Genomic DNA, 72089 nt, shown 5'->3' with positions numbered 1-72089 from the left:
TGTATTTCTTGACCTTTTTTAAATGTCAAGTGTCACTTTTCTTGACGTGTTTAAAACGTTAAGAAAATCGATATTCTTGACACTGGCTTCCTTGACATTTTTAAAAATGTCAAGAAAAGTCATTCTTGACATTTAAAAAACGTCAAGAAACATTGTTTTTGTTGTAGCGATCTATTTATTTTTCATCTATCTATATTTCTTATTATTTGACTTTTTGGCTTGCTCCATCCTTGTGATTTTCTTAGAAAGCTTTGAACAAACGGATATTGATTTTTGGAGTATGTTGTTGGTCTTATGTTGAAAATGTATATGTGATTTGCAATGCTATTTGGAAAAGCTATTAAATTCCTTTTCATAAGGGGAGTTTTTACAAAATTGATTCACTTTATTGATCTCCATTAGCATGTTTGCTCAAAATTGGTTATGTTGTTATCTTGCTAATATTTATTTGCCAATGTGGCTTTGCTTTTGTTTGTTGTCATTATTTGTTTTTCAACAATTGGTAACTATCTTATAATATTTGATACTTTGGTATCTCAATTGTTTTAGTTTTTACATGAATGAATTTTATCTCCTTTGTATTTATTGATATTTCTTATTAGAAGGAGAATGCTTGACCTAAGGGGGAGTTATACACTTTTGTATATGAATTTCATGTTTGAATGAACTTGATTCCCGTAATCCTTTGTTGTTGTGTATCCCTCTTGTGCATATTGTGTATTCTTTTAAGGGGAGTAATTGTCTTTGGAGTTAAATTGTAGTTGAAAATTTGTTTGATATTTCAATTCTCAGGTTGAATTATACACTAAATGTCTTTTTGTCGCTTATTAAGAATGGAGAGTGTTTAATTAATTTTAAAAGGGGGAGAAATCGGTGAAATTCATCTTAGATCAAATTAGTTTGCGCTAAATTGATTTTTTATGATGCCTCTTTGAATTTACAATGTTACTTATTTTTTAAAAGGCATGTCAATAAGAGGAGAATGTAAATTATATGTTCATGTTATAAGGAAAACTTTCATGTCATTGCTTATTTTTCATAATATCCTTTGTTGATTGATTCTAAAAGTAGGAGAGGTAATAAGAAAAATGAAAGTATGTTGTTAATGACTATCTTTTTTTATTCTCAAAGAATCAAAATTATGTTTATGTGTTCATTGTGATTCAAACTTATATTTTATATCACACACCTTTTTGGATTTCATTTTTCCTGAGTTGTTTGTCATCATAAAAAATGAGAGATTGTTGGCTTTTTGGTCATTAATCTCAAATTAATTAGTTCTAATTAAAAAATTAATTAATATTTTGATGATAACAAACTTGAATTAATTTATTAACAATTTTAGTATTTCAAAAGGTTTATTGTTTAGAGCTCGAAATAACGATTCCAACACAATTCGAATCACTTAGATAAGAGTTTAAAGGAAGAAGACATGGCTGAAAAAAGCTTAATAGAAAAATCCTGAGCTGATGACGTGACGTAATTTTTCTCATCAAAGTGGGCCAATTAAAAGGTGCCACTTAGAGCAATGGAAGAATGACACATGGTGGACTTTTACTTTTTGTTGGTTTTTTTTTAAAAAAGAGTCTAAAAGGAAAATGAATTTAATGTTATTTTTTGTTTGTGTCTAACAACTAGTTTTCTCCTCTTCCCTCTCTTTTTAAACTCATCTTCTTCTCTAAAATTTTTCAGTAATTTTCAATCCTCTTTAAAAACACAAAACCTCCATTGTCTCTCTCTAAGTTTCAATTTTCTTCTTTTTTAACCTCAGACCTCGAGGTTGATAGTACAAGCACTATGCCAATTGAGCTACGTTCTTGTTGGCGAGTTTCATTTTCTTCTTTTCATTTTTTTTCTTGATAGATATTTTATATCGTGAGGATTGATTTGTTGTGTACTACAACTTGTAAATTCACTCTATTGAAAGGGTTGTAAGTGTGCTCTTTAATTTTCTTTTTGAACTTTTGTAAGGGTTGCTGTTGATTCCAGAAAAAGAGTTGTTGTTAGGTTTTATGTCCTAAAACTCGTGGGTTGTAAACAATAAAAACTTATTTTGAAAATTTAATAAGTTGTTATTGAATATAAGAAATTGCTTATTTTTTTTTTAGAAATGAATCCAATAAACTAAAAAGATCCATGACTATTATATGAGTACTTGAACTTTATGTGGAGACATAAAAGTAGATCAGGTTCGAGTAAATAGTCAAAATGGTCTAATAGTGTATGAATAAGGTTGGGTGCCTTATTCTGGTAACACTATCGGATGCAACCCACTTTGTAGTTGTTATAAGGAGTTGTAAAGTGCTATAGACGAAGTGACCCTAATTCGTACATGTCATGACATGGGATGTGGGGGCATCCTGTGCAATGAATTTGTACAAGATCGGACCACGAAATAAGTCACTCTTACTTTACCAATTGATGGAACTCTTAATCAAGAGAATCAGTGAGTAGAAGCAAGATCTTTCCAAGTCCATTGTGAAAGAATAAATGCATTGATAAATATACAAGAACAGTTATGTATCTTAAACAAAATTATAGCATGTTTTCTTAAACAAATACAAAAGGAATTGAGAGACATACCTTTGAAGAACTCTTCTTCTGGAAATCTCCCGCTTTTGTGGACAATTGGACAACAATCTCTCGCTCTCGTGAGCAATTGAACAACAACCTCACGTTGTCGTCACAATCGTCAAGCCAATCTCTCGCTATCATTCAGATCACGAACAGTCTGCTCCTCGAACAAAAACCCTTTGACACTACCACTTGGCAACCTTGGTATTCTCTGAGTGAGAATCCAGGAGGTGTGGGCTCTGTGTGAATTTAGTAGAGGGAAGGAGGAAGAAAACGATCGAACTACATGATCAACTAAGTGGGAGAAAGGTTTTGTCTATCGTATAGATTGAGAATACTTGATCGTTTAGTAAATCTCGCTCTCGTGAAAATCGTCTGGCCGATCGTTTAGTCTCTCGCTTAATCGTTTAAACGATTGTTTAGTCTCTCGCTAGATCGTTTATACGATTATTTAGTAAATCTCGCTCAATCGTTTAGGCTCTCGTGAGGCCTATCGTGTAGTCTTTTGTGAGCAAATGATTAGTAATTCATAAAATGAAGCGATCTTTTAATAAAATGAAAACACTTGTCATTTTATTCTTCAATTATTAAAACTGAACATAACCTCTCACTTGTACGGTTAACGGAGAAAAGAATAACCACCCACAATTATCATATAATTGTTTTATTATAAATAAATATAATAACTAATTTATCATATTATATTTATAACCTATAGTTTTAATATCACATCATATGTAATATTTAAACCATAGTTCTTTTCTCCTTTATTTAATATAAATCATATTTATATTAATTCCTCCAATCAATATATCTAATACATTAAATCAATTATATCACATATAATTGAACCAATTTAATTATATCATATAAAATCAAATTCTCTCTTGTTAATTTGAACATTTCAAACTAACTCAAAAACTGATCCTCAACTTGAATCCATTGATCTACCAAGGGGACCTTATGGACTTGTAGGTTGAAGTTCCAGCGCTATGTGAATAACTAACTAAACTCTTTAATCACAAAATCCACCATCCGTCAATTGCCAGGCACTCCATTAAAGACCGACAGCTGCACTCTCTCACTACAGATATATTTCTGTGTTCATTTGATATAACCAATCAATAGTATGATAACCCTTCATAGATCGCTCGTAAGTACAGTTGGGCCAATTTACCGTTTTGCACCTATAGTTACATCTAACTCCTTAAGTATCATTGATTCCTCTAATGAACAATACAACATAGTCCTACTACGAGTGAACACCTCTCAGACCATGAGAAAGTGTGTGGCGCCACATCGTTCAAGCCCCGGAATCAGCCCTTAAAGGAGCAATCTATCTACTTACCCCTGCTTCAGGGAAGAAGTGAAGTCCATCTTGTGTCCCAGCTGTCCAATCAAACAAATTCCCAAAATGGTAGGTTTGAGTCGGCAAGTTGGCCACTCGTACCCATGCAAATCAAAGGGCCGCCCTTATAGGCAGGAGTTCCCAACTCACTCAATACTAAGGTCATGTTATCTATGGTCAGGATTAAGGCCTGTCATGAACGACGTTATATAACGAGACTAAACATTTCGTAGTCTAGTCTTATATAAACTTCTTTGTATAGGACACCCCCACTCACATGTCTCCACATGAATGATCGGGATCAGACCATTTGTAACACTTTACAACACTTGTAACATCTACAAAGTGAGCCGTATCCATAGTGTTACCAGTATAAGGTTTTCCTCCTTTATCCATATACTACAGACTATTTAGGTTATCACTTAAGACATGATTCACTTGTATGTCTCCACATACCTGCTTAAGTTACAACGATAACCAGGGATCTTAGTTTATTGATTTGTGATTACTGCAACTAAAATATCTCATATTTCATAGAAACCAGTGAAGAAAATATCTCATATTATTACATCACAAGCATTTGTTCATACAGGTGTTTATAAACTATAGGACCCTACGAGATTTAAGGCATCAACCCTAACAGTTTACTGTTTAAGACTAACTATTTCAAATCGATGACCTAGGTAATTTGACCTTAATCCTGAGTTAACTATAAACTTCCGTTTATTCAGGATTATCTTTATATTTACATAGGTGAGGGTTGGCTCAACAGCGTAAGCTCATAAACCTCCATTCAAGGGGTAAGACCGGGTAGATAACTAGAGACATAGGGTGCAAGATGGAATTCTCTTCTACCTGCATTCAGGGATAGTAGAGAGGTTGTTCCCTTAAGTATTGACTCCGGGTCTTGAACAAGGGGCCCCACCCTCTCATTGGCCTGAGAGGGATTCATTTGATGATTGGATCACAAACCAATTGTTCATTAGAGGATCAGTGGGACTTAAGGAACAAGAGGTAATCTCGAGGGTAAAACAACCATTTGACCTAGTCGTTATTACGAACAACCTATGAAGGGTTAACTTACTAATCGTGGTTATATCAAGTAGACATAACATATCCACAGTGAGGGGAGTACAACTCTAGGCTTTATTGGTGTGACCTAGTAGTTAACGAATGGAGGTTAATTCGGTGTAAAGAGTGTAGCCAATTAATCTTGAATCGTTGGAGCCCATGATATGTAGGTCCACGAGGTCCCCTACTAGCTCACGAATGGATTAGCCTTAGAGTAGCATGATAAGTTAATTTGAAACGTTCAAATTAGAATTAAGGGAATTAGTAATTATATGTGATATAATTACACGTTTAATTTCTGAAATTAAACAAAATTGGAGAACAAATTAATATTTAAATATGATTTAAATATTAAATTCATGAATAGGGATTCATGATGGTAGAATTAGTGTTAAATTAATTTAATATTTAATATTGAATTAATTAGAATTAATTAAATTGTTTAAATAATTATTTATTATTAATTTTATTAGAAAATTAATTAATAAATTAATTTTATAAAATTAATGAAGACTTCATTTTTGAAAAATTTATTTTGGAAATCAATTAGGAAATCAAACAATTGAAAAAAGATGGAAAATAGAATATCCCAAAAGTGGGATTTCTCCACTTTTAACCTAGTAGTTAACACACATTCCATCATTTTCTTGAGTCAATCTTCCAAGCATGAGGTGCAATTCATGTAGCAATGAAGTTTGTGTGATAGTCATGCAATAAATAGATAAGATATAAGTGGAAATCGGGGATACATATTATAGTTTTTTGCTAAAAAAAACTTGAGGTTGAAAAAGGTCTTCTACCATGGTGATACAATGACTTCTTCTCCAAAACCCCTTAATCCAAGCTTATTTTGAGTCCCACAACTCAATCTAAGGTACCAAGAGGATAGTAGGAAAGGCCTTGAGGTGGTTCATAAGCAAATTTGGAGGAGATTTGTAGCTGAAATCGAGATTCAAGTGGTTCTTCAAAGGTATGTTATGAAACCCTCTTATTAGTTTATGAGCATGTTAATTTAAAGCCAAAATTAATGAATTAGAATGCTTAATGATCCGTTTTACTTCCATTGGGTGCTTTCTAACTATAAAAATTGTAACGGTCTGATCCTCAACAATGAAAAGGATCAGGTTTGTTTTTGCGCCCGAAAAAGAATGTTGTAGCAGTTCAACTCTAAGCCGTGGAAAGAGTCAAAGACTTCTAATGAAGTACTCAAGAGGAGCTTGAAAAATAGATGTAGGTCGATTGTGTCGAACCATTATAAAATTCTCGGTGTTAATTTCTCTATCCCTCTCATACTTTAATTTTGCAATTAATTTGTTGTTATATTTTTGTTGGATTCTAAGTCCTAAAACTTGTAGTTTGTAAATTAATAAACATATTCTGTTTTGTTTTTCGACAAAGTTTGTATTGAAATTGTAATCTCAAATCCAATAAACTAAGGTTCTGAGGCGAAACTTTATGTAGTGACATAAATGTGGATCAAGTTCAAATATATAGCCAAAATGGTCTGTAGTATATGAATAAGGTTGAGCGCCTTATTCTGGGGACACTATGGATACGACCCACTTTGTAGTTAGTACAAACGATGTGATCCTGAATCGTTCATATAGAGATATGTGAGTGGGGGCATCCTATGCAATGAGTTTGCATAAGACTGAACCATGAAATAGTCACTTTTTACGTTCTAAATGTCGTTTTATGTATAAAACTGACTATTTTGTTAATTGATGACCTAGGTAACTTAATCTTAATCCTAAGCTAACTATGAACTCATGTTCACTCGGAATTATCCTTAGAACTGCATCGAGGGCAGCTCATCATCGCTGGCCCAATAAGCCTCCCATTTTAGGGGTAAGGTCGGGTGGATAGCTGGGAACATAGGGTGCAAGACGGAATCACTCTTACCCATTATAGGGATAGTAGATAGGTTGTTCCCTTTCGTACTGAATCCACGTCTTGAACAAGGGGCCCCACTCTCTCCTTGGCCCGAGAGGGATTCAGTTTATAGATTGGACCTTAAATCAATTGTTCATTAGAGGATTAGTGGAACATAAGGAATAAGATGTAGTCTCGGGGATAAAACGATTTTTATGACCCAGCCGAGATTACGAACAACCTGTGAAGAATTAGCTTACTAATCATGGTTATATCAAATGGACACAAATATATCTATAGTGAGGGGAGTGAAACTACGGGACTATAGTGGAATGACCCGTTAGCTAACGAATGTTGATAGCTCCGTCTAAAGAGTTTAGCCAGCTAATCTCGGATCGTTGGAGCCCATGATCTATAGGTCCATTAGGTTCCCTTACTAACTCATATGGAATAAACTTAGAACAGTATGATAGAATGATTCGAATTGTTCGAATTAGGTGAAGAGAGAGAAACTGACAAGTATATGTGATATAGTGGTCGGGTTTTTCTGTTTAGAGATACAGCTTTAATATTTAAATGTGATTTAAATATCAAGAATATGAATACGTTCATATTCGAAAGCTCGGAAATAATGGAAATGGTCAAAGATATAAAAAGTCAAAGAGTTGACTTTTGACTTTGAAAAGTCAAACTTTGACCGACCTTATATTCAAATGTGATTTGAATTTCGAGAAATTGAATGTGGATTCATGCTCGGGAGGTCAAAATTAGTCAACACGAAAAAATTCAATAAAAGTAAAAATGTTGACTTTTTGGTAAAAGTTTGACTTTGACTAAATGACTATTTCACCCTTTGACTAAAGTTAGTGGGAAAATCCAAACTTTTGTTGGATAATTCCACTAACAAAATAGTGAGCTAGGTGTCGGCTTATAGTGGAGACATTAAGCCCAGTTAGACAGTGGATTTTAGGTGATGGGTTTTTATGAATTGATTTCATGCAATTGTTGCATGACCCCTATAAATATGAGCTTTTGAATTTGGATGAAATTTTTTTGACAATTTACCAATTTTTGTTTTCAAAATTGGGCTGGAAAAAAAGCCCAAACCCTACCTAAATTACATTTTCCTTTTCCATCTCTTTCTCTCTCTCGGTTTTCTTCATCCATCGGGTCCTACAACCCGGTTCTGAGTCCAGAGGATAGTAGGTCAACTCTAGTGGTGGTCCGGAAGTGTTCGGGTCGAGATTCAACAAGGAAAAGCGTTTTTCGGGAGCTACAGAGGTTGTATCCTACCCTTTTAATTTACTGTTTTTTTTCCTCTTTTTTGCATGCTAATTTCCTTTAAATTAAAAGCAATAAGAGTGTAATTAGATCTTTATTCCGCTGCGTATGTCTCGTGTTCCATCAAAAACAGTTTCAAGGGATCAAGTAATAGCCGCATATTGCATAGCGCACGGTATTCTGATCGATGTGGGCCAACTAATCGTAAAGCAAATTCGAGGTTTTGTTGGGCATGTGAGAGTCTAGTATTTCTTTCCTTGGACGGGTTCGAGCTTATGCCTCTCAGTGGGTGTAGGTATTGAAGGAGAGCCAATGCCGGAAGTCCATGGTCTCATCAACACAAAGATCTTAAGAATGCTTCTCAAAGACTCCCCTCACTGCCCCGAGCTTCCACTTAAAAGGCCCATTATTGATTTGAATGCGCCGCAGCAGCCAAAACCCAAGAAACGGTGCAAAGTTGACAAAGGCAAGGAAAAAGTCAAAGATCAATCAACGCAAGATCAAATACCCTTGGACCCCTTACCTTTGATTATTCGCCTTCCAAGCCCACCTACTGAACCCCTCTCCCCACTCCCAGAACACTTTACAAATCTCCTCCTCGCTCCCGATTCACCCAATGCATTCCTAGCAGCATCTTCCTCCCTTCCATCTCCATTGCATTTTTCTCCTCCATCGCCGCATGTTGACGACCCACACGATTTGGGTGAAGGCACTTCTGCTCAACTTCAAACCGTTGATGGTGAAACATCGCAGGCACATCCTTCCACCGCAACCCTTGCTACTGAACTAGTAGAGATGCGTTCTCTTCTCTCTCATCAACAAGAATTCTTCTGCCATTGAATAACGGAGTTACAAGAGAGCCACACAGAGGTTCAACGTAGTATTGCGATGACGCGACAGGTGCTGGTCAACATTCAACGCAATATCTTTACGATCCACCTGAACCAAAGACAAATGGCAGAGCGCAACCATAAGTACTTTAACTTTTTGACAGCCTATTTATATGGTCCCATGGTGCCTCTGCATTTACAACAATCTCTGCACTTTGAAGAAGCTCTTCGAGTTCCTCCACAAAATCCTCCACCAGAGCCCCCGCCACAACTCTAAATTTGGGGGTGTGCCACATTCTCAATAAATCTGCAATTTTTCATTGCGGTCATTCTTTTATTTTATTCATTTCATTATTTTTATGTATAAAAGCTATACCTTGATTTTTTTTGTACATGCTTAAATTTTGTGTTGCAATAATTGTAATTCTTTGTATACTTAGTTAATTTTAATACAACTGAGTAACTATTCTTTCCGTATGCGTTAGCCTTTTTACTTATCGTACTTTGTCAATTATTGTGATATTCCTTGTCTTTAATTTTGCATTATTAATTGCGCTGCCATGATCAGTAATATGCATACCCTTAGCAGTATTTCTTATACTTTGCACTTTCTGACTAACACATAGATAATTAATAGCAATAGCACTACTTTACCTTTTCTATTTCAAGACTCTGCTCAAACCTTCTTTTCAAAATTTTGACTAAGTGTTTTGTCTATTCTATCCAAAACAAAGCAATGAGGACCTTGCGCATCTCTAAATTTGGGGGTGGGGAAGGTTTGAGCAGATGCGATCAAGCAGATGTGGTCATTATCAGGAAAATGCGTTTGTTATAAAATAATAATAATAATAATAATTCATAAAAACTCCAATTTCAGCACAAGGAAAAATCCCAACCTAATAAGAGTTAAGTCGTGAAAAGAACCTGCTCGTAGTTAGATGTTCACATGTCACCCATGGGAGCAAGTCAGAACGAAGGTAGGTTTCCAAGATCGACGCAATATGAAAAAAAAGGAGAAAATAAGAATACAAGAGACAACTCCTCTGACCAACAAAAGTAAAGCTTAGTTGAAAATCAAGAGTTGAAGTTGAGATTGGCACACAACCGTAGTTGGATGCTCGCATGACACCTGTGGGAGCAAGCTAAAACGAAGGGTGTAACCATGATCAACAATCTCTAATAAAATGATGCAAACCAGACCACCGCATAAAAACGCACCTAGTTGTTTTTGCAAGAAGAGGTAAATATTCTTCTCAAAACAAGAAGGGAATTTTTTAGTAGAGGTTTGTTGTATAAAAGAATAAAGTAGAGCATGCTGATAAATTATTAAAGGATAAAAGGAAATTGCATTGTTAAGTAATGTTGTAGAGGTGGAGCATTCGGAGCAACCAATCGACGCAAAGTTAGGTTAGGAATTGAGCAAAATTACCTTAGTTGAAGATATGCTTGAGGACAATCATATATCTAAAGTTGGGGGTGTGATAACTTGTAGAAATACAAGTTATTTATACTGTTTTATTTAGATATTACGACAAAAAGAGAGAAAAGTTGCGTCAATAGTATAAAAATTGGCTAAGAAATACGGAAATTATGAAATGTCGTAAACGCACCCACTAACACCATTGCGATGGCAAAATAGAATGTTTCAGTCTCTTTTTTGTAGGAAATAGGTCACTGCATGCGTTAATGGCTCGAAGAAAAAATGTACAATGCATCTACATCGCATGCGCCCATCAATCAAGAACGAAGAGATGATCAACACAATGACGGTGCATGCAACAATCGATTAAGAGCTTTAGCGATTAACGCATTTCAACCGCATGCAGTAATAAAAAACAACACCACATGCGGCGATAGATCGAAGATGTGAAGAGTAACGCATTCAGGAGCAATTCTGACAAGTGTACAACTTTTTGTTGTGCAATTCTGACAGATTGATCGTGAAACAGAAAGGAATTTTCCATTCCGCCATTGTAGGAACTACCATATTTAGTCAGTGGAGACCAAAAATTCAAAGAGCCAAGGTCTTGCCTATAAATAGCTTCCTCAAATTCGCTGAAATATATACATGCATATATAGATACTGGGATATATACATACAGAGATATATTGAAAGGAGAGAGAGGCTGGTCTGAAGAGACTTACAGAGTAAATCTGGGAGAACGACGAGACAAGGCCGAGAGGTGAGTCTCCAAGTAAAGAATTCTTCCAATTCTCGAAGCTGAAGCTCTGTGCAAAAGGTCAATTCTACCGGGAAAGCAAGCCTGAGAGGGAAGTTTTCCTCTCCACCACATTCATACGCCGGAAAGCACAAGTCTCCAATTGGGATCTATGTCAAGACGATGACACTCTTTCCGTATTTGTTTCTATTCTCTAATTCATCTTATATGTTCATCTTCTTTAATCTCTCATTCACAAACATGTATCAAATGCTTAATTTTAGAATTAAATGTTATCATCGTCATCATTATCATCTCTCTGTCTCTTTCCATCATTTATCATCCATTTTCTCCATGATGTGTTCTTAAATACCGAGGTAAATAGCGAGAATTAAGTGAGTGAGTTAATCTGTGTCAAGGAATCAATTAAGTTTGGAAGAATGCGTTAACTAAAGCGAGAAGTATTTCCAGAGATGAAAACAACCTTCCATTCATCACGTTCATCTCTGTTTCACCATAGACGTATGGGAACGCGGGCGGTCACTGAAATGTGTACGCCAAGGGAAAGCGGAACCTTAGTTACGTCCTTAACACGATTAACGAACTTGCGTTGTTTTCACTCTTTACTCTTTCTCTTTTTGCTTCATTCACAAGACTTGCCATCACATCCATAGATTCTTTTGTACAACTTCACAGCCAGTCCTCGATCCCTGTATCATGTATCATGTATCATAGTAGTTAGGAATTTACTTTATCAACGCATCTTTACTTTACAACGCATTTTACTTTATCAACGAATCTTTAATTTTAGCGCAATTTATATTTCTGTACAAACCAAAATTCTTTATTCATTATTAAAACTAGTTGCATGTATCACATAAGTATCGCATTTAACGACAACAATCCCGGTGTTCGACCTCGACTCACTTTGAGAAACTTGCGTTAGAATTATACTTGGTTTCAACGCAAGGAAACTTGTGACATGCACTACTTCATCGCATACTACGAGCATATCACTATCAACGCATACACTTAGAACGTAGTATCGCATAAAATGTCTTTATTGTAAATCACGTGAGCGCATATAGCACATCATTCATTTCATTCATCAGCGCAATAGATAAAGATAGCATTCCATTTTCACCGTTACAAGTTTATGGCAACATGAGCTTGTATTACATTCATCCATCAGTAGTGTGTATAAGCGATACAAAACATAACACAGCATAACACTCCATTTGTATCCTTGTATGATTCATATTCACATTGTCCCTATGCCGAAACATTTAATTTTTATTGCTACACCTGCCCAAAGAATCGTCAGAAAACCTCAGCGAAAACCCTTTATAGCCAAACCACTCATCCGAGAGGGGCCGAGCACGAGAGTGCCCCTGCGGCCAAACCTGAGGTGGTGCTCCCAGTACCGTCATCAGAAAATGAGAAGAAGAGAAGAGATGACAAAGAGGTATTTGGGAGCATTTTAAGCAACATGGAAAGAGGAGGGGGGGGGGTTACTTGAAGTTGGAGTTGTAAATCAGCCCCTACCTTCGAAGGAGAAGATGGCAGAAGCTTCGCGGAGAAGGGCCCTGGCCGTTGTGGATCCTAAGGAGACTGTTCTATTAGACTCCAATGAGGGACTCATCAGGGCCGTTTTGGAGGAGGTCGGAGCGAAGAAGCAGCCGGAGATGGCTGAAGGGAAGAAGAAAAGAAAAAGCAAGGAAAAACGGGGTAGAAGGCGATGAAGCTGCATGACCAAAGAAGAAGAAGAAAGAAAAGAAGTCGAGTGAGAAGAGACAGCGCAGGCGAGAGGAGAAGTGACTGAAGAAGGAAGAGAAGAAGAAGAGGGCGAAAAGCCTAGATGTTGATGGAGAATCCACCACCGCAAGGGTAGAGGAGGGGGTGTCACCGCAAGAAAAAGAATCAGCGCAACCTCAAGTTTCATCAATGCATATAAGAATGGTTGCGACTGAGGATAGAAAAGATCCAGACGTTACCCCTCTGATGCAGCGTCGTAAGGAGAATGCACCGTAAGGGTCAACAAGTGACCCACAATCTTTCCAACGTATAGCAGAGGAGAAGAAGAAAAGACAAAGAGAAGAAAAGGAGAAACAAGAAAAGATGTTACGAGCGCGCCAAATCATTGCATCAGGCGATTTGGCAAGAAAAATCCACAATGAGGAGGTGTGCTATAACAACACAATATCGGCAGAAGAAGAAAGAAGAAGGCTCGAGGATGATCAATGCATATTGCTTGCCTCGGAGCAATTTGAAAAAGAGATGAGAGAAGAAGAAGAAGAAGAAGAAAAGAAGAAAAATGAGGAGAAGGAAAAACGGCGCAAGGCCAATGTGCAACACATAAGAGAGAATAAAAGAAAAGAAGTTGCGGAATGGAAAAGGGAACAAGAAGAGCAACGCAAGGAATGGGAATGCAAACAAAGACAAACCCAAACTCTACCCAAATTCCATATTATTTTCAGTCTCCTTCTCTCTCTCAGGTTCTTCATCCACTGGGTCCCACAACCCGGTTCTGAGTCCACAGGATAGTAGGTCAACTCTAGTAGTGGTCCGTTCGTGTTCGGGTCGAGATTCAGTGAGAAAAAGCGGGTTTCGGGAGCTTCAAAGGTAAATTTTAATTACTGTTTTTCCTTTAATTACATGCATTTTTCCTTTAAATTAAAAGCAATTAGAGTGTAATTAGGTCCTTTATCCGCTGCGTATGTCTCGTGTTCCATCAATTGCATGAAATTAATTGCAATATTTGTTTCTTAAATTAATTGCTTAATATTTATTTAGGTTGGTTGAATTGATTTTTACATGTCTCATACCAGTCTTTTTACTAATATTAAACTGGATACTTAAAAGTGTTAGATTTAATTATTTGACTATTTTTTGTTGAATTTATTTGCATGAATTTATTGTTTAAATTACTTATTAGCAAAAAAGTTTGTTAATTTATTTAATTGGGTCTACTTTAGTAAAAAAAATTTCATTGGTTGAAATTAACCCTCTTCACCCCTCTAGGGTTACCATATCAATCCGACATCAGGAATATGGTGCACATTCTTTAATGTAAGCGTGCACCCAACACTTTTCTTCACACGAATATCACCTAATTCAACTATGCTAGTTGAGCTCTTATTTCCCATCTTCACACTACGAAAATCACCAAATTGATAGTTCATAAAATACTCTTTTACGGGAACACAATGGTATGAAGCACTTAAATCTACCAGCCACTGTGTCTGAACTCTCTGCATGATGACATTCACTAGTTGCACAAATCAAGGTGACAACATTATCACTTTGAGAAATAATTGTTGCAATATTTGTATCATCTTCCTATTTTTGTGAGTCTTGCTTCTTACCTTGTTCTTTCTTCCAATGGTAGAAAAACTTTTTTATATGCCTAGGCTTGTTGCAATAATGACATGTCCCAATCTCTTTGCCTCTAGATTTGGACCTTCCCTTTGAGTTACCATGACCTTTGGGTACCCTACTCTTGTTTCTTCCAGGATTCTCAACAACAAAAGTATGTGAATCAGTAACTCCCACATCATTTCTTCTTATCTCTTCATTGAACATGCTTTGTTTGATAACATTCAAAGACAAAAAACTTTATGAAGCAGAGTTACTAGTAGTAACAACCAAGGTTTACCAACTGTCTGGCAAAGAACTCAATAAGAATAAAGCCTGCAATTCATCATCAAGATCAATCTTCATAGTAGTCAACTTATTAATAATATCCTGAAGTCACTCAAATGCTCAGAAACAAACTTCTCACCCTTCAATTTCAAATTAATAAGTCACTTGATTAATGGAACTTTGTTATGTATGGTATTCCTTTCATAAAGGCCTTCCAATTTTTTTCACAACTTATATGGGGACTCCTTAGAAACATGGTTGAAAATGCTAATATCAATCCATTGCCTGATAGTCCCTAAAGTTTTTCTCTTTAACTTTCTCCAATCCTTTTCTTCCATTTTCCCTGGTTCTGCCAGTTTAGAAAATTGTGCCATAAGCTTTCGTGTTGTTTCAATTAGATCAAACAAATCTTTGCAATACAACAAATCTTCCATCATCGGTCTCCAAATGGAATAATTCGTTGATGTCAATTTAATCATTGAACTACCTCCACCTAACTAGTAGACTCCGTAACAACGATTAAACTAAAACCCACTCTGATACCAAATGATATGACCCAAACAATATATCAATAATCTACTAGGATCTTCTCCAAGATAATCAACCAAACAATTGTACTCCACAACACCACAAATTAATCACCAAATAATCACCAAGCAATCAACCAATAATGGACAGTAATAAATCATAAAATTTTGGAAGACTAAAGGCAAAGAGCACACATGAATTATACATGGAAAACCCCTTCGATGTGGAGTAAAAACCACAGGACTTGTGAGGAGGACCTTGTCAACTTCTCTTATTATTATAAAATTAAGGGAAAAAGACCTCAATCATTCACACAAAGATTCATTACTCACTAACACTTTCATACATAAGAGATCAATACTTGAGAGATAAAAAAAAATGAAAAATCACTCAGTTTTATAGATTTTGTTCAATATTGACCCTATGTGTCCCAAACAGATTGACCAAATTTCAGCACAATCCAATGGTACAAACTTCAAAAATTGACAATTTTGTAGAAGTTGCTAAAAAATCGAACTACACAACTTTCTGTCTTTTCTCTGATTGTCTACCTCTTTTTTCACTCTCTTCCTCCTTAGGTCATCCCATATCACATAAAAGAAAACATAGGGCTTTCAAAATGGGTCAACCCAAGATTAACCCAAATTGGGCCAAACAAATTTACCAACATTTTAGACTCACAAAACACAAGTTTAGAATTAAAATTTTGCTTGTGCAACAAGTGGGCTAGACGCCCACAACAATACACATATTCCACATTCATAGTGTAATACCCTAGGCCCAAGATTCGGACCAGGATTCGAAATTCGAATTCGGCCCTTGATGGCCCCCGGCATTCCCCTACATCCCCTGCGACCTGGCTACGTCATCCTCACTTGCCTCGAATGCTTCTAGGATTGCTCCAAGCTAAGCACGCTTAACTTTGAAATTCTTATGGTTGAGCCAACGAAAAGGAAGGTGCACCTTGTTGGTATAGGTAGTAACTTTTAATTCTTTTAAGCCTTTCTTAACCATACTTTCATGTCCTCAGGATCCTTCTCATTCAGATATGATATCGGTTCATTCATATACGCCTCCTGAACTCGGGTCGTTACACATAGATTTCCTATACATAGAAAAAAGATAGTTTCTATCAAAATGCCTAACTATCAAATCATTTATGTTTGACACTGTTCACCCCACAGAGTTAAACAAATTTAAAATGGAACCATTTTAATCAACTCTAACAAAATGTATGAACGTTGCCTTGTCATCTCTAAAATGTATGAACGTTGCCTTGTCATCTCTCTCGTAAAAACATTAATAATCCCATAACGAAACAAACATATATGACATAACATAAATTTGGTATTCTATATATTTGGGTGCATTTATGGTGATGGAAATCAAGAAATGAGAACTGATAATGGTGAGATCGGCCTCATTGTAATTGATGTTCTTTACCTAACTATGCAGTGAGAATCAATTGTAGGCTCCACCATTTTTTATTACATCCAAACAAGTAATCTTATTCCTCTACAATAGGTGGTAATTTGATTACAATTACTCAATTACAAGGGTGTCGCACTATATATATATATACTTTACACCATTTGCCATTTTTCTGTCCTTTAATATCTTATTATTTACTTTTTTTTACCGCCTCTTACTTGGGATTTCTGTTTTTAGTATCACAATGGAGGAAAAAAATTAATATAAATATATATATTGATGGTCTTGTAATTCTTTTATAGGGTAAAAATAAAGGAGTCAAATCATATATTTGAATTTGGTTCAATGATTATAATCTTCTACTTGGTATTTTTTTTTTCTTTTACCATACAACAAATATAAGGACAAGAATTTTAATTTGACTTCACATGAATGAAAATATGATCATGCTTACGTTGTTCTATTTGAATTTTGTTTTCTAAGTTTCACACTATCTCTAATTTTTTGATCTTGTTAATGCAATGAAATTGACAAAAGAATACGATACAATAAATGATATTTGATGTCTAGATTAAAGTACTAATAAAAGATTAAATATATTTAATGTCAAGATTAAAATACTAATAAAAGATTAAATATGTTTTAGTTCATTTTGTTCTTTTTTTTTTAAGAAAAAAATAGCCGGTTAAATTAAGAGTTTATGTTTAATGTGACTTAACATGGTATTAAAGTAGAAAGTTATGATACCACAATAAGTCTATTTCAATATCGTTTCCTCTCCATATAAAAGTCCATGGTTCAATCCTCAACTTAAAATAATAAATAATAAAAACAAAATTTAGGATAATGTTTGCTTCATAAATTATGAGACCGTAATTTCAGACTGACTGGGTTAGCGAGGCCCAACTTGAAAAGCGGAAGCCCACAAAAGGTTAACCAAAGTTTTAGAAAAGAAAACAAAAAATAAAAATAAAAAAACGCCCACCGTGGGGCTCGAACCCACGACCACAAGGTTAAGAGCCTTGCGCTCTACCAACTGAACTAGACGGGCTTGTCGACTTCAACTTCCCAGTTCATTTAATATATTGAAACTAGAAGATTGCATTTATTTGGTTAACGTATCATGAATAAATTTAGGTAAAAATACCATTTTGTCATTTTACTCTTGGATTTTTTTTTTTCAATTTTAGTATGTAAATTTATTATTTACATAAAAAAAATAGAAGAAGACTTCAAAATTCTTACGGTGAGTCAAAATAACAATATATTTATTTTCACATTCATAAATTTAAAGTCAAAATTTACCAAGTTTTGTACTAAAGATTTCTCTTTTCAATTTTTTTTTTTTCATATTTTTTGTACTAAAGATTAAAGAAAGAAGGGGGGAAATTACAATTACTCTTCTAGTTCTATTATTAAAATGAATCCATTGCATCAGTAGCAAGAAATAGTGCTTCCAGTTCTGATGCTCGCTTCCGAGCTAAAAGTCTTCTTGAACAGCTCTATAAATTTCAAGCAAGCTACTCAAATTCATGCCCACATTCTCGTCAATGGGCTTCCAAATCTCGAGTCTTGCTTGGTCCGTCAAATCACTCGTTCTGAGTTCACTTGCGCCAGAATCGTATCCCTTTATCTCCAACAAATTCTTCACCATTCGCAAAACCCAGATGCGTTCACATGGGCCTGCGCCGTTCGATTCTTTTCCCAGAATGGCCAGTTCATGGAAGCAATCTCTCATTATGTTCAGATGCAGAGATTGGGACTGCATCCGGGCACTTTTGCTGTATCCTCGACTTTGAGAGCTTGCGGTAGGATTATGTGTAAGTTTGGTGGAAGCTATGTTCACGCTCAGGTTTATAAGTTTGGGTTTTGTCGCTGTGTTTACGTGCAAACTGCCCTTGTCGATTTTTACTCAAAACTGGGTGATATGGGTTTTGCTCAGAAGGTGTTTGATGATATGACTGAGAAAAATGTGGTTTCGTGGAATTCAATCTTGTCTGGTTATGTGAAAATTGGGAACTTAGTTGACGCTCAGAAAGTGTTCGATGAAATGCCTCTGAAAGATGTCATATCTTGGAATTCCATGTTGACAGGATTCGCCAATTCTGGAAATATGGATCGAGCGTGGTGTTTATTTCAACAAATGGGGGAGAAAAGTTCGGCTTCTTGGAATGCAATGATCAGTGGCTACGTGAACTGTGGAGACATAAAGTCTGCTAGAAACCTGTTTGATGTAATGCCTAACAGAAATAATGTTTCGTGGATTACATTGATTGCTGGGTATTCGAAGCTTGGGGAGGTTAATTCTGCTTATGAGCTCTTTGATAAGATGGGTGAGAAGGAGCTTCTCTCATTTAACGCAATGATTGCTTGCTATTCACAAAATAGTCTGCCTAACAAAGCATTGGAGTTATTCAACCAAATGCTTCAACCCGATGTGAACATCCAACCCGATGAGATGACTTTTGCTAGCATTATATCTGCTTGTACTCAGCTGGGAAATCTGAATTGTGGTACTTGGATTGAGTCGTATATGGAAAAACTTGGGATTGAGTTGGATGATCATTTGGCGACTGCATTAGTAGATCTATATGCAAAATCCGGGAACATTGAGAGGGCGTTTGAGCTGTTCAATGGTCTGAAAAAGAGGGATTTAATCGCTTATTCAGCTATGATCTTTGGATGTGGGATAAATGGTAAGGCATATAAAGCAATCAGGTTATTCAAAGAGATGCTAAGTGTTAACATTTGCCCAAATCTAGTGACGTATGCCGGACTTCTTACAGCGTATAACCATGGCGGTTTAGTTGATGAAGGTTACCTTTGCTTCTCGTCCATGAAGGACCATGGACTTGAGCCACTGGCTGATCATTATGGAATCATGGTGGATTTGTTGGGCAGAGCAGGGCGGTTAGAAGAAGCATATGAGATTATACAGAGCATGCCAGTACAGCCAAATGCTGGGGTCTGGGGAGCCTTGCTTCATGCTTGTAAATTACATAACAATGTTGAGCTTGGTGAGATAGCGGCTCAAAATAGCTTGAAGTCGGTGACCGATACAACCGGATATCGGTCTCTTCTAGCCAACATTTACTCTTCTATGGAGAGGTGGGATGATGCTAAGAGGCTGAGAAAAGCCATGGGAAATAAAGTATTTGTCAAGATATCTGGGTGTAGTTGGATGGAGCAATCTGAAAGCTGAATATATATCCTCTAAATTTTGCTTGGAACAACCTTTCTCCAAGGAGAAAACAGATGCTAAAGATAAAAAGATTGAATCTTAAATGAAAGTTCTTGATGGTTAGGTCCTTTATGTTCCTAATATTAAGTTCTTGATAGTTAACTTGTGAATTTCACTTTTAAGAGGAAGAATTATTTTCATGATTGGGCTAATTTGAAATAGCTAGAAATGCCCATCCTATTTACTTGGGTTGGGTTGAAGATGTTTTTTGCATCAATTAGAAAATTCAGGTTGGTTGGGTTGACGACCCAAATGACCCAAATAAAGTCTTCAACTCAATCCAATCTTTAAAATTCAGGTTGGATTGGGTTGGATTGTCGGGTTAATAACTTTTTTTTCTTTTTAATTAAAGATATATAAATTTATGTACAACACATGACTAATAACTAATATTTCATAAAATTCAAATGCTAAATACCAAATATTTATGATATTTATTGCAAACGTTAAACAAAGACAAATACTATAACAATTTTAAAAGAAAAATATTAAAAAACCACAAATTAATCAATATAAAGTAATTCAACTTTAAAAAAAGAGAAATATATATATAGGTTAGGTTGGGATCTTTTTTTAAACAATCCATGACCCAACCCAAGAACAAAACGAACCAACTGGAACATTTCGTAAAATAACCCAAAAAGCAAAATTTTTTTTATGGATGACCTCTTTCTAAAAACTTTGAACTTTACAGAAAATTGGAGAGGCTACGACATCTCATCCTCGGACCCAAGAACGATAGCAAACCAATTCTCTGTAAGGATGTGGAGGCTGCATTTGAAAAGTTCAAATTTTTTAACAATGAAGATGTTGTGAAGGTGTGAAGGTTGTAACAAGAAAATATGCAACTATTTAGGAAACAATATGTTGCTCAATTGTGGGCCAATAAATATTTATGGTAATTTGAATTTCATAGTATCCGCAACAATTACATTTAATTAGTATACTTGGCCTAACCTAAACGATCTTTTAGTATAATTAAACGATCGTTTAAATTATACTAAGAGATCAACGATCGTTTAGGTTTAACTAAACGATCGGTTAGATAATGCTAAAAGATCGTTAATTTATGTATAATACTAAAAGATCGTTTTACATAAACAATCGTTTATGTATAATACTAAAAGATTGTTATACCTAAACAATCTATTAATATTAGCTAAACGATCGTTTAGTTAAACCTATAAGATCCTTAGTATAACCTACACGATCATTTAATTCGGTTACATATTGTTTATCTTCGATGGACCCATGTTTGATGTTATCAGTGGTTGCCTACATGTTTTTTTGTTATGTCCTACGCCACTGCATCTTGTGCACCTATGGATCTATCGTGACTCCTCCCCAGTAAAAGGTATATGAACGGTCTGACGTCGACCAACACTTGCTACCTCTCGTGGTGGTAAAATTTCGATGTCGTTAAAGTCCGACTGTCGCCTCCATTCTTGCCTATGACCAATGGGGTAAATCGGTTATGCGTATGGAGCAAGGACACATTCAACAGTAAACCACTTTGCACATAGAGTTTGGACATTTATGTGCCACAGTGCAGCCGCAACAATTGCATATGAACAAGGAATCTCTAGACAATTGAATTCCATGCAACTACACGTACGTGCATGAAGATCTACCAACCCACCCAAACGTCCATCATCTACATTGAATACATGCATGTCAACCGGGAAAACACGGTACGTTCTAGATTTCAATTCCTCAACCTTCAAAATATCAAATGCATAATCAGAAACTACATTTGTGCGGTGAATGTAGAACCATCCATGTAACCACTCATGTATGTGCTCTAACAGCTTTGTGATGGGGAGTTCTCGAGCATCCTTTAGCACTAGATTAAGGTATTCTACTATGTTTGTGGTCATCTTGTCATTGATCGGGGGTAAAAACGGTATTTCACATGTAGAAAAGTCAATGAAAACAAAGTTTTTAGAGAGAGGTCAGCCATAGAAAAGTTTTTTGCTTTTTGGGTTATTTTATGAAATTTTCCTAACCAACCCAACCCTTACATTTTGGGTTGTGTAGTCCAGGTTGTTCGGGTTATTTGAACACTCATATTTACTTGTTTGCAAATGGACAACAGGAATGCATTCATTTTTATGTATCCCTCCTTATCACTCACATCAATAAAGAATTTAAATAATTAAAAAAAAAAATTGACACTCGACAAATTATGATTGGATAATTTGATAAAATACACAATGATAGATATTATTCAGGATGCATTAAATATTTTTCTTCACAAATTATTCCGTTTTCCCTCCTTATGCTTAGTTATATGGATTGAAGGGCAAAAAATCAATTTTGACCTTAGACAAGTCAATTTGTGTCAACTTCTAGTTTCACTTTGAGCAAATTGCATGTCAAACTAGTTATTTAAGTGTTATAATCTTACACCTAGTTAAAAAAAATGTTGTAATTGTAACCTTCTAATGGGTTCTCTAGATCCCAATATTGTGTATATATATTTTTCTAATGTATTTGATGAATTACAAAACATATGTACACTATGAGAACGATAAAATCCTACCGGAAAGACACTAACTTTTTTCTTTTTCATGGTTAATTTGTACGGAATTTTATTTAATTGAAATTAAGGAGTTTATAAAAAAATTTACTTCTTTTTTTCTCCTTTCAATTAAAATTAGTGATTTTCTTCTAAATTAAAAGCGTAATCAATATTGTATTAGATTTTCTGCTACATAATTAAATCGAGAACAGTTGTTTAAGTTTAGCGTAAGTTTAATGAAATACCTAACAAGTTTACAGCTAAAATTGATTTTCTTCTTAATTAAAAGCGTAATCTATTGTATTAGATTTTCCGCTATACAATTTATTTTATTTTTCAATTAGGTACATTAGATAAACTTTTTTGAGTTCAACCAAAGTAGAGGATTCAAATTTTTGACGTCTTAGGCAATATTTATTAAACTTTAATCAAATGATGAAAATGAGAATGATATTGTTAAAATTGGCAAAATCGAAATTGAAGTAAAAAATACGCATTAATACTATTTAACTATTTTTGGAATAATATATTATAAATGAGAAAAAGCGAGTTTGAATCTACTGTCAATGAAAAAAGTACATTAATGTCTACAAATTTGAATCTAACCTACAGTTTGCTAAAATTTCACATTAGGTAAGCAGCAAATTGAAAATAAAGTTTGAGCTGAAGATTAGATACTTCATTTGAATATTTGATGACGTAGTTGTAGGAATTACCCATTCAAATATTTGACTTTTTTCCCATTTATTTACTACAATTGGTCTTTGAAGAACGATATATACTAGGGTCACTAGAATGGACAATTCAAAATTTATGGAGACAAAATGAAGTTTTCCAATATTTTATGAGATTGATTTTTTATTTTTTGTTGACATTATATTCGGATGAAATTACTAAAATAAAACCTCGTGCATGCAGATTAGGTCTCTTGTCCTCACTCTCATACACGTTCCATGAACAAAATCACCAAGATCAACGGAAGAGAAAAAGAGAAATTGTAGATACTTTTTGTAAATTTGGCTCATGATATAAGGAAGAGGGCAAAATTAAGTTTCAAAATATGGGACAAAAACTATTTTAGGCTTTGAGATTTTATAAAATTCTCTCTAGAAAATATTCATATGTCACACAATTTTTTATCTTTTGTTTTTTGAAAGAAGTATTGGAATACGTCAGACAAATTAATAATTTATAAAGGTATTAAATTGCATGATTATTATGTATCATCACGTCATTTTTTAAAATTAATACCATCATGTCAATTTATTGACATAATATTGATGCATGATTTCAACATTGGTTTAAATACCTCAATAAATTTTTAAACTCGTTAATTGATATCAACTTTTTCTTTGGAGATTGAAGGTCTGAACTCGTGCCCAATAATTATGGTAAGAAAATAATTTTAGTTTTTGAATTTTTATTTTTCGAATTGTATTCAAGCACATGAGTGATGTTTGAGTTTTCTTTTTTCCAATTTTTTTTTAATTGAATGTGGACTAAGAGTCATATAACGAACTAAAAAAAAGAATTTAGATTCCCCTGCACCCATTCGCTACTTTCAATAAAAAAGAAAATTGATGCTTGTTAATTTTAATTTTTATTTTTTAAAAAAGATTAAAAAGATACTTTTTTTTATGGATTTTTTATGGATAAAAAAACGAGCACGATATTTAAGTACAACCTTCTAATACTCTATAACTAATGTCTAATATCACAATTTTCTGGGAGTTTATTTAGAAAGACAATTTAAATTTTTAAGGACCAAAATAAAATAAATAAAAATATAGAAACAAAGAATATGTTCTTCATGTAATGAAAATTCAGAATTATGAAACTTATCGTTTATCAAATTATGCAATGGAAATCAATTGTGGATCTTACAATTTTTTTAGGACAATTATACTCATATCTGTAATCTTATTCCTCCCAACATAGGTGGTAATATAATTATATGATTAATTATTTGCGTGGGACAGTTAAATATTGAATATGGTTGGGAATAAATTTTTCCTTTGGACTTCCTTTTTCTGTTTTCTTCTTTTCTCTATATTATTACCTTAATCACAAATGAATGCTACGGCCCCTTCTTTATACAAGTTTGCCCTAATTCTTACAATGGTAATGATACAAAGAATAATAAGAATATTACAAGTGGCACATTGTGATTGGAGAGTGGTAAACCAATTTTTAACTTCCTTGGTGAGTCATCCCTTCTTCCTCCACCTTGGCCTTTCCTTTTTCATTTCTCATTTCTTCTCTAACATCCCCCCTCAAACTAGAGGGTACTTCAAGTACTCCTAGTTTGGCTCGTAATAGAAGTGTGTGTTGTTGAGTGGCTTTGTGAGGTAGTCAACAATTTGATCAGTCGACGGTACATAGCGAATATTGATGTGGCCTTTGAGAACATGGTCTCAGATGAAGTGAAGATCAATTTCGATATGTTTAGTTCGAGAATGAAATACCGGTTTTACTGTTAATGCACCTACTCCTAAGTTGTCACACCATATAGTAGGTCTAGTGTTGGACTTTAATCCCATCTCACCTAGTAATTGTTGAAACCAAAGTACTTCTGAGGTGGCATGAGCAAGTGCTCTATACTCGGATTCAGTGCTTGACCTTGCTACTACAACTTACTTCCTCGAGGACCAGGATACGATATTATTTTCCACAAAAGTACAATAGGCTGCTACTGATTTTCTATCATCTAGGTTGGATGCCCAGTCGACATTCGAGTAGGCAGAAATGTGGAGGTTCGGGCTCGGTTGAAAGTATATTCCATAATGTTTGGTGCCACTGATATACCGAAGCACCCTTTTTGCCGCTTGCCAATGAACATCAGTTGGGGATTGCAGGAACTGACTGAGTTGATTGACAGCATATGTGATGTTGGGCCTTGTGTGCGTTAAGTATTGAAGGGCTCCTATGGTACTTCAATATATAAATGGTTCAGAAAGAGGTTGGCCATCCGCTTTATACAGTTTACAACCTTGAACTGTTGGTGAGAGAACTGGTTTCACATAAGACATGTTAAGCTTTTGTAGTAAATCATCAACATATTTCGACTGATTTACCAGAAGGCCAGATTCAAAATAGTGTACTTAAATTCCTAGAAAGTATCTAAGTTGGTCGAAGTCTTTAAGTGAAAAATGTATGTCTAGTGTTTGTATGAGGTATTCTGTAATTTTAGTGTTGTTACCTGTGACTATGACATCGTCTACATAGACAAGAAGATATATTACCGAGCCTTCCTTATGGTAGATGAATAGAGAAGTGTCAGATCTTGACTGATAGAATCCCCATTGTTTGAGAACAGAGCCGAGGGCTATATTCCAGGCTCGTGGAGCATGTTTCAGACCATATATTACCTTGTCCAGCTTGCAGACATGCTGTGGATACTAAGTGCTTACATAGCCCGATGGTTGGCTCATATACACTTCCTCAGTTAATTGGCTATTTAGGACGCATTATTGAAATCAAGTTGCCTCAGCATCCACCCGTATGTTACAGCAGCACTAATGACTACTCTGATCATTGATGACTTTACCACAGGGCTGAATGTTTCAAAGAAATCGACTCTATGATGTTGATGAAACCTCTTTGCTACCAGTCGGGCCTTGTACCTTTGTATTGTTCCATCCATGTTCCTTTTCAGGTGAAATATCCACTTGTTTCCAACAACATTCTGAGATGGAGATGGAGGAACGAGTGTCCATGTTTTATTTCTCATCAGTGCCATGTATTCTTCATCCATTGCCTTTTTCCATTGAGGGGTCGCAAGTGTTGTATTGATTCTGGTGGGATCTGTTTGAGACCAATCAGTTGGTTTGCTTGTGAACCAGGATTTTGGTTTAAAGATGCCCGCTTTTGCTCGAGTGATCATAGGATGAGTCGGAGCAGGTGGAGGTGGTTGGTTGAGATGAATCTGCAGGAGCTGAGGTAGAGTGAGGACGTAATGTCTGAGGCAGGGCAGGGCTGATATGGTCTTCTGAGAATGTTTGAGGTAGGGTCTCGAATGGGCGTTGTTTTATGGAGGGTAAGGTTTGAGGGATATTCGATGACTGAGGTAGAGTATTGAGGATTGGTTGAAGGCTTGGAACTATTGATTCATTGAGGTGTGTAGATAAGGTTGGGGTTGTCGCCTGGACAATCGTGGTGGACGATGGATGGTCCACAATCGATGGGCTTACTGTAATCGTCTTGTCTTTGTTCTGTACAATCGGTCTATACAATGAGGACTGGGCGATCGTCTTGTCTTTTGCCTGTGTGATCGTTCTACATGATGAGTTCTGAATGATCATGTTGTCTTTCGGTTGGGCGATTGTTTTAAACGATGGAGACTGAACGATCGTATTGCCTGGCATCTGGGCGATCATTCTACACGATGGGACCTGAACGATCGTATCGTCCTATATATGGGCGATTATTCTACATGATGGGACCTGAACGATCGTATCGTCTTGCATCTAGGCAATCTTCTACACGATGAGACCTGAACGATCGTGTTGTCTGTCATCTAAGTGATCGTACTAAACGATGGAGGCTGAACGATCACACTGTCTGTCATCTGGGTGATCGTTCTTTGCGATCGTGTTGTCTCAGCGATCTTTCTCTACGATCATTTGTATCAGCGATCGTTGTGTCTTTTATAGGGTCTGTCGTCTGGGCGATCGAACTAAACGATGGTTGTTTAGCGATCGTTGGCCCGGTTGTTTGGATGATCGTGATGCACTATTGATTTGCAAACAGAAACTCTTTTTCATCAAATTTCACATGTCTGCTTGTATAGATCCTGCCAGACAGACTGAGGCATCTGTATCCTTTGTGGAGTGAGTTGTGACCAATATACACACATTTCTCCGAGTGTAACTAGAATTTTTTACTGTGATAAGGCTGTAGATATAGGTAGCAGGCACAACCGAAGGTCCTGAGATTAAAAAAAATCAAGGTTAAACCCAAATAAGACAGCAGCGGGTGAATTACCTTGCAAGATTGAGGTAGGCATGCCATTAATGAGATAGGCAGCAATGGAGAATGCCTCCCACCAAAAGCTTAAAGGCATGGATGCCTGTGCAAGCAGCGTGAGCCCTGTTTCTATAATGTATCGATGCTAGCACTCGACCCTGCCATTTTGTGTTGAGGTATACGGACAGGACTTCCGAATGGAAATTCCTTTGGTCTGACAGAGATTGTGTATTTTTTCATATTCTTTTTCATTATCTGACTGTAATTTCTTTATTCCGATGTTGAATTGAGTTTGTATTAGTTATAGGAAGTATTGAAATGCTGCTAGTGTTTCACTTTTCTATTTTAGAGGATATAGCCACACATATCTGTTGTGATCGTCTAAGAAGGAAATATAATATCCATATCCCAGTAGATTCAATAGGAATAGGCCCCCATACATTAGTATGTATTAACTCAAGTATGTTAGAAGCTTGAGACTAAGAATTTGGAAATGGTAAGGTAGATAATTTCCCCAATTGACAAGATTGACAAAACTCATTTCCTTTATTTGATTTAACAGGCACTTTATATTCTCTAATCACCTATTCTAAAGTTTTTACGGATGGATGTCCTAGTCTCCTATGCCAAACAGCTCTTGACTTAACTACATTAATCCTGACTCCTGATAGAATTAAAGCAGTCGACTGGTTATTTTTATACTGAGCTGATCTTCGGTCCTCTGTAGCCTCATGTATCATTCCAACCCCTGAAGTCTGTACAACCCTCGGTCAAGCTCCCCTTTCAGCATTCTACCCGTATCCTTGTCCTTAATGACACAACAATCAATGTGAAATTCAACTACCACAGTATTGTCATGTGCTAACTTTGATATACTAATGAGATTCTTGGCTATGTTGGGCATACACAAGACATCATGCAAGATAAATTCATTCCTTCCATTAGACAAGCAAGATTGACCATTGTGAGATATGTGTAATTATTCAGCATTACCTACAGTTACCAATTCATTACCTCCATATTCAATTGGATTATTGATATTGTTGTAGTCTTGAGTGACATAGTTGGTAGCCTCACTGTCTATGTACCAATTTGGATCAATTACTGTTTCTGATGTGGCCATGAAGGGGTTGGAGGGTTGAGCGGCCGTGAACAAGGCAGTAATGTTGTTGTTAGGGTCGGCTGACCCTTGGTTTCCTCTGCCTTGTCCAATCGTCTGTGAGTATTCTTTCATATCGATGATAACACAGTAGGGCTGAGTGACCATACTTCCTGCACACTTGACATATTGATTTGTTTGAATTATTGTTGCAGTCTTTTCCTCAACCACGACCACTTTCTTGTCCATTAAACAGACTGTGACTGTTATTACTGCCTTTGGAGCTATTTCCCTACTGTCAACCTCCATTATATGAGGGATTTAATTGTGGTTTACCACCATTTGGATTCCTGCTGAATGCTACATTGACAGAGGGTTGTTGTGCAAAAGTACTATGCATTTTGATAGAGTTTTGATGATCCAATATTTTTTCATAAGACAATAACTCAGATTGCATATCTAGCCATGATATACCTAGTTTACCTTGGATGCCTACTACCATCGGGTTGTATTCTTCATATAGACCGAGAAGAACTTGTGAGATGAGGGCTCTTGTCGACACAGTGCTGCCGACTTATGCTAGATTGTCGGAATGAAGCTTCATTAGTTTGAGATACTCACTCATCTTTTGGCCTCCTTTTCTTGTCTGTTGAAAGAGTTGTCTTAAGTAATCTTCTTCTGCTCTTGATTGAACTCTGAACAGCTCCTGAATAGCCTACCACAATTCCTTGGCAGTTTCATATCCCATGAGTTGAACAGCCACATCCGGTGCAATCGAATTGAACAGCCATCCCAGTAAGAGTTGGTCAACTGCAAGCCATGCTTCATACTGTGGGTTGAGTGATCGTTCCTCTGATGAACCTGTCATCGCTGGTCATTTGAGAGCTTGAAGTCGCTTCAGAAGTGGTCAGAATGAACATTGGTGGACAGGGTATCTGACCGGAGAGGTGGTCTTCAAGTTTGTAACTCCTGAGGATCGGCAACGCGAGGGTCTTCTACAACATGAAGTTTCCTCGTTCAAGTTTTATGGTGGTGAGTTGATTCAGCAGTTGATTGAGCGGTGGTGTGGTGAACTTAACGGGTCCTGCGGAGGTGTTGTTTCCGGTGAAGGTGGCATCAACCATTTTTGGCTCTGATACCAAGTTAACGATTGAATATGGCTGGGAATAAATTTTTCCTTTGGACTTCCTTTTTCTGTTTTCTTCTTTTCTCTATATTATTGCCTTAATCACAAATGAATGCTATAGCCCCTTCTTTATACAAGTTTTCCCTAATTCTTATAATGGTAATGATACAAAGAGGAATAAGAATATTACAAGTGGCACACTATGATTAGAGAGTCGTAAACCAATTTTTAACTACCTTGGTGAGTCATCCCTTCTTCTTCCACCTTAGCCTTTCCTTTTTCATTTCTCATTTCTTCTCTAACAGGGACCTACACCATATTTTTTTCCACTAATTTTTTTGGATGGAAGATGGAGAAAATTGAATGAATACATAAACATAAAATAAAAAAGTATATTTTAACTTTTGTTGCATAGTCTCTAGTTAAATGAATTAGAAATTTAGAAAGAAATTTTGGTAAGCATACCTATTCCATTCCCATTCTAAATAAAAGTAAGCATTATGATAAGTTTTCAATTACGATTGCAACATATTTCCATTCATATGTATAATTTATATTGGGATTGGTATCCTAAGTTTCGTGGTTTGTAAACTGTATATAAAATATTTATTTAATAAAATAACGAGTTATTTTATTCAAAATTTACATTGCATTAACTCAATCCAATAAACTAAGATTAAGATTATTTCATATAACTTAAACATATATGTGATTGACATACAGGTGGATCATATTTAAGTAATAACCTAAATAATCTGTAGTATATGAATAAAGCCTTATCATTGTGATACTATGGATACAACTATAATTATTATCAGAGTTGTAAAGTGTTACAAACAATTTGATCCTTACTGTTCATGTGGAGATATGTTAGTGGAGGTATCCTATACAAAGAGTTTGTATAAGACTGGACTGCCAATATGATTAATCTCTCTTTATAACATCGTTAATTGAAGAGATTAACATTTTATAGGATGACCATAGGTAACTCGACTTTAATTCTTATATGAACTCTTATCTATGATAGCAGTCATTTGATCTGTATGGGTGAGAGTTTTTGGGATCGAATCCCATAGCGGAAACGTCTTGTGATATCACCTTGCATCCCACATTCGATTTTACATTAAACAAATCGTTATACTAAACATAATAAATAAACGCATAAATTAGCATGCTTCTAAGGAAAAAGGTTAAAACGGTTTTTACCTTTGTAGATTCTCTAGCGTCACGAACAAGCCTCTCCAAGGTTCCAACGAATGGATATCCAAATGGTCTCGATCACAAACAACTCTTTGAGCGATCTCGAACACTACCATTAGAGAAACCTTATTATTCTCTAAGATTCCAATTGAGGGATAAGTGATCCAACTATTGGGAGAGGGAGAGGATAATAGGATTTTTGGAGAATTAAGAGGATTTATGGCTTAGAGAAAATTCTGCACAATAATACTAGAGAATTGTGTATTGACAGAGTTTCTCTACAACCAAAGTTGTGTTGGAATGTATATTTGTAAATGGTCATGGGGAGGTCTTTATATAGGGAAGGGTCAAAGATCTTTCCCGATATATTTTCCTTTTCCTAATATATATTTTTCTTTTTTGTAATTACTTAAATGACACTTATTTAATTAATTAACTCATTTAACTAAATAACACTTATTTAATTAATTAGCCCAATTAAATAACATTTATTTAATTTTAATTTGCACAACAATTAAATAATTATTTATACATTAATCTCAATTTAATGTATATATTTAATTATCATATATATCGCATGTATATGTGCAATACCTCTCTATTAATTAATTCTTTATAAATCCAATTCACTTGAATCAATTAATTTGAATCTTATTCAAATATTACTTTTCAATTTAATTATAGATCATATACATAATTAATTAAATATTAATCACATTAATATATAATTTCCTTAAATTAATTTAAACAATTCAAATTATCTGTTTTAAGTATCCTCTAGTGAGCTAACGAGGGAACCGGGTAGACCTGTAAATCAGAAGCTCCAATGATATGAGATTATTTGGTTAAACTCTTTAACCAAGTTAATCAATATTTATTAACTGTAGGTACACTCCACCAAAGACCCACAACTGCATTCTTCTCACTACAGATATAATTATGTATCTACCCGGTATAGACCAATAACAGCGAATTAATCCTTCATGAGTATACGTAACTCTAATTGGGTTAAATTACTGTTTTACCCTTAGGTTACCTCTGGCTTCTTAAGGACCAGTGTTCCTCTATGAACAACATATTTATGGTCCAACCAATGAACATAAACCCCTCTCAGGATAATGAAAGGGTAGGATCCTTTGTTCAAGTCCTGGAGACACTACTTAAGGGAACACTCATCTACTTACCCTCAAAAAGAGAGAGAGTGAATTTCATCTTATATAATTATGTTCCCAACTCCCCTCTTGATCTTGTCCCCTAAATGATAGGCTTTTTGAGTCGACGATCTGGCCATCCTTACCCATGCAAATCAAAGGACAATCCATTGTGAACAAGAGTTCATAATATACTCAGGATTGAGACTAAGTCGCTTAGGTCATCCTATTAAAATAGGAACCAAATTAGTCGACAGTATTTTCGTGGTCCAGTCTTATGTAAACCCTTCACATAGGATACCCTCACTCGCGTGTTGCCTACACGACCGCATTAGATCATTACGTTTGTATCGAATACCAAGTGGTTGTATCCGTAGTGTTATCAGGATAAAGTATCCAGTCTTATCCCTATATTATAGACCCTTTAGGCTAAATCTTGAACATTGATCCTCGTATGTCTCCACATATAGTTCCAAACTCATAAGGCAACCTTGGATATTAGTTTATTAGATTTATGGTTATTAACACAAATTAAACAACAATACAAACAATAACATTTGTTGATTTAACATCTATAACTTTTTATTGATGACGGTAAATTAATAATATTTACTATCTATGAGTTTTAGGGTATAAAACCCAACGAGAATGTCTAGATTTATCGACTCAATATACCTACCATTTTGGGATTTGTCTAAGTAGGAGCTGGGAACATAGCTATACAGGATGAAATTCACCCATTCTCGTCTTTAGGGTAAATAGATGAATTGCTCCCTTAAGAGCCAATTCTAGGTCTTGAATAATGAGGTCTCACCCTCTTTCACTGGCCCGAGAAGAATTAGTTTATAGTTTGACTATAAATTATATGTTCATTAGAGGGATCATTGGTACTTAAGGAGTTAAATGTAAGTATAGTGATTAAAAGAAAATTTGACTGAGATGTAATTACAAGAAATTCATAAAGGGTTGACTTATGGTTGATTGGTTATATCCTTAGACACAAAAATATATTTAGATTTACTGTTGATTGATTATATCCATGGACACATAAATATATTTACAATGCAAAGAGTGCAGCTGTGCGTCTTTAATGGAATGGCTTGCAGTTAATGAAGGTTGATTAATTTAATTAAAGAGTTTAATTAATTAATCTTATATCATTAGAGCTTCTAATCTGTAGGTTCATAAGGTCCTTTTACTAGCTCATAAGGGTAAAACAAGAATCAATTAATTTTGGATTAATTTAAATTGTTCAAACTAAATAAGGGAATTAATTGTATAAGATGTAATTAATATAATATATATCAATATTATGATATAAAGTTAATTTTCAATAAGATTCAAAATTATACTTTATTATATGAGAGATAAATATTTGAATAAGATTCAAATATTATTTATATGAATGAGATTCATATAAAACTATAGGTTAAAATTAATATGAATATGATTTGTATTAAATTATAGGTTATGTGAGAGAATATTATTTGAATATGATTTAAAAAATTAAATATATGATATTTAATTTTTAAATTAGTTAATTAATAATGAATTTTTATTGATTTAATATATTTATTTAAATAAAGATATAACTATGGAGTTATTTGTGAGGTAGTGGAGGGGAATTATAACTCCCTTTCTAACCACTTCATTCTTTCTCACGTAAAAAGAATGAGATTTTTTTTATGATCGATTAAAAATACATCACAAAAAAAAGGGGTTTCTCTCTACAAAAATTGTTATTCTCCCTTAGTTAAAAGCTCTCTCACAAAAGAACTCTCCCTTCCAAATAAGGATCCCACAATCCTTGATTGTCCACGAACTAGCAAGGAAATCAAATGGTGGTGTCTTCTTTCATGTGATTGTTTGTTGGCGAGTTCTAGAAATAGTTTTAGCATTCGTGAGTTCAAAAGAAGTTCTAGTGTTTTTGAATTCGTGACAAAGGAGAGGGTCTGCATTGAAGAAAGTCTTTATTGAGGTTTTGCTCAGTATCGTGTTTATCCTATTTGTTATGTGTTTTCTCTTGTTTTTTTCTTCACTGTTTCCAAAATGAACTAGACTAGCACGTGGCTTTCACGTGCTTCCATTGAGGAATTCAATTCCTTCAAATTTAAAGAAGCTTCTACATGAATTTTGAATTTAGTTGGTTAAATAATACTTATGGTCCTTAAACTTTCATGAAAGTAACAAATTTAGTCCCTCTTGTGAAAAATATTATTGAGATTTAACAAATTTAGTCCCTCTTGTGAAAAATATTATTGAGATTTAATGAAATTTTTGTACATTATTAGATAACATAGGGTTCCTCCATGTGCCTCTAGTTGAGTTTACAATTTTTCGATGGGATCACAATTTTTTTTTTTTTTTTTTTGGACCGAATGTCCATTTGAACTTCATGGACTCTGAAATCATATTAAATAACATTGACTTTCATCTCTAAATCAATTGGCAAATAAAGGAGTAGTCAATCTATCTTATCAAAATTGTGAGATCCCTTAATTTTTTCAATATGGGATCCTCAACATACATATAAATCAATTAAGAATAAATTCTTTTAATAAACTATAAGACTAAGTTGTTACACAATAAAAAGCGGCACTTCATTTTGAAGAATAATAGGTTAATTAATACAAATTTCGAATTATAGATTAAATTGTTACTTATTAGAGTTTAAAGTCTAGATTGTTAAAAAAAAATTAAAGTACATGAACTAAATCGTCAACAACTAAAATTTTAGGCCAAAATTGTTGCTTCTATGAAAATTTAAGTACCATAAGTGTTTTTCTAATCAATTTTATTTTAGATCGTATTATCAATATAGTATTTATGATTTAAACTACCTTGGTGTCATTTATTAATTATTTGATTTTTAAATTTTAAAAAATTAACCTATAAACACTCACGGTAGTTCTTTAATGCTAGAGATAAAATTATTGAACTTAAAAACTCAATGATTTAAATATAATCTGAACCAAACTTGAGAGATTAATTATGTATTTTCTTTTTAAATACTATAAAATCTTAAAATTACACAGTAGAATTATAAATCCGCGTCTGATTCGAATAATCAAACTTTAATAAGAAGATGACGTGCAAGGTCGGCCACGGCGCGGCCCCACCTCTGATGCCTTTACCAGTTGTGATAAGACGTTTTCACGCCCAACGAAAACGACGACGTTTCTACTGACGAAAACGACCATAAAAGCAATCCCCCGCGGAAAAACCCAACTTCCCTCAACTCCCACGCTAAAACTGTCAACTGCCCTCCCCCCTCCGCTTTACTCAAAACACCCCATTTATGTCGAGCAGCAGTTTCCGGCGGAGGATTCCGGCAATTTCTAGTACAAGAAACAACAAGACACGCCTCAATCTCTCTCAATCTCCTCACCGGAGAACTCCTCCGACGAATCGCGCTCTTTCCAAGCCCTCCATCTTCACTCGATGCTCCTCGGAGCCCAACCTTTGGGCCAACGCCACCGCCGCTGCTGATCGGACTGTGTCATCGGAGAAGGAAGGGGAAGAGGTTGTTATTTTCCGTCCTCATAAGTTTTCGGAAGCCTTTGCTTCATCCCCTCTCTTGATTCCTTCTCCGGCTTCATTCCTTGAGGTTAGGGCTCCGATCTTTCTTATTACGAATCTAGGATTTCTGTTTTCTTCCTTAAATCAAATTAACAGAAAATTAGGAATAATTAATGAATCATTAGATATTGCTTTCCCTTATTTACTCCGCAGTATTTTCGGGCCCATAATTTTAGCATTAAAAAAAAAAACACTATGACCACATTTAACCATCCGTAATGAAAATTGGTGGAATAGTAAGATTTTATTGATAGTTGAATTGTAGTACGTCACAATTGGTAATTAGATTGTTTTTCTGATGGAATTTGTCACATTTATTGATACTATTCATCAATCATCCTTCACTCACCGATCGGTAATTCAATCATCCTCCACTCACTGATCGGTAATTTTGAAATACAAATGGATTGATCACCTCTACTCATCCATCAATTTGAGTTTCTTGATTATAGACTGTACAATAGATCTCACGTGTCAGTACAAGATGTAATTCATTGGCCCATATTTTCATATTATGATTTTCATTTATTACTTTTATCCCGGTGTATACATGGGCTGAGATTCAAAATCGGTTATGCAATGCAGGGGTACAAGAAAGATGCTAAAGTAGTGATCAATGTGACAGTGGAAGGGAGCCCAGGGCCAGTACGAGCCATGGTTAAACTAGGATCCAGTGTGGACGAGACAATTAAGCTTGTTGTTGCTAAATATGGTGAAGAAGGAAGGACTCCAAAGCTTGAACCAAATGATTCACCATCTTCCTTTGAATTGCATAACTCATATTTCAGCCTCCACAGTATGACTAATTAGTTCTTCATTTACTGCCAATTTGAAATTTAAGAGAAACCCAATTGAATTGCCATTCTGTATCCTCTGCTCAGGTCTTGACAGGAGAGAAACAATAGGGGAAATTGGTAGTAGAAGCTTCTATCTTAGAAAGGTCCATAGCTCTCATGGAGAAAATGGAGGACAATCATCTACTCCTTCCACCCAAGCAAGTGGAAGTACCAAAGAAATCGGAGATGTTGCTTTACCAATTCCTCCTGGCTTCTTGCTTTCTAGCTTCATTGCTAGGAAAATGGGCAAAATTGTAAGAAGAACAAGAAAGCTATGGAATTTCATTGTCTGCTTGAAGTAAGAGTATATATGAGTCTAACCAAAAATTAGAAATCAAAGAGTAACACAGCATATTATATATGTTACTCTTTAACATTATTTTCCTATTTTCTTTGTTTTTGGGTATTTTGTCCTCTCATTACATTTATTATATGAGGGGAATTCTCAAGTTTATGAGTTGAAGAAATACCATTTGAGTTTGGCTTAAATGGACTAAATAAACTGTATATAGAATATATTCTTATTTGCCTTTGTTATTTATAGGCATCGTATTGCTACAAGATTGTAATGGTAAATAGAGAAAATTCAATACCAAAACTTTTATTCAGATTCTCCACTATGTGGTGGTTTCCAGTTGCCAAATCCTTTCCTTTAGCTATATGAGTTATGAACTTTATCCTTTTCTTTCAAGAGTGACCCATCTACTCTTTTTCTTTCTTTCTTTCTTTTTATGTCATTGATTTGTCTCAATTGGTTGAATTAGCCTATGTTTATTTCACAATTATGTCACATCATTTTGAACATTAAAATGTACCGGGACTAAAATTTAACAAACCCCAAAATATATACATATTTGATTCTTTATTTGTTTGATGTTTCTTTGTAGTGATAAACTGATGGTTTGTCTTTACATGTAGCCACATTGATAACTTGAGGTCAAAGAGACAACAAAATCGTTAGAATGTTGATAGATCCTGATAGAAGTATATAGAAGTATCAGTAATAGAATTATAAATATATGATTGTTTCTTTTATAAATGTATGTCATTAATAAACTCTGATAGAATTATATATGCAATCTGTTTGCTATTATTGATAAACTCTAATAGAAGTATATATAAGTCTATCAATATGCTGATAGATCATGATAGAAACCTATCGGTAATAAATATATCAATGACATTACATATCTCAAAGACGACACCACAATCTATTACATACCAAAGTTATTATTCATCAAATGCGCCTCTGATCCACTATTACAAATCTCAAAGATGGCACCATAGTTTATTTGTGGGTCCCCAACAACCTAATTCACACAAATTGGTAATATTATGAGTTTTAGGTAAATGTAAATTAGTTATCTTAAACTGTTGAGTTTTTTCATTTAATTGTGGATTTTTTCTACCAAAATTGAGTTAATTTGAGAAGATAATTAATTTAAGGTTTAAATCCTATCTTGGTTCATGAATTTTGAATCTCGTTCTATTTTGGTCCCTAAACTTTTAAAATATCTACTCTAGTCTTGAACTTTTAAAAGTGTTTACTTTGATCCCTACTATTAGAACTATGTTAACTCTTAAATAAAATGATGAGATGACTTGTATTTTTTTATGACTAGGTTGCCAAATAAGTCAGTCCCGCTAAAAATATAGGATTTTGATTTTGAATTAGGTGGCAAAGCGATTTTCTATGGGAGAACTCAAAAGTCATTTTGCATTCAAGATTTTGGTCGTTCGGTATTTTGGCGCATTGATTGTCAGCATCTTACTTCACCGTCATTTTTCTCAACACATACTAGACGTGGTTTCATCAAAGAGTTAATAAAATCTTAATAGCAGATACCAAAATAAACATTTTTTTAAAAGTCCAGGGACTAAAACTGTCATTTTTTAAAGTTAAGAGACCTAAATAGAACCAGATTTAAAGTTCAGGGACCAAAATACACTACAAGAAATTACATCTTTCCCAACACTTAAAATCATCGAGAAATTATGGAAAACCTGTTGGGAGTTCCTCTCCCGACGATGTACTGGTTGCCGGAAGTTTAGTTGGGAGAAATTCGTCAGGAATAGAACTCTCGATGCCCAAAATTGGTTGTCAGGGGAACTCTCGATGCCCAAAACTAGTTGTCAGGGGTAGTGCACAAACTCTTGAGGCCTAATATATGGCATCGAGAGTTATAAGAACTTCTGACACCCAAAACTGACTGTCAGGAGTAGTGCACAAACTCCCGAGGCCTAATATATGCTAATATATGATGTCAAGAGTTCTTATAACTCCCGATGATCATTTTTCGGTGTCGGGAGTTCAATTTCAGTATTTGAATATTGACTTTTAAACTCCTGACAGTTGGAGATAGTCATTCTTTTACAATTATTTAATTTGTAATTTGTATTTTTTATTTTTTTTAATTTGATCTGAATAACGTGTAGAACATCATTAACCAACTCAAACATATTCGCATAAGAAATACAACAAACAAACAAAGTCCATAATATTATTTATTACCTAAAATAGAGAAAAGTTATAAGATAGTTTATAAAAGAAATATGTCTTCACAAATACATAAAAGAAACAACATGAAAAAAATGTCAAAAAATATGTCTTCACAAATACATAAAAGAAAGAACATGAAAACAACTTCTGGAATACAACATCTCCAACAACATTCCAACCTGATCTCTGAACAACATCCTACCACGAAACAAAAACATTTAAATGTCATAAACTTCCAGAAACAAATAAAAAACTTCAAGTTCAACTCCAAAACTAGTATAACCAAACTCAACCCATCCCTCACAACATTCAAACTTCATAAACATCCACAAAGATACAAAAAACTCCAACTTCCCCCCAAAACAATTATAACCAAACTAAACCCACCCCCCATAACATTCAAACTTCATAAACATCCATAAACATACAAAAACCCCAAGTTCAATGGCAAAACAAGTATAACCAAACTCTACCCACTCCCCACAACATTCTCGATGCTCATAAACATCCAAAAACACACAAAAACCTCTAAGTTTAACTCTAAAACGATTATAACCAAACTCTATCCACCACTACAACATTCAAACTTCATAAAAATCAACGAACACACAAAAAACTTCAACTTCTCCCCCCCCCAAAAAAAAAAACAATTATAACCAAACTCAATTCACCCTTCACGACATTTCTAACACTCAAAAACATCAAAAAACACACACAAAAACTCCAAGTTCAACTTCAAAACGATTATAACCAAACTCTACCCACCCCTATAACATTCAAACTTCATAAACACCAATGAACACATAAAATACTCCAACTTTCCCCTCAAAACAATTATAATCAAACTCAACTCACCCCCCACAACATTCAAACTTCATAGACATCCACAAACACACAATAATGACAAAAAAAACACATCAAAATCTAGTTATTTAGCTGCTATAACTATAGAATAACCAACAATTCTTTATCATAAAGCTACTAGTAAGACATAACTACTTTGCTACCATAACTGCAAGATAGCAACATATCAGACAACTAAATAATGAAGTAATCATACCTAATTCGATGGCTCTTCTCTATGTGATTGTCATGTCTTCAATCATTTTTTTCATTTCTTCCATTTGTCTTGTATGATCCTCTCTCATTTGTTTTTTAGCGTCTTCAAGTTCCTTAATCCTTGATTGAGACTATTCGAAATTGGCTTTCAATTCCCTCACCTCCCAACTTTCCGTTACTTGAGTAGATGACGAACTCGATGAGTTGCTACCCCTTATTGACTTAGGTTTAGGGCCCCAACCTAGGCCTTTTATAAATCTGGGTCGTCTACCCAAAACCATCCCACAGATTTCATCCCTTGTTAGTAGTTGGAAACCTTCTGAAGTGGGGTTGGATTGTAATTTTAACATTTGATTCTACACATATTAATTAAGTGTATAAGTACGAACGACTGAACTTACAAATGAAAAAAAACGAAAATAAAACAAAATTGGTTAAATGTGCATCTTCAGCTGCTTGATTCACGAACTTGCCACCTTTAGAGTGTATTTCTTTAAATAGGTCATCACGTCTTATTTCTTATCCTTTCTTTTCCTGCAACTTTGATTGAATTTTTAGGAACGACTTTGATCCACCTACGTGATTGACAGGCCCGAAACTTACGTCATCAATAAGTTTCAAACTTGATCAAAAGAAAATTTGTATACACTGAACTACTCTTATTACTACTAAAGCGTAGCAACAGTGATAAGTTTGGGATTGAACCATAGAGAAGCATTGAATTAATTTCTTTTAAATTAAAATTGATCATGGAAAAACATAAAAAACGGAGTTTTGGTTTTTAGTTGAAATTTGAATAAAATGCAGAAGATAAATTACTAGGGATAAATGTAAGTCGTAATTGGTTTATCTTTCTCAGATCAAGTAAATGTTCAATGTAATTTCAATCATCGTTTTCTGCCAATCGATTATGTTATCGAATTATGCGTGCATAGCTACTCAATTAATGTGATTTAACAAATCTCTACAAAGGTCGATGATCAATTAAATCAAAATCAATCAAGCGTTCTAATTAATAATTAAAGCTGGAAAGACCATGCCCTAACTAATCTATGTGCTCCTAGATTCAATTGGGTTCTTAGCGGCCATAAAAAGTTAGAAACACATGCATTAAGATTTAGAATTCAACTATGTTGATTAAGTGTCAGGAAAAGCCATGTTCAATTAACCAAACATTCTTCAAATCTAAATAAAACCTGCATACAAAGATTCAAGGTTAGCCTGTAAACCTAAGCATGCACGTTCAATTGTTGCTACAGGGGTAAATTCAAGCATAGCTGAACTACTAGGAAACGTGCGAGCTTGAAATTAACTAGCAGAGAATTGCAAGCATGATAGGATCATCAATCCAATACACAAATGCAAATCTAATTCAATTGAGATTTAAAGAAAACATAATTCTGAATTATAAACATCAAATTGAGCAGAAAACTTAAGAGTTACATCAAATCCTTAGTCCAAGAACAAGATAGAAAATTTCATCGACTCATAGACAAACCTATGAGGTACAATCCAATATGTGCTTACAATTCAAAATTAAACTAAAAACTAGCCTAATAATACTGAAAACATAAAGAAGGAAGAAGAAAGTTTGGCCTCTCCTCGGCCTCCATTAGAATTCAGCCTCCTTTAAGCTAAAATCGAAGGAGAATATTTATAAAAAATAGGACAGAGTCGAAACGCTAGAGCTAGCGTTGCAACATTGAGGTGGCTGATCAAGAGCGTCGGGGTGAAGAAGTCCAACGCTGCCTTGACACTCACTTGCGCGTGTGTGATGCTTCTTGTCCGTCAAAGCACATAATGTTGCAACGCTACCCATTCTGTCTTACAGCATTAGGCGAGCATCAGGCTAAGCCAATCCATGAGTGTTGTGACGCTAAAGTATGGGCATTTTAGTCTTTTTGACTCCTTTGAAATCTGGATGCTCAAATCACCTCCAAATTACCTCAAATTAACCCCGAACGGCTTCAAATTGTCGATTCTACCCTTTGGTTGCTCAATACCTACAAAATAGGGAAATAAACATGTAAAATCTGATAATGAGCCCAAATTAAGCTAGGATTAATAGCTCTTTTTGAGAGTTATCAAACACCCCCAACTTAATTATTGCTTGTTCCGAGCAAGGTAGAAACAGACAAAATAGAATATAAATCAATCAAAGATATCTTAGCTTAATTCGCAATGTTGTTACTCCAGTCTCAACAGTCAAACCGAACGAAATTCAATTATGATCAATCAACAAAGCACAAGTTTAAGAATGGTTCTTAATCTATTCATGCATGAGTGAGCCTAAAGTTTTGCTAGTTTAGCATACACAGCCCGGAAGAGTTTTAAAAGGTCCTCATCCCGTTTTCCCCTTACTTTGGTTCGATTATCGACCTTGGACATACCACACTTGCAAAAAAGAGGGCAACACTAAGACAATGGTGCCTAAACACACACACACAAAAACATAAAAGGCACCTAGAGGGCTAGCTTTCACACCCCACTGTCGGGAACCTAACACTTTTTTCTCACGGGCCCTAACTAGTCATAGAGGAGGTAGCTCTTTTCACCTCTATCTATGTACACACTATTTTTTTGCAGGCACGTCAACTAATGCATCTTTTTATGCATTATTTATTTATTATTATTATTATTTTCCAAAATTGCAACTAATTTATTTTTCTTCTTTTTCTTTTCTCTCTCTCTTTTTTTTTTTTTTTACTCACAGTAGGCCCTATTTTATCCACTTTATCTAGTTTTGCTCTAAAAAAAGTGTGGTCACTCCTAAGTGAAAGGTGGACCTTTCGGGGTAATAACAGAAGTATAAACCAAATAACCCAATTCTAAGCATGCAAGACTTTAATTCCGCAAAAGCAATGACTTAAAGATGTAAGAGATAAGAAGAATTTTTAAAATTGGGCTAAAAATCATGATCATGATCATGCACCCTAACGTTCTCTCATACAAATTTCATCACAAAAAGAGTGTATCATAGACTATCATGATAAAAACAGAGAAAATAATCTAACAAGGCAATCAAACACACAAGCATAATCCGAGCACAATGCTTAAGGACTCCAAGCTAATAAAAACTACCCCCCAACTTAAAATAATACATAGTTCCCAATGTATTCTAAATAAAGCTCAATAAAAAATAAAGATAAGGGAACAAAAAACCTCCCCTAAAAATGATACATGCATGGGATGGTGGTGGTCGGATATCTCCTCGTCACTTGATTAGGCTCTAGAGAGGTCTACAAAAAGAGAAAAACAAAAGAAAACCTATAAAAGAAAACCTACAAAACAAACAAAAAAGTTAGCAAAAACTAAAACTAAAAATAACAAAGAAAATAAAAATTGAAGGGAAAATAAAATAGGAAGGGAAAAGAAAACTAACATCAGTCGGAGTTAAAAGAGTCCGGGTCTCTCTAAAGACTGCTCTGGAATCTGATGCTATCATAATAGAGGCGGTTTTTGGTGGAAATGAAGTTCAACGTCCTTTCCATTCGTCTTACCCGATGCCCATCCTTGCAACTCACTCGAAGTGACTCAGTAGCCACCCTGAGTGCTTCAATGGCGATCCTGAACGCCTCCTCCCTGTAAGATTCCTCTGCCACCAGAATCTCATACTGGCCCTGGGGATTAGCATCAGGAAGCTGCTCTACTGCTAGGACATCCTCGTCTTCCCCATCGTTTGAACTATGCCCTTCTGCACCTCGCCCATGGAAGGGGGCAATTGAAGACCTACAGATGGCGGCTCGACTCCCATCCTCTCTTCCTCATCGAAAATCTCCACCCCCGACCTACGACACAACTCGGTAATTAAGCTTAGGTGTCTTAAGCTACCGATGGTGGAACACCGTCCACAACAATGGATTGAAGCCCTAATGACTCATCCGGCATTGATGGACATTTCCTAGACTAGACAATATAGGAGTTTAGCCCGGTCCTTCGTGATGTCCGTGAGTTGTAGAGCTGGCATGAATGTGGAACATACAAAGGCATGCCAGATTTGGCCAGGCATATTCATCTCTTTGAATCTCATGGTCACCCTTTGAACCTGGCCCACTGCACTCCTGGATCACATAAGGCCTTTATAACCTCCTCCTCAGGGGGCTGCTGAGAAAAGAACCCACTATCTCATCGTTGAATTCATGTAAACCATACACTTCACTGATGTGTGACGATGAAAAAGGAACCCTAATGCCTCTCACCGACGAATAGTCCCTACTCTCATCAATGTTAGCATAGAACTCTCTAACTAATGGGATAATCACCTCGTCAGGACGGATTGTTGGGTTGATGCCCTAAACTCTCGTTGGGTCCTGTAGTTTGTAAACACATGTATGAAAAAACGCTTGTGATGTAATGTTATGAGATATTTTCTTTACTGTTATCTATGAAATATGAGATATTTTATTTGCATTTACCACAAACTAATAAACTAAGATCCCTGGTTGTCGTTGTAACTTAAACATACATGTGGAGACATGCAAGTAGATCATGCCTTAAGTAATAACCTAAATGGTCTGTAGTATATGGATATATGAGGGAAACCTTATCCTGGTGACATTACGGATGTGGCCCGCTTTGTAGATAGTCACAAGTGTTGTGACGTGCTACAGATGATCTGATTCTAATCATTCATGTGGAGACATGTGAGCGGAGGTGTCCTATACAAAGAAGTTTGTATAAGACTGGACAACGAAGTGTTTAGTCTCGTTATATAATGCCGTTCATGGCAGAGACTTTCATTTCACTAGAATGACCATAGGTAACATGACCTTAATCCTAAGTGAGTTGGGAACTCTTGCCTATGGAAGCGACCCTTTGATTTGCATGGGTATGAGTGGCCAGATTGCCAACTCAAACCTACCATTTTGGGTATTCGTCTGATTGGAGAACTGGGAACTCAGCTACATAAGATGGAATTCACTCATTCCCTAAAGCAAGGGTAAGTAGATAGATTGCTCCCTAAAAGGGCTGATTCCAAGGCTTGAACGATGTGGCGCCACACACCTTTTCATGGCTCGAGAGGTGTCCACTCATAGTAGGACTATGATGTATTATTCATTAGAGGGATCGGTGGTACTTAAAGAGTTAGATGTAACTACAAGGGAAAAACGGTAAATTGGCCCAACTGTACTTACAAGCATTTGTGAAGGGTTATTGTACTGTTGACTGGTTATCCAATGGACACAAAAATATATCTGTAGTGAGAAGAGTGTAGCTGTCGATCTTTAGTGGAGTGTCCGACAGTTAACGGATGGTGGATCTCGTGACTAAAGATTTTAGTTAGCTATTCACGTACCGTTGGAGCTTCAAGCTATAGGTCCATAAGGTCCACTTGGTAGCTCAATGGATTCAAATTGAGAATCAGTTTTTGGGTCAGTTTGAAGTATTCAAATTGACAAGAGGCAATTTGATTATATATGATATGATTAAACTGGTTCAATTATATATGATGTAATTGACATGATGTATGAGATACATTATTTGGAGGAATTTGATATAAATATGATTTATATCAAGTAAAGGAGAAAAGGAATATGATTTAAATGTTACATATGATGTGATATTAAAACTATAGGTTATAAATATAATATGATAAGTTAGTTATTATATTTATTTATAATTAAAACAATTATGAGATAATTGTGGGTGGTTTCTCCTTTAACCATGCATGAAGTGGGTATTCAGTTTTCATAACTGAAGGATAAAATAAAAAAGGTTTTCATTTTGTAAAAGATCGCATTATTAAGTATACTGCTAATCGTTTAGCTCACGAGAGACTGCACGACAACCTTCAAGTGTTTGTCTAAACGATCGTGTACATGTGCCTTTAACTAAACGATCGTGTAAAGTTTTACTAAACGATCGCGTGGCAAGCGAGATTCTTTAAACGGTCATATAAATGATCAAGCCTATTTTTTCTAGACGACCGTGTACCTACTGAGTGTTACTAAATAATCAAACACAAAGTCTATACGAAAGACATTATACTCTTCCACTTGCTTGGTCGTATAATTCGATTGTTGTTTCCTCTTTCTCTTTACCAAATCCAACAGAGTCCACACCTACTGGATTCTCACTCCAAGAATACCAAGGTTACTGAGTGGTGGTGTCCGAGAGGTTATTTGTTCGTGGAGAATTTTGTTTATTATTGACCAGACGATTGACTAGAAGATCGTAGAGACAACGAGAGGTTACTGATCCAAATCTTCACGAGAGCAAGAGATCTGTAGAAGAAAAGTTCTTCAAAGGTATGTTTCTCATTCCTTTTGTATTTATTTTCTATAGCATGTTGTAATTTGTTAGAAGATGCATAACTAGTTTGTATGCTTTTGAATGCTTGTAATTCTGTCATAATGAATTTGGATCGATCGTGCTTCCACTCATGGGTTCTCTTTAATAAGAGTTCCTTCAGGGATACCAAAGATTCCCACCCCCTATGCTCTATAGTAGCAGTGATATGTGGGATGAAATTGGTCTCTAGGGATAAGGCTCTTTTTGGGACAATTTTCCTAGAAGACACTACAAAGTGGTTTCTATCTAGGGCCTCATGAGAACTAAACCTAGGATGCTCGAAAACTGGATTTTGGTGTTGCCCATGCCCACTATAACTACCTTTCTACTCTGCTAGGACCCATGAAAATGATTTCCACAAAAAAGGTAAACTCACAAAATATAGTTCCTAGGAAAACCCTCACAACCCCTTCTTAACTCCTATCCAAAAACCACTCCCAAACTCTCAATAACCACACTAAAAATCACCTGCATGCAGAAAAATTCCACCAATTTCATTCACATATTCAATTTTAACATATTTAAATCTTCAAACCCATTCAAAAAAAGAAAGAACTCATGCAAAATAAATAAATCTCCAACCATTCAACAAATATATGCAATAATCAACAAAGAATGGAAAAAATAATTACCTTGAAGTAGAGAAATCCAAAAATGCTAGAAAACTCGCTAGTTGTTGAAAATTGAAGAAAAACCCATGAAATAGTCAACCAACCCAAGGAAAATATATGGAGATTTGGAAGAAATAGATGGGGAAAACGTGTTTAAGGTGAAAGAAGTGAAGGAAATTGGGAGAAAAGGAAAAGGGGAGCTCGGGTTTGAGAGAAAAATGGAATAGAAGATGCAACTCTGTCTTTGCAACGTTGCAACGCTATGTTTATAGTGTCGCGACGCTGTGCCCTAATTTCGATTTTTTTTTTTTTTGGGAAACATAGAAAATTTCCTAAAAAAACTACTAAAATCTCTCTTAGAAATTAAAAAAAAAAAAAAAAAAAAAAAGAAAAAAAAACAATTTTTTTTTAAAACCTAACTGCCTTCAAGAAGAGCAAATTTTTAACGTCGATTGCTCGACGCGACTCGTCCCCTATCAAGCACAAAGAAATTCTCGTATTTTTTGGCTCTTTTCTTGGATGAGTCAATATAGTCTAGTAAGGCCATAAGGGTTCCCATCTTTTAAAAAGAACCAGATAGGTCAAATTTGTGATTTTTGAATTATATAAGAGGAAATAAAATAAAAGACTCTGGGACTACCTCAATTGAAAATAAAGACTCTGACTCGACGGACACGACTAACTCGCAAGGTGAAGATGAGAAAAAATAAAAAATTAAATAAATACCAGGACAAAGAACATATCGAGGCTTGGGAGCCTCTAATTCTTTTATTTGAGACTCCTCGAAGTAAAGCTCAGGCTCATACTTAACCTCACCAACTTGTTCTTGGCATGGCAGGGGATAAACATCGTCATCTGAATCAGTCCATGCGTATTCCCTCACAAGGTCGGTCTCAGTGCTACAGACACAGGAAGGCTTCTGATCAGAAATTCGAGGAACTAATTGTTCGACGGACTCATCAATGCAAGTATCTCCACTACACAAATTGGCATCCTCAAAAGATGATTGTTCCCAAGACTCCTCAAGTCTTCTAACTGATTCAGTGATCTCAGCAATGCAGTCACTCATACTCTAAAGCTCAGCTCAAACTTCATGTCCGGAATAGAAGTCATCCTGTTGGATTCTCAAGGGTTCTTGATAACTGTAGGGGCACTCTTGCACAGACTCACTAAAACAATTAGAAGGTTCCTAACTATATCCTCTAAAGAAATACCTGGGCTGGCAGACGGGTATGACAACGACAACGACATTTGGCTTGGCAACTCCCAAAGAGAATGGTATTCGCGCTTAAGGCCACACGAATTTTGTATCTGTATCTAAGCCAAAACTTCGACAATAGAGGTTAATTCGGATATTTTATTTCTAAGCTCAACAATCTCACTTACCGCTTGTGTTTCCTGTTGTGTCGCATATCTCGCTTGAAGCGCATTAATATTCAAATCTTCTGCCATAGAAAAACAAGTAGACAAAAAAATAATAATAATAAAAAAGAAAAATATATTTGGATTTTTAAAGTTTACAGTCAATTTTAACTAAAAGATATTAATTGGCGTGCTTCCCTAGCAACGACGCCAATTTTTATAGGCCCGAAACTTACGTTGTTAATAAGCTTCAAACTTGATCAAAAGAAAATTTGTATACACCAAACTACTCCTATTACTACTGAAGCATAGCAACAGTGGTAAGTGCAGGGTCGAACCATATAGAAGAGTTGAATTAATTTCTTTTAAATTAAAATGGACCTTGGAAGAACAGTAAAAATGAGGTTTTGGTTTTTAGTTGAAATTTGAATAAAATGCAAGAAGATAAATTGCTAGGGATAAATGTAAGTCGTAATTGGTTCATCTAGTTCTCAAATCAAGTAAACATTCAATGTAATTTCAATCATCATTTTCTACCAATTGATTATGTTATCGAATAATGTGTGCATAGCTACTCAATTGATGTGATTTAACTATTCTCTACAAAGGTCGACAATCAATTAAATCGAAATCAATCAAGTGTCCTAACTAATAATTAAAGTTGGAAAGGTCGTGCCCTAACTAATCGACATGCTCCTAGATTTAATTGGGTTCTTAGTAGCCATAAAGAGCTAGAAACACATGCATTAAGATTTAGGATTCAACCATGTTGAATAAGTGTTAGAAAAAGCCATGTTCAATTAACCAAGCATTCTTCAAATCTAAATTAAATATGCATACAAAGATTCATGGTCAGCCTGTAAACTTAAACATTCATTTCCAATTGTTGCTATAGGAGTAAATTCAAGCATAGACAAACTACTAAGAAATGTGCGAGCTTGAAATTAACTAGCAGAGAATTGTAATCATGATAGGATTGTCAATCCAACACATAAATGCAAATCTAATTCAATTGAGATTTAAAGAAAACATAATTCTGAATTATAAACATCAAATTGGGCAGAAAACTCAAGATTTACATTGAATCCTTAATCCAATAACAAGATAGAAAATTACCTCATCGAATCATAGACAAACCTATGAGGTACAATCCAATCCGTGCTTACAATCCAAAATTAAACTAAAAACTAGCCTAACAATACTGAAAACATAAAGAAGGAAGAAGAAAGCTCGGTCTCTTCTCGGCCTCCATTGGAATTCATCCTTCTTTAACCTAAAATCGAAGGAGAATATTTATAGAAAATAGGTCAACGTCGCAAAGATAGAGCTATGCAACACTGAGGCGGCTAATATAAGAGCATGAGGGTGAAGAAGTCCAACACTGCCCTGACACTCATTTGCGCGCGCGCGATGCTCCTCGTCCGTCAAGGCATGTAACGTTGCAACACTGATGAGCAGCATTGCAACGCTACTCATTCTGTCTTACAGCGTTGGGCGAGCGTCAGGCTAACCCAATCCATGAGCATTGTGACACTGAAGTAGGGGTATTTCGGTCTTTTTGACTCCTTTAAAGCCCGGATGCTCATATCACCTCCAAATTGCCTCAAATTAACCCCGATCAGCTCCAAATTGTCGATTCTACCTCTTTGTTGCTCAGTACCTACAAAAATTGGAAAATAAACACGTAAAATCTAATAACGTGCCTAAATCAAGCTAGGAATAATAGCTCTTTTCGAGAGCTATCAGTGGTCGAACGATAATTTCTCTCTATTATTCTTGTTCGTCTATGAAATTTCCTACATTTGAAAAAATAAAAAATAAAAAGATATTCTATAATAGTAAATAAAGTAAATGATACATACCTTAAATTATTCTAACCTAAAGCTCTTCACTCTCGAAGCGGTCACACAAAAATGGCCAATCTTTTGGTCTATTCTTAAGCCAGCTAGGCCGGTTGACACGTTCTTGCTCAGGGGTTCTACATTTCCTGTAATGTCTGTGCAAATCTGCTCTGAATTCTGTTAATAAATTTTTCATTTGATGTTCTATAAAATTATTACGTAGTTGACTGGAAAAATCAAGCACAAAATGAGCCTACAAAAGAAGTAAGGAATAATTAGCATATATGATGTTCATGACAATCTAAAAGAAAAAAAAAACTTATAAACTTACCAACAATTGACTCTTAGCCAATTCTACAAATTCGTTTGGAACATCAACAAAAAAGTACGACATCGTGCTGGAAATACAGATCTGACGACGATACCAATCGTATTACTAAATCGTACGAAATGTTGACAAATCGGCTTCTTCTCCTCCTCATTTATCACGATTGGAATTTTCCCATTTTTTTGACATATTTTTCTAACTTGATGTTCTGTGAATGCTCGTGTTTCCTTCGAGTGGATGGAGAGCTATTATCTAAGGAATAAAAAATTTAAAATAGTTTAGGTTGTATTCCAGCCAACCGAAGATGTGTACGAATACTAACCTGAAGTGTCACCCACAAAAGATCTCGTGTTGCCTAGATATATCCATTGCTCCTGGAATTCGTTTTCAGTTTCCTATTGCTTATTAGGGGTTAACATCGTATCTATACAAATACAAAAAAGACAAAACAATATAAAATTAATATTAAATACGTGTAAACAGAGAAAGAGAATTGAGTAGATACATGATTACTCATCATCGTCATCTAAATCAAATTATTCATCAGCACTTGAACTGTTATTGGGAGATAATTGTTCTTCATCATCGTTTATGAAGTCATCATCGCCATGTTGAATAATTGGTCATTCCACAACTATAGGATCAATGTCGACTCTGCATAAAATAACCTCTTCAATGGTTTCATTCACCGAAACTCCATCGACAATTTCCAGTGAATCTAGTTGTTCATTTTCAACATCATCCACTTCTGGTACATCTCATATTCTCTTATTTTGGACTACTTGAACAACTTTCCAATTACTACCATATTTTATGTCATCAAGATAAAAAACTTGTTGTGCTTGGATAGCAAAGATGAAAGGCTCATCAACATACCAAAAGTGCGATGTATTGATCGATTTGTATCCTAAATCCACATGTGTCCTATTACTTTTGTTGTTATCTATGTCAAACCATATACACTTGAACATAAAAACATGTCTTTTGTTTGCATATTAGAAATCTTAATATTTCATCTACAACACCGTAGAAATTGTTATCCACACTTCTTTCCCCATTGATCTCCCCGACCACTAAGACTCCACTATTTTGTGTGGCTCGACAATTATCCTACTCTACAGTGTGGAATCGTATCCCATTAACAATACATTCATTGTAAGCGTGCCTCCAACGAAGGTCCTATTGCAAGTGAATGGAAATCATTAGAGAGATCTTCTCTCTTGCGCCCTTGTAGAACCTGATAATTAATTATAAATTAAAAATGACTATAAAAAATGAATCACCTCTCAACTTCCAATACTATGTATACCTGAGATCTGAACCAATCGAAAAATTTGTGTTGATGTCTTATATATAAGTCAGAGGTGCTTTGAGCTTCACAACGAATTAACCTCAAGTTTGCCTAAAATTGATCATTAGAAAGTTATATCAAAGAATTTATCTTAGAACTTAGAAATTGATAAAGTTTGAAATGTACTTGCAATAATTTGTTGTTTCTTTACAATTGTTGAGAATATACCAATGTGTGATACACATTTCTTCTGTCTAGGGTTGGCAAAAATCCCCACGGGGTCAGGTCGCCACCCCGATCGGGGCGGAGAATCCCCAATTTGACCAGGGATGGGGGTCAAACTGAGGATTATAACCAGGTCCCATGTCAGGGGCGGGTAGGGACGGGGAGGGAAAAAAATAATTTTATTACTTTTTAATATAAACACACGCACACACAAACACACACGTATATATTACAAATAAATAAATATATATATATATATATATATATATATATATTTAGAAAAATGAGGATGGGTCCCTGCGAGGACCCGTTTCCCCACGGGGAATCCCCATCCCCGTCCCCATCCCTGCCTTCAATTGGTGAGGAGGGAGGTAGAGATGGAGGAAATACACCCCATGGAGATAGGTATGGGATTGCCCCCTTCCCCCGCCCCGATCTCGTTGCCAACCCTACCTCTGCCGATAGTGTCCGTACAGTTGACGCCCCTGATGGTCGTATCTTCTACTTAAATAATTCAAATTCACTAAATATCTCATGATCAGGAATATTATCATCATTTCATTCATCTCTATTGAATCTCATTTCAATCACACTTAGATATCGTGAACAAAAGTTCCATGATCCATTCATTACGTATGCTTCCGCTATAGACCCTTCAAGACGTGCTTTGTTCCGTACAAATTGTTTTAATGTTTGTAAACTTCTTTCGATAGAATACATCCAACTGTAACTAACCGGACCCACCAATTTTGTTTCATATGGTAGATGAACAACAAGGTGTACCATTATGTCGAATAAGGCAGGCAGGAATATTTTCTCCTGTTGGGAATGTCCTAGAACTCATAGTTCGTGTTAAACATTCTATTTTATCAATAACAATGATTTTTTGATTCTGCATCTTATTATGAAAATCCAATAAACGCGTCATTGGCTATAGTCTGAATGCTGTAACTTTATGTAGTTACATAAACAGGATCAAGTTGATAGTAAATAGCCTAAATGGTCTAGTAAGTATATGGATGAAATTGGATATCTCATCCTGGTAATACTATTGGATGCGGCCCACTCTGTAGTTATTACAAGAAATTGTAAGGTGCTACAAACGATGTGATCCATAAATCATTCATGTTGAGACATGAGTGTGGGGGCATCCTATGCAATGAGTTTGCATATAGACTGGACCACGAAAATAGTCACTTTTCTTTATAACGACCGTTTACTGTTAAAACGAACTATTTCATTTATTATATAACCTAGGTTAACTCGATCTTAATGCTGAGCTAGCTATGAACTCCTGTTTGTTCGGGATTATCCTTTGATCTGCAAATGGTGAGAGTAGTCCAATAGCACTACTCAATAAGCTTACCATTTTGGGGATAAGACTGGATGAATAGTTGGGGACATAGCCTTGCAAGATGGAATTCACTCCTACCCTATTTAGGGTTAGCATATAGGTTGTTCTCTTAAGTATTGATTCCAGATCTTGAACAATTGGGACCCCGCTTTCTCATGATAGAGAAAGGATTTGATTCATAGAGATTATGAATCAGAATTGTTCATTAGAGGATCAATAGGAACTTAAGGAACAATATGTGGTCACAGGGGTAAAATGGTATTTTTGACCTAGCTGTGATTACAAACGACCTGTGAAAGGTCGACTTACTGATTATGGTTATCAAGTGGACATAATATATCTACAGTGAGGGGAGTTCAACTATGAGCTATAGTGAAGTGTCCCATTAGTTAACGAATGAGGGTTAGATCGGACTAATAAGTTTAGCCGATTAATCTCAAATCGTTGGAGCCCATGATCTTTAGGGTATCTTGAGAGATTAATTTGAAACGTTCAAATTAAACGGAACAAGAGAATAAATATTTAAATATGATTTAAATATATAAAGATAATTATTGTGTAAAAATTAATTTAATATTTGATATTAAATTAATTAATTAATTTAAGAAAACCAAATTTTGAATTAAAATGACTTAATATAATTTTTTTGTTTTAAAAAGAAAATGGAATTTCGTTTTGCATGTTGCACAAAAATGGAAAATGAGTTTTTTCCATTACCATTATCTTTATGTTCACACAAAATGCATTATCTTCTTTACTTTGATTCTCCAAGCATGAGCTACAAGCCATGCACTCCATCCCTTTGCATGTTTATCTATTATATATAAAAAAAGAGTGGAGTTGTTGGAGAAGTGGATAATACAGAATTTCGAGAGAAATTTTTTCTGAAGAAGAAGTTGTCTTCTTCAGTCAGGCTGCTATGAGTTTCTCTTATTTCTTCACATCTTCAAGCTGTTCTTGAGTCCCACAACTCTATCTAAATCTCCAAGAGCATAATAGGGAAGGCTTTTGAGGTGGTTCACGTTGATAACAAGTGAAGACAACAGCTGAACAGCATTTTCTTGGAGAGTTCATCAGAGGTATGTTCAGAAAACCCATTTTTTTAGAAGAGCATGCTTTAGTTTTTGCTAAAATTAGTGAATTAGAAAGCTTATGGATCCTTGATACTTCCGCTGCATGTTGTTTTACTCTTTCAGTTGGCATCAGAGCATCTTTTAAGCTTTCAATTCAGTCTAATTTTGCAAGGTGGGTGTTTTTTCATGAGATATATGAAACTGATGCACTGCTATGGTTTTCTCTATTTTGGCATTTAAATTCTCTTTAATTTCTTAATTAAATTTTTAATTGGCTCTTGTTCGATGAGTATTTATATGTTAGCAAGAGTCTGTAATTTATTTGGAGTCATTAGAATTGAAATTAAGATGTAATTGAAGAAACAAGTGAAGAAGGTCGAGCTACTGTTCGAGATTTTTCAGCTTTTGCTTAAATCTGTTGCTGAGGTCCAGTTGCTAAACAATCGTTTAGCTCCAGACATTATACGATGAGAAGAAAAGCTAGATGATCGTTTAGTAATATATGCTGATCGTTGTGATGTTGAACACTAAACGATCGTGTACCTGCGGAAGCTAAGCGATGCGTTCATTTCCTATACGATAGCATTACACGATCATTTAGTTTTTGTCATGGGAACTAGATGATTCATTGATTTTGCTAAACGATGGCATTGTACGGTCGTTCAACAACAATGCATGCTAAACGATGCGATGAAATGCTAGCGATAGCACTGAGCATTCGTTTGGTCGCGGAGCTAAGTGATCGTGTAGATAAATGCTATGCGACGCGATGATGTTCTATATGATGGAGCTATGTGATCATTTAGCTACGAGTAGATACTAAACGACGACTTGAATGCGTTGGGCGATGGTGTTATGCGATCGCTTAGTACTATGTGATGGAGCTAAACGATTGCACTGCGATAGAACTAAACGATCGTCTAGTCATATGCGATAGAGCTAAACGATCCTTCAGGTTTCAGGAAACACTATGCGATCGTGTATTTCCTCACAACCCCAGAAGATGACACTAGACTATTACATCTAGGCGTTACATGATCGGCCTTAGCAGTATATTGAGGTTGGATCGAGAGTAACCAGTTCGACCGATTTACTCAAGGTTCAATCCGGTTCAGCCTCAAATGGTTGTGGTTGGTCCGGTTCAGGCTTTGTTGGTTGGTTTATATTCGTCCAACCGAGTTCAAGTTATTTTGGGTTTGGTTTGGAGCGATTCTAGCAGTTCAAAGACGGTTTTGAAGCTGTTTGTAATAGTTAGCTATCTGTTTGTTTGTTTATGCCAAAATGAAAATCATAACAGTTAGTATTTAATTGTTTATGCATGAGATGTATGTGATAATTAAATAAATTAATGTATATGCATACAGTATGCCATATAGATTTAAAATCCTACTATAGGACACATGTTACATGTATTGACAGTATGTTATAATTGTTATAATATATAATATGCATGTTAGGGTTATGTTTAATATAATAGTTATATTAGATACCTTTGTTGAATGTTGTGGATGTTTAAGCATGTCTAAATTTTGTAAGTTGTTATAAAATTGGTTAGACGTTTAAAATCCTTAACAAAGAACAATTGTATTCTCACTTAGGTTAACAACTAATTTTAATCATTAAAATAGATTGTTGCCTTATAAAATACAGTTACAAACTCATATCGGTTCATAAACCTGTCTAAGGCTGGGGGTACTTAAGTTGACGGTTTACGGAACATCTCCTACCTGGAGATTATGACCAAACAATTAAGAGTTGTTAACTAATTTTATGAGCTTGTGTGAGTGATTGAGGTAATGAAATGGTTTATCACCTAGACATTGTAGGTTAAATCCAATTATAAGAGTTATTTGGAAAAACTACTTAGACTTAGGTTGTATGAAATTAGCCGTCATGCCTAAGTAAATTACCCAAATATTTAGAACACTTTAGTGGGAGATTAAAAATATATTTGATATATAGTTATTAGCTCTCAAGTGCTCAAGAGTTCACACCATGAGATCCATACTCGGCTTCTTGTCGATTTTACCTCGACTGCTCCGTACGGAAAGTGTTTGCATGGGTCAAGAACAAGGTGAATGAGGGAAGTGGTTCATAGTAAGTGAGTGAAGGAAATGTGTCAACGTTGTCCTACGGTCTCCTCCATTAGTTTGAACTGTGAGATTCCTATGTTGCGCCTGCTGTCGTTTTTATGCGGCACTAGTTAGTCGTTAACCGCGGCGATCCCTACGGAAGGTTGTAGAATTCAGAACAACCGAAGCTTCAGTAAAATGAATACGGTCTTATAGTTCCGTCTTGGATATTATCTTCTCTCTCGGAGGCATATTCATACCGTCCTATAAGATCTAAAAATGGCGGGTCATACTTACAAGAATTACTAAGTGTTAGTAAAGATCTTGACCGAAAACGATAACCAAAAGAACTATTAGGATATGAGTTATTCTAGATAATAGTATTTGGTCAAGAACTGTCTTGTTTCTGTGAAGGAATTCTTGATTGCCTCACGGTAGCACTTGTTCTAAATCACTTAAGTATCATTGAATAAATAAAGATTTATTGGTTACTTTATTAGTTTTGCTAAAATGGATTTAGATGCATATTTTAATAGAATTTGTTTAAAATGTTTCAGCAATTTCGAACTCGATTATACAACTACTTGCTTCTGAAAAATTTAATGGAGAGGGTTACTTCAATTGGAAATCAAATATCAATACAATATTAGTAGTAGATGACTTGAGGTTTGTGTTAACAGAGGAGTGTCCTCCAGTTTCTAGTTCAACAGCGACCCAAAATGTTCGGGATGTTTATGATAGATGGGTAAGGGCGAACAAAAAATTCTGGGCCTATATCTTGGCGAGTATATCTGATGTACTCAACAAGAAACATGAGGTCATGCCCACAGCTTGTGAGATCATGGCATCATTACAAGATATGTTCGAGCAACCGCCATCGTCTGTTAGACATGAAGGCATTAAATATGTGTATGTGACATGTATGAAGGATGGGACCAACGTGAGAGAACATGTTCTTGACATGATGGTCCATTTTAACATCACAGAGGCTCAGGGGCTATGATAGACGAAACAAGTCAAGTGAGCATAATACTAGAATCTCTTCCTGAGGGCTATCTGTCGTTCAGGACAAATGTTGTCATGAACAAAATCACTTATAACTTAACGATGTTGTTGAAAGAATTGCAAACTTATCAATCGATGATGAAACTCAAGGAAAAGGAAATAAATGTTATTTCTAAACCGAAAAAGTTTTACAAAGGGTCTACGTCTGGTACGAAACCCGTTGATGATAAGAAAGTTGGTCCTTCTTCTTCTTCTAAAGATAAAACCATACAGATGAAAAAGAAAGGAAAAGGGAAAAAGAAAACCGCTGCGAAGAAAAACAAAAACAAAACTCCCAAGGAAAAATATTTCCATTGTGGAGAGATAGAGAATTGAAAGCGTAATTGCCCAAAATATCTTACTGAAAAGAAAGCAGAAAAGAATAAACAAGGTAAATATGATTTACTAGTTGTTGAAACATGTATAGTGGAAAATTCTCACCTTACCTGGATATTAGATTTAGGCGCCAATAATCATGTGTGTACCTTTCAACAGGAAACTAGTTCTTGGAAAAGACTTTCTGAATATGAGATGACTTTCAAGGTGGGCACAAGTGAAGTCATTTCAATTGAAGCAGTGGGAGATGTGAAGTTGTTTTTTGGAGATTCTTTTATTTACTCAAGAATGTGTTTTTTTACCTAAGATGAAAAGGAATCTGATCTCCATTTTTTGTCTTTTAGAAAATATGTACAATGTATCTTTTGAATATAATGAAGTGTTTGTTCATTCAAAAGGTGTTCATATTTGTTCTGCTAGACTTGCAAATAACTTATACATATTACAACCAACAGAAACAAAAGATATTTTAAATATAGAGATGTTTAAAATGGCTAGAACTCATAATAAAAAAATAGAAAATTTCTCCTAACGCTTGTCTTTGGCACCTCAGGCTTGATCACATTAATCTCAATAGGATTGAGAGATTAGTAAAAAACGGTCATCTAAATCAGTTAGAAGACAGTTCCCTACCTCCATGTGAATCATGTCTTGAGGAAAAAATAATGAAAAGATATTTTTCTGACAAAGGTCTTCATGCCAAAGAACCTTTTGAACTTATACATTCAGACCTTTGTGGTCTGATGAATGTTAAATCTCGAGAAGGATATCAGTATTTCGTCAGTTTTATTGACGATTACTCTCGATATGGTTATATTTACTTAATCAGTCACAAGTCTGAAACTCTTTAAAAGTTCAAAGAATTTAAGGCTGAGACTAAAAATCAGTTAAGTAAAAAAATTAGAACACTTCGATCTGATCGAGGTGGTAAGTATATGAATTTGAAATTCCAGAACTATCTAGTAGATCATGGAATTCAATCCCAACTCACAGCACCTGGAACTCTATAACAAAACGGTGTTGCAGAAAGAAGATATCGAACCTTGTTGGACATGGTTCGGTGTATGATGGGTTATGCTCAATTACCTCAATCCTTTTGGGGATATGCAGTACAGACTGCAATTTATATTTTGAACGTTGTTCCATCCAAAAGTGTTTTAGAAACACCATATCAATTGTGGAAAGGACACAAAGCAAGTTTACATCATTTCCGCATCTGGGGTTGTCCAACACACGTGTTGGTACAGAATCCTAAAAAATTAGAAACACGTTCGAAATTATGCCTATTTGTAGGATATCCCATGTGTAACGACCGGATCCTTATACATTATGATCCGACCGCTACGACATGCATACTTAGGCTTTTCTATCATGAGATGAGTTTTGTGAAAATTTCAAAGAACATATCTAAATTTTATTAATTAGATAGAAAAACTATATAAAAAGTTTATTTATCAAAACACCAGGATCCATAAAACATTAGTGTGGTGGTACAAAATACATGTGCCTATAATAGTGAGTTTGATGGTTGGCCATTTAAGCGACGTCCAATTCTGCCATCTACGCTGTGTCCTTACCTACAAAGTCTGTAAAAATATAGGATGAGTATATAATATACCCTGTAAGTAGTTCTCACGTAGAGTAGTGACCAAATGCACAATTACAAGCAACATGTCATGAAAACATATGGTTGGGACCGAAAACGTATAATAACATATGGTGGTCGGTTATGCTTCCAACGTAAATTTCTCCACCCTGATAGGAAGATGAGGACTTAGGCGGAAACTAACCCATCTGATGATTAGTGGGTTATGCAGTCAGTAGGGCCAGAGTCGCATCCAACATCAACCATTAACATAAACGTAAGATTGGACTAGAATGGTGTAACCATACATACCCTCTTAGTCCCTATCATAAACTTGACATAGAATTGGGTCTAGAAGGGTGCAACCATACATGCCCTGCTAGTCCTAAAAGCATAACCTTTATCTAATTAAAATTTAATCTTATGAACAAACATAATGCATGAGGTCCCTTGTCGATAAACATATTTTAAACATGTAATGCAACATAACAATAACATAATTATGCAATATATTAAAGGTACACTACCATGAAACACTGGTGAGATAACTACTTACCTTGATTGTAATCCAGTTATTCCTTATTATTTTTTATGATTTTATCAGTAGAGCTTTCCCTTTTTAAACTAGAAGTAAATTTGCGCAGAAATTTGGGCAGCACCTTACCCAAGCTTTTCTCTTTTAACCTCATAGAACTTCCTCACTCACACTTACTCTTTCACACGATTCTTTGTTACTGAGATTTGTTTGAGAATGGGTTAAATCTTCAGGCAAAGGGTCCTATTTATAGTAGTTTTCAGCTCTTCTCAGTATGACAAATCATCCTACAGGTGGCTTCTTTAAAATTACTTAGGGTTTAAGGATTCCTCTCAATAAGACACCTAATCTTGGCTAATGGAATCGAAATGATCTCTGGATTGATCAGAAGATCCTTTCCCTTACGTCATCATTCTTTGTTTGTATTCAATTTTAGGGTTTTTCCATGTATAATCTATAAGATCGTGGCCAAATTCAACGCATAATTCGCACTTCTGTCCAAATCTCGCTCACTCTGCTCTCAGAATCTCGCTCTCTCCAGTTTTCTCGCAAGGAATTCGTTTTCTCTACTCTCGCTCTGTCCAAATCTCGCTCTCCCTGCTCTCAGAATCGTGCTCTCTCCAGCTTTCTCGCTAGGAATCTCGCTCTCCAATTCTCTTCAATCTCGCTCTCTCTATTTTCAGAATCTCGCTCTCTCCAGCTTTCTCGCTGGGAATCCCGCTCTCTCCACTCTCGCTCTCCAATTTTCTCTTCAGTCTCGCTCTCTCCAGCTTTCTCACTACAATTCTCGCTCTCTCCAATTTTTCCTTCAATCTCGCCTTCTCCAGGGATCTCACTCTCTCCAGTTTTCTCGCTGGTGTGGCTCTCGCTCTCTCCCACTTTCTCGCTGCATATCTCGTTTTCTCCAATTTTCTCTTCAATCTTGCTCTCTCCATCTTTCTCTCTCTCTCCAATTTTCTTGTATTATTATTATTATTATTATTATTATTATTGTTATTGTTATTGTTATTGTTATTGTTATTGTTATTGTTATTGGTTGGGCAACCCACAATTTAATGGGCAACCCAAAACCTTCAAAACTCAACTGATCTCATCCAAAACTTACCAACATTTGCTGAAATCCAACGAACGAAAGTGAAGGAAGGCAGTGACCAGTGGAGATCAGCGGCTGGGCTCGAACAGTAGGCCGGACGAGCGGCGAACGAAGCTGGGTTTCTGGTTGCGCGAGTCTGCAGCCGGAGAGAACGTGAAACAGCGGCTGAAGCGGTGAACGAGGCTGGGTTTCGGACATAGGGCGGCGGACACAAAACCGACCGGCTGGGCAAGATCGACGTGCGGAGAGGTGCGCGACGGAGGAGATCTAGAGGGGCGCTGCTTGCTGACGAGATCGAGCTGACCTGCACAAACAACGGCCCATGAACGAACTGATGGCGGCTCGATCGGACGCACGGTGTCGACTGGAGAGGATATGGTCGGCGGCTGCTAGGGCACACAAAGAATTTCTTCACGTGGAGAAGAAGAAGAAGAGGGAAAGTAGTTTTTTTTTTTAATTTTTTTTTAAAGGAAAAGGGTTATTTTAATAAAAGAATTATAATATAATAAAATTTTCTTTTATTTTATTCCATTATATTCTATTTCACTTTTATTTTAACCTTTCACTCATTACACAAATATGTCCAAATATATATATATATATTATATATTCTTAAAACTCTTCCCCTTTTCTTTTCAAATTTCAAAATCAAAATCAAATTAATTTTCCCAATATAAATTTAAATTCTCGACCTTAACTTAAAATTAAATTAATGTGACATAAATCAAAATCTCCCCTTTAAACAAAACTGAACTTCGAAATTAACAAAATTGTCCTCGAATTTTACGAAAATACAGAATTTGAATAATGAAAGACTCGGGATGTTACAGATGCTCTGGAAAAGAGTTGAGATATGGAAGAGGTGATCGAATGTGTTGAGAGAATGGGAGGAGAAGGTTGGATATGAAATGGTGTTTCGTTGGGCAAGGTACCTTGGCGTGCGAGAACGTGTTGGTGTTGTCAGTCTTAAGTTGTTTTACTATTATTGTATTTGAGTATAAGTTGTGATTTGATTGGAGTATATTGGTTAATGTGTCATGATTATTACATCACTATCTGAAAAAACACATTTCTTAATCTTTGCAATTTTAAATATTTGACGTTTTTATGGAAAAAATGTCAAGTAATAAGTTATTTCTGTGGTAGAAGTGGGAGGTTTTTTTCCTAACAAGTGGTATCAAAGCATCAGGTTCGTAGTTTGTTGAATTTCTAAGTATGTTCTGTGGTTGCAACATTGTCTGACCTTCTACATCATAAAAGAACTCTTGAAATGGACTGCAATATTTTGTGGATAGTGTGAGTTGTTCACTATTTGTTAATTTGCTAGGTCTGAAGCAAATATGTGTCAAGCTTTATGAGTTTAGTGAAGTTTGATGTAGAGAAACTTGATGGAATGATCAACTTCAACTATGGCAAGTGCAAGTCAAGGATGTATTGATACAATATGGATTACACAAGTGCAAGTTAAGCGATGATGACAATCTAGTGCAGTTTCAGAGTGATTCTAGTGGAGGTTTAAAAAGAAGCTAGTCTTCGAATATTTTGCCAAGGTGGAATTTGTTGGATTTTGGAAAAATATTAGAAGTGCAGTTTGTCTCATATCGATTAAATTGAAGAATAGGGATAGGGTTCAAGCCTATAAAAGCAGCCTATATCTCTAGTTTCAAGTTGTTCCAATTAGAAAGTTTAAATGTGTTAATTCTAGTTAAATTTCCTTCACGTATTCTCTAGTTTAAGAGTAGAAAAAGGGTGTTAGTAGTTAAAGATTTTGAGAGTGTTCTTGTAAATGGGATCTGGAGAAGAAATTATTCTGTGTGTATGTAACAATTTTTCACATAGTGGATTTTTTTCTGGTGGGTCGTGGTTTTTCTCTGACTTGGGAATTTTTCACGTAAATTCTTGTGTTTCCAATGTTATTGCTTTCTTTTAATTTCTCTTTTTTTTTTTTTTTTTTTTTTTTTTTTTTTTTGTGCTTGTTCTTGCGATTGAAGTGGGAGGTTTTTTCCTTGACACTTTTTGACATGGCTAGTTCATGTCATTGAGTTATAACATTTTTTTGGAGTTGGGCAACGTATTTATTCTTTATTTTCTTCATCTACAAAATGATGGAAACTTTTGCTAGATCACATAACCCACTTGACTACTAAACCATTATCACAAATACGATGGAAAAGTCGAATTGAGAGTGTTAAAGCAATAAGATTTCAAGCATCTCAAATAAGGGACACTTTATTAAAATTAGGAGAAACTAGTGAAAATCCTAAAGTAGAAAGTGAAGCTAATTGTTCAACTATTTAATAATTTGAAATTTATGAACTCTTGTTAGGCACAACTATATGGTATGATATCTTATTTGCTATAAATTTTGTGAGTAAAGTCTTTACAATATAAAGATATGCATAATGATGTTTTAGATGACTTGAAAGGTTTAGTTTCATTTTTTAGAAAAATATAGAGAAAATGGATTCATAGATACTACGATTTCAAATAAAGAAATTGCAAATGATATGGAAATACAACCAATATTTTGTGAAAAAATAATTATTCAAAGAAAAAAAAAACAATTTGATGAGATTATTGACATTGAGGAGACAGGATCACTTGAAGATTCTTTTAGAATTGATTACTTTTATTATATTATAGATCAATCAATTTTTTTTACTTAAAAGTAGATTTGAACAATTTCAAGTATACAAAAATATCTAACTTCTTATTTGATATGAAAATTTTAAAGTCATTAGATGATATTTATTTGAAAAGATATTGTATTAATCTTGAAAATACATTAAAACATGATACATTTTTTTACATTAATGGTTTAAATTTATTTTTTAAATTAAAAATATTAAGGAAGTCTTGCAAAATGAAATTGATTGTCTTATTAAAATATTAAATTATATATAAAAAAAAAGGGTAAATGTTTTTCCAAATGCATATATTGCTTATAAAATATTATTAAAAATAACAGTAACGATTGCTTCTACTGAAAGAAGTTTTTTAAATTTGAAATTAATTAAATCTTATTTAAGGTCAGTTATGTCACAAAAAATATTAAATGGCTTGGCCATATATCCATTGAAAATGATATATTGATGTACTTAGATTATCAAAATTTAAAACATAGAGACAACCTCGGGGAACCTCTAACTGCACATTTTGCTTCTCAAAAAGTAAGGAAAAAAAATAAAGTTTAGATAATATTTTCTATATGAAGGTCTCTCTTCCAAAGTTTTATCTAAGACCTCATATGATCTTGAGTCGCCCTACTCATCATTTTCAAACATGCACTAGCAATAAAAATACTAATTATATTTTATTAATTAGTGGTCATTCGGCATTACTTGCTATTAATGCATACGATGATATTGTGTACTGTTGGGGTTGATGTCCTAAATCTCGTAGGTTTTATAGTTTGAAAAATTATTTGAACATATAATATTTATTTAATCTGCATTAACTCAAATCCAATAAACTAAGATCCAAGATTATTTAATGTAGCTTAAATATGTATGTAGTGACATATAAGTTGATCATGTTTAGGTAAAAACCTGAATGGTTTGTAGTATATGGATAAAACTAAGTACCTTGTGACATTACAAATATGACCTACTTTGTAATTGTTACAATTATTGTAAAGTATTACAAATGATCTGATCCTAATCATTCATATGAAGATATGTGAGTGAGGATATTTTATACAAAGAGTTTGTATACAACCGGACCACAAAATGATAGTCTCTCTTTATAATACCATTACTTGAAGAGACTTACATTTCACTAGGATGGTCATAGGTAACTTGACCTTAATGTCAAGTGAATTATGAACTCTTGCCTATGAGGGCGATCATTTGATCTGTACGAGTGAGAGTGGCCAGATTCGTCAACTCAATTATCCCTACTATTTTGGGGATTCATCGGAGTGGGGAGTTGGGAATGCAACTACACAAGATAGAACTCACTCATTCCCGATCATAGAGTAAGTAGATGAAGTGCTCCCTTAAGGGCTGATTCCGGGTCTTGAACAATGAGTTTCCTCACTCTCTCACTAGCCCGAGAGAGGACTAGTTTATAGTTGGATTGTAACTAATTGTTCATTAAAGGGATCAATGGTACTTGAGGAGTTAGGTGTAACTATAGACGGTAATTTGACCCAACTATAGTTACGAGCAATTTGTGGGTCAATTTACTATTGTTGTTTATATCTACGGACACATAAATTTATCTACAGTGCGAAGAGTGCAGTTGTCGATCTTTAATGAAGTGACCGATAGTTAATGAATGTTGATTGATTTAATTAAAGAGATTAATTAATTAATCTCATACCATTAGACTTTTAATCTATAGGTCCATAAGGTCCCCTTTCTAGCTTAATAAAGATTAAATAAGAATAGATTAATTTTTGGATTAATTTGAATGGTTCAAATTAATCAAGAAAATTAATTGTATGATATGTAATTAATATGTATATGAGTACAATATAATATAAAGTTTGATGAGAGAGATAAATATTTGAATAGGATTCAAATATTAATTAAATGAATGAGATTCATATAAAACTATAGGTTAAAATTAATAGAAAAATGATTCATATTAAAACTATAGATTATGTGAGGGAGTTATTTCATCGTGTAAATGGATGAGTTGTTTTTTAATAACTCCTCATTCCTCTCTTTTATAATATACTGTAGGAAGTTAAAGAGATTGATACAGAACATGATTTTTCTCTATGTAATTTACTTCCTACCAACAAAAACTCTCTTCCAAAAGAAACTTAGATTCCCTCACCAAATTCACAGAAAAGCTCATGACTCCTTCCCGATTCATACCTTTAGAATAGCAAGGAAGACATTTGTGGTGGTGTCCAAGGAAAAAAAATGTTCTAGTGCTATGTTTGCAGAAGTTCGTAAGTTCGTGTTGCTCGTGACCTTTGGAAAGGAAATATGTGAAGAATAATTTCTACAAGAGTGAGTAAATTCTTCTTTTACCTATTTCTCAGTAGAAAGCATGCTTGGTTTTTTAAAGTTTATCTTGTGAATTTCTCTGTAAGTTTTCTCTGTATTTTCTATATTTCAAATTGAATCTTGATTGCATGGCGTTCACACACTTTAGATTTCCATTACTTCATGTACTACCTTGACTCAATGAGAACATCATCAAAGGTAGATAAAGATAAGTAACAGACAAGTAAGTTAACATTTTTCATTTATAATGTTTGTTTTAAAATGTACTTTATTTTAGTATTTGTGGTTATTTCTTAGTAAATAGGGCAATAACAATCTTTCAATCTCAAAATAATATTAAAAAAAGGAAGCAAACTTTATGGAGAACTATAAAGGTAGATATAAACATTACTACTTATTCATTATATTATGTAGACATCTAGTGCATAGGATTATTTCATTATTATTTATTTATTTATTTATTTTTACTGTAGTATCCTTTACAAGTTGGGAGCGCTGAAGGTGGATACTACATCATGAGGTATATGAGAGATATTGTGACCAAAAGAAGTATTGCCGTCTCAAATTCGGTATGTTATCAATCTATTTCAACATTTCAAATAGCGTAGGGAAAAGTAGACTTCATTATAATATTTGGCTTTTATGTTTATAGATTGATACAAGGAACTCGTACTCACAAATTGAGTTAGACGAGGTGCGAGTTGAGTTGGTTTAATTTTTGGAATGTATCACACCCCACCCCAGATCACCCTCTTAGCCTAGAGAAGGGCGTGACTACAGCAGTTATCAACCCTTAGGCTGACACTTACTGCCTAAAAATTCTTGTGGAATAACTCTGATACCAAATACAAACTATATGCAACGGGACGGCTGTAGGCCCACAATTTATTAACTTAGAAACTTAATATGTTTAGAGTATTTACAACATTAGATTTACAAGTCCCAAAACCCACAAGCCCTAGTCCCTATATGAACAATAGTAACATGTGTACAATATTAACAGTAACCACCTAGCAAACGGTTACAAGTCTTTTGGTCCTTTAGTGACAGAGCAGATACTGAGCTATCTTCAGAGGATTTGACCGCTACCTGTGGGGGGAAAAACAAAAACATTTGAAAACGGGGTGAGCTTACGCCCAGTGAGTGACCGAAAAAATATAGTAAATTCTCATGCATAATTCCAGAAAATAAATTTTATCTAAAATATAAACTTTTGTAGCATAAATAATTTTCAAGCGTAATGTATATAAGACTGTTTTAAACATAAAACAGTAAAATCATTTCTCAAATCAAAGTACAGTATATCTGGTAAAATAATCCCAACACCAACTACTAGTCCAGAGAGAACCCTTTTGCTCAATCTCTAACTTTATTCACTTGTGGCCACACTAAGTACCTTCACACATTAGGTACTACTGCTTAGATACCTTCTCCTTTTACTTCAGTATCGAGCTACTAGGATACCTTCTCCAACGTACTTCAGTATCCCGTTGGCTTGGTACCTTCTCAAACGTACTTCAGTACCAATAGATACCTTCTCCTTGTACTTTAGTATCTAGTTGGGTGGATGCCTTCTCCTTGTACTTCGGCATCGCATTTTACCAAAACTATTTATAAACAACTTTTCTCTTTAAAGCATGTAGAGTATAACACATATACAACATGGCTTTAAAGATGGTAATGCATGCTGGATAAAATCAACGGATGTAAATAGTTTTTCAACAATAGGCATGCGTTCACAACACAATTCAGATCTTGCTTGGAAACCACTTTATAAAACTAGTAGGCATGAGAATTATTTTCGCAAGCATGCTTTCTGTAAAATGTTTGTAATCAAAACAATTTAAAACGTTTTAGTTCGAAAACATTTTAGCTACTCACCTCGAACTCTTAGGAACTTTTCACTCTAGTAGCTCCTCGGGTCCCTTTTTCACCCCTAGAATCCAGATTCAACTTACAACTTAGATTACTTATAGTTCCGAACCTTATTTGGAAATACTTCCTTCTACAAACTTATTCTAAAATGTCTTAGGAATCTTACCCTAAACTTTCAGCTTATAATTCTTCATGGTTTGGTCGGAATCTCAAAATATTCAAGACTGGCTCAGACTGATTCGACAGTCTGACCCTTTTGCCTTCTTCTCAACCTCCAGCCTAGTTCCTTGAGCCTTTTCCTCTGGAAGCCCTACTCTGAGAACTAGACTTCCCGAGCTTTCAGATGGCTTTGGAATCACTCCAAACGCACGAGTATATTGGAAGATCTCCTCGTCCAAAATTGACACATTCCTCTGAACCCTCACTGCCCTCTACTTTCTCTACGAAATTTATGATTTTTGTGTGATTTGAAAATAAAATCCCAACTCCTTATTTATAGGGGTTCAAATTGCTCGTGGGATTGACAGCACCTACTTGGCTACATGGCCAAATGTTTAATCCTCCCTTTATCAATGTAAACTGACTTCACCTTGGTTCAACGTGTTCTTCCCAAATGCATCCAACACAGTTTCTTATGGTTTAAGAATTTCTCTTAATTGGACACCTAGATTTTAATTGACATTTTCCCTTACGTCTTCAAGCTTTGTATGTATTCAAATTAGGGTTTTTAAATGCATAATTCACCTCAACGCGTCCAAATACATCGCCCAACAGCTTGCTCGGTCGTTCAATGCATAGGCGAGGCGTGGGCGTGACGTTCGAATCGGACAAAGCAAGGCTAACGCATAGGCGCTCTCGGTCTTTCCGCTCTCGACAGTGTCGCTCTCTCCCACTTTCTCGCTAGTCTCGCTCTCTTCACTTTCACTCTCTCCAGCAATCTCGCTGGTCTTGCTCTCTCTAATCTCGCTCTCTCCCATTTCCTCTCCAATCTCGCTGGTCTCGATCTCAATGATCTCGCTCTCAACGATCTCGCTGATTTCACTCTCAACGATCTCGCTTTTAGCTACTGCGAACGTTGTTCTCCGTACACGTTTGCTCACTACTTTGATGATACTTTTACACGGATTTTCCAAATTTTTCCAAAGTAAATTCCCATATTTTTCGCATTTCACATAAATTCCATATTTTTCTCACTTCTTCAGCCATAACGCATTTCACATAACTTCTCTATACTTAGCCGAAATTTCACAAACTCAATTTCCATATTATTCCACACTAGCTCAACCTACTTATTATTTTTCCTCAACTTTCCCAACTCAATTCCATATTTTTCTTTTCAAATCCCCATCCCTTCTTCACCATTTCATACTAACTTTCTCATCAACCTACTCAACTTATTTATACAAATTTAAATAGAGACACACAATTAAGTAGAAAATTAAGACAATTTAAATAAGAAAACACACTTAAGTGTAAATTTGGGATTCGGGATTCACAGATTGCTACATGTGATGGTAGGTACTTGCACAATTTTGTCATTTTGATGAAGGTATTTGTTCTGGTTGACTCTCTGGATTTACTTCATATTGATATAGCTGTAGTATTTTTTGGAAGGTCATATGGGGAGGGGGGATGGTTAATTTTAGTTTTGGAAAGGTGGTTAATTTTAGTTTTGGAAAGGTGGTTAATTGTTTCATGTGTTAATATGGAGATGATGATTGCAAAGGTAGTTTTGATAATTGTTATGGGGAGAATGATATAGCTTTGTTAATATGGGCGGATGGGTAGTTTTGATAGAAGTTTCGGAAATGTAATTTTTGAAATTGTTCATATTTGGTTGACCGCTGGAATTATGTTCCTTATATTCTTTTTGGAAATATTCATATAGATCTGTCCATATTCTTCTAATTAATTTAGAAAATCCTTCATAGAGTTGTAAAGTTTTATAATGATAATGTTGAAGAATGTTATCTTTTGTCAAAGATATTGGAGGAAGTTTTGTTCATAAGATTAATTAAGATTGAAAATGTGTTTGGTTGTTTATTTAGTTTAATGAAAGCAGAAAAGAGAGGACGTATAGAAATAGCAGAAGGATGGGATAGCATTTTATTTTCTCAAGTAATAAGAGGTTTTTTGTTAGTAACTCAATCGATTCTTAGAAAATATAGTCTTACCCTCATTGGTAATAGCTAAAAAATCATATCCGTATGCTATTATTTCAATTTCTTGAATGGTCTGAGGATTTTAAAAATTGGAATTAAAAAATGCATGTAAAGTGCACCTATAATGGTATTCAATTACCAAAAAAAGAATTTCCAACAAATTGGTTAACGGACGTTATTAAAATAAAGATTTTATTTCTTTTTCGTTTGAAATTGTGGCACACATCTAGGTTACAATCCCCTAATAAAGATTCAATAAAAAAGAACAAAAAAATGTTTGTCAATATATCATATGTGATTGTTGGAAGAGAATACATGAACAATTTGTAGGTAAACATCCATATTAATTTTTTTTAGAAAAATCACAAACATACTCGATGGGTTAAACATGTCAAGATATAAATATATTTGACAAGTGGAAACTGTTAAAAAGTTCTACACTTGACACTTTATTCTTGTCAAAGACTCTTATATTCTTGACATGTATTTAGTGGAGTATATCTTGACATTTTTTATATATTAAGTAAAATTGTTTTTTTACCTTTTTTATTTGTCAAGAATGCCAATATTCTTGACATTCCAAACATGTAAAGTGTCATATTCTTGACGTTTTTTCCTAATCGCAAATATCCACATTCTTGACACTAGATGTCTTGATGTTTTTAAAAATGTCACGAGCAGTGATACTTGACATTAAAAAAAAATGTGAAGAAGCATTGTTTTTGTAATAATGCATTAAGATTATATGCATGGGTGACTGTTTTGTATACCTTGTATTTGCATTTGACTCGCACCCTTAAAATCTTCATACTTTTTCTAAAAAATAATGGGAGAGTTTTTTTTTTTTTTTTTTTTTTTGTTATTATTTTGAGTGGTCAATGTAGATTTTAGGATGATTTTAGCACTTTTTTAGTTTTTTGGGTAGACAATTATATATTGTTTAATATTAGGCAATTTTGTTTTAAAAATACACCAAAAATATAAAGATTGAATAATGAGGGCATACTTGTCCTTTTTTAAATCATGAGATTCGCCGTGATTGTAACCTCCCGAATTTCATAAAAAATTAAGTTAATTATCTAAAATTATTGAGGTTAAATTTCCCTTTCATTTGGAAAATTGAGATTAAATTGAAATAATTGAAAAACTTTTATTGGTCAAATTGAATTTAATTGATTAGATATTCAAACTGATTATCTTGAAAATATTGAATTTTGTTTTCCTTTGATTTTGGATTTTAGGGCCAACTTAAAATTTCATGTGGTTTTGAATGAATTTAAATATTTGGAAGGATTTAGTTTGTATCAAATTGATGGATCTTATGCCATTTAATTTTGGTTTTTAAAGCCTAAATTAAGATAATTTGAAAAGTTAATTGATTTATTAATTTAATAGAATCTTTGGAGATTTTGGAGATATTATGATAAAATATTTTATTTATCTTTTCAAAATTTGAAAAAAATAAAAGAATTGAGATTTTTTGAAATTAAATTAGAGTGAAAATAGGCAAAAAATTGGGGAAAAAGCAATTCGATTTTTCATCGACAACTTCCACAAAATTGTGAATTGCCGGAGTTTTAACTATTGGATCATACTCAAATTTGGCGAGAAATATAGAATTTCATTTTGAACAGTTGGATCGTTATTTGAAGCTCTGGTTTGTTCGTAATTCCCTTTCTCTCTCACTCTCGCAAACCCTTCTCATGCAAGACCCTCACTACTAACCACTACCTAAACAATTTATGTCAGACACTGCCTATCTATGGTAGTCACGAGCCGACGCGCCATCAGCCACCACTGCCCGATCTTTGCCAGAATCTTGAGAAAAACCTTGGGTAAGATTTATTTTCCTTATAATTTGGGAGTTGAAATTCACCCATTTGATTTTGGGTTAAATTAGTAACCTATCTGAAACTTAGATTCAAGATTTGTAAGTTTTGAGGCATTGACCATCAAGTTAGAGACCATTTTTTGTTTGGTAGAAATTTGTTAAAGATCGGTAAGTTTTGGGTAAGTTGTTGGTTGGTTATTTTTTTT

The 72089-nt window shown here is 34.9% G+C and overlaps 2 protein-coding genes, 1 long non-coding RNA gene and 1 other non-coding gene across 4 annotated transcripts; 2 read left to right on the top strand and 2 right to left on the bottom strand.

Moving 5' to 3' along the window:
* Positions 1–17714: 17714 nt before the first annotated feature.
* TRNAK-CUU (transfer RNA lysine (anticodon CUU)) lies at positions 17715–17787 on the bottom strand. Its single transcript has one exon. It is a non-coding gene; the product is annotated as a tRNA-Lys (tRNA).
* A 322-nt stretch (positions 17788–18109) lies between these two features.
* Positions 18110–20058, top strand: LOC120092803 (pentatricopeptide repeat-containing protein At4g22760). Its single transcript, XM_039051007.2, has one exon. It carries the CDS (start codon positions 18202–18204, stop codon positions 19936–19938), a length of 1737 nt encoding a protein of 578 aa, XP_038906935.1. The 5' UTR covers positions 18110–18201; the 3' UTR covers positions 19939–20058.
* A 15154-nt stretch (positions 20059–35212) lies between these two features.
* On the top strand, positions 35213–37074 carry LOC120067730 (PPR containing protein). The gene is made up of 3 exons (XM_039019289.2): positions 35213–35646; positions 36204–36414; positions 36500–37074. Exons 1-3 carry the CDS (start codon positions 35338–35340, stop codon positions 36754–36756), a joined length of 777 nt encoding a protein of 258 aa, XP_038875217.1. The 5' UTR covers positions 35213–35337; the 3' UTR covers positions 36757–37074.
* Positions 37075–59222: 22148 nt separating this feature from the next.
* Positions 59223–61489, bottom strand: LOC150031772 (uncharacterized). Its single transcript, XR_016525503.1, has 2 exons — positions 61067–61489; positions 59223–59427 (listed from the first exon to the last, which is right to left on the bottom strand). It is a non-coding gene; the product is annotated as an uncharacterized LOC150031772 (long non-coding RNA).
* Positions 61490–72089: the final 10600 nt, after the last annotated feature.

Source organism: Benincasa hispida, chromosome 12 (assembly GCF_027475165.1).
Source record: "Benincasa hispida cultivar pf3 chromosome 12, pf3_genome.v1.1, whole genome shotgun sequence".
Taxonomy (NCBI): Eukaryota; Viridiplantae; Streptophyta; class Magnoliopsida; order Cucurbitales; family Cucurbitaceae; genus Benincasa; species Benincasa hispida.
Note: the sequence above shows the minus strand (reverse complement) of the source record. Positions and strands in the feature narration are given on the sequence as shown.

Excerpts from the sequence above, each read along its gene's own strand:
- LOC120092803 (XM_039051007.2), top strand. The coding sequence starts at position 18,202 with ATGCTCGCTTCCGAGCTAAAAGTCTTCTTGAACAGCTCTATAAATTTC.
- LOC120067730 (XM_039019289.2), top strand. The coding sequence starts at position 35,338 with ATGTCGAGCAGCAGTTTCCGGCGGAGGATTCCGGCAATTTCTAGTACA. Across the intron at positions 35,647-36,203 it reads CTCCGGCTTCATTCCTTGAG|GGGTACAAGAAAGATGCTAA; the intron begins GTTAGGGCTCCG and ends TATGCAATGCAG. Across the intron at positions 36,415-36,499 it reads CTCATATTTCAGCCTCCACA|GTCTTGACAGGAGAGAAACA; the intron begins GTATGACTAATT and ends TCCTCTGCTCAG.